General features: G+C 48.7%; 7 protein-coding genes across 10 annotated transcripts in view; 3 read left to right on the forward strand and 4 right to left on the reverse strand.

Moving 5' to 3' along the window:
- LOC117836438 (probable phosphoribosylformylglycinamidine synthase, chloroplastic/mitochondrial) overlaps nt 1-2,088 on the reverse strand; it is a 6,396-nt gene extending 4,308 nt beyond the window's left edge. Inside the window, exons 1-3 of the mRNA XM_034715862.2 lie at nt 1,865-2,088; nt 772-868; nt 1-686 (exon numbers count right to left, since the gene is read on the reverse strand). The exon at nt 1-686 is cut by the window's left edge and continues 3,509 nt beyond it. Of these exons, the coding sequence (XP_034571753.1) occupies nt 1-686; nt 772-837 (752 nt within the window). The 5' untranslated portion in view covers nt 838-868; nt 1,865-2,088. The remainder of the gene's footprint in view (nt 687-771; nt 869-1,864) is intronic.
- A 2,854-nt stretch (nt 2,089-4,942) lies between these two features.
- Nucleotides 4,943-24,405, forward strand: LOC117841047 (UDP-glucose:glycoprotein glucosyltransferase). Its single transcript, XM_034721613.2, has 37 exons — nt 4,943-5,316; nt 8,988-9,398; nt 9,476-9,629; nt 10,249-10,420; nt 10,617-10,690; nt 10,794-10,890; nt 11,054-11,166; nt 11,315-11,430; nt 12,189-12,246; nt 12,908-13,060; nt 13,840-13,938; nt 14,044-14,187; nt 14,554-14,622; nt 15,372-15,460; nt 15,555-15,717; nt 15,893-16,027; nt 16,102-16,204; nt 16,293-16,387; nt 16,469-16,581; nt 16,694-16,904; nt 17,127-17,195; nt 17,433-17,578; nt 17,955-18,056; nt 18,903-19,050; nt 19,688-19,744; nt 19,820-19,950; nt 20,038-20,126; nt 20,196-20,509; nt 20,586-20,678; nt 21,279-21,340; nt 21,670-21,772; nt 21,854-22,012; nt 22,155-22,295; nt 22,404-22,447; nt 22,531-22,645; nt 23,443-23,595; nt 23,686-24,405. Exons 1-37 carry the CDS (start codon nt 5,138-5,140, stop codon nt 23,854-23,856), a joined length of 4,845 nt encoding a protein of 1,614 aa, XP_034577504.1. The 5' UTR covers nt 4,943-5,137; the 3' UTR covers nt 23,857-24,405.
- Nucleotides 24,406-24,433: 28 nt separating this feature from the next.
- LOC117841048 (uncharacterized) lies at nt 24,434-25,784 on the reverse strand. 2 transcript variants are annotated; one of them, XM_034721614.2, is made up of 4 exons: nt 25,650-25,784; nt 25,164-25,543; nt 24,929-25,078; nt 24,434-24,835 (listed from the first exon to the last, which is right to left on the reverse strand). In XM_034721614.2, the coding sequence occupies exons 1-4, from the start codon at nt 25,739-25,741 to the stop codon at nt 24,711-24,713; spliced, it is 747 nt and encodes a 248-aa protein (XP_034577505.1). In that variant the 5' UTR covers nt 25,742-25,784; the 3' UTR covers nt 24,434-24,710. The 2 variants fall into 2 exon arrangements, with proteins under 2 accessions (XP_034577505.1, XP_072147231.1); XM_072291130.1 differs by having other exon boundaries at nt 24,434-25,078.
- Nucleotides 25,785-25,961: 177 nt separating this feature from the next.
- Nucleotides 25,962-31,337, reverse strand: LOC117835368 (uncharacterized). The gene is made up of 2 exons (XM_034714730.2): nt 30,791-31,337; nt 25,962-30,685 (listed from the first exon to the last, which is right to left on the reverse strand). Exons 1-2 carry the CDS (start codon nt 31,115-31,117, stop codon nt 26,129-26,131), a joined length of 4,884 nt encoding a protein of 1,627 aa, XP_034570621.1. The 5' UTR covers nt 31,118-31,337; the 3' UTR covers nt 25,962-26,128.
- Nucleotides 31,338-38,819: 7,482 nt separating this feature from the next.
- Nucleotides 38,820-39,266, forward strand: LOC117835369 (uncharacterized). Its single transcript, XM_034714731.1, has one exon. The coding sequence runs from the start codon at nt 38,820-38,822 to the stop codon at nt 39,264-39,266; it is 447 nt and encodes a 148-aa protein (XP_034570622.1).
- Nucleotides 39,267-50,814: 11,548 nt separating this feature from the next.
- Nucleotides 50,815-58,525, forward strand: LOC117837916 (uncharacterized). 3 transcript variants are annotated; one of them, XM_034717724.2, is made up of 18 exons: nt 50,815-51,480; nt 51,611-51,721; nt 51,831-51,887; nt 51,982-52,058; nt 52,156-52,255; nt 52,462-52,535; nt 52,899-52,999; nt 53,230-53,333; nt 53,710-53,763; nt 54,129-54,184; nt 54,268-54,306; nt 54,405-54,546; nt 54,689-54,873; nt 55,368-55,435; nt 55,722-55,794; nt 56,171-56,232; nt 56,444-57,728; nt 58,058-58,525. In XM_034717724.2, exons 1-18 carry the CDS (start codon nt 51,400-51,402, stop codon nt 58,314-58,316), a joined length of 2,928 nt encoding a protein of 975 aa, XP_034573615.1. In that variant the 5' UTR covers nt 50,815-51,399; the 3' UTR covers nt 58,317-58,525. The 3 variants fall into 3 exon arrangements, with proteins under 3 accessions (XP_034573615.1, XP_034573616.1, XP_034573617.1); XM_034717725.2 differs by lacking the exons at nt 50,815-51,480; nt 51,611-51,721 and having other exon boundaries at nt 51,848-51,887; nt 52,143-52,255; XM_034717726.2 differs by lacking the exons at nt 50,815-51,480; nt 51,611-51,721; nt 51,831-51,887; nt 51,982-52,058 and having other exon boundaries at nt 52,143-52,255; nt 52,448-52,535.
- Nucleotides 58,526-63,535: 5,010 nt separating this feature from the next.
- LOC117839137 (3-ketoacyl-CoA synthase 12) lies at nt 63,536-68,372 on the reverse strand. Its single transcript, XM_034719401.2, has 2 exons — nt 67,479-68,372; nt 63,536-64,849 (listed from the first exon to the last, which is right to left on the reverse strand). The coding sequence occupies exons 1-2, from the start codon at nt 68,048-68,050 to the stop codon at nt 64,036-64,038; spliced, it is 1,386 nt and encodes a 461-aa protein (XP_034575292.1). The 5' UTR covers nt 68,051-68,372; the 3' UTR covers nt 63,536-64,035.
- Between the last annotated feature and the right edge of the window lie 408 nt (nt 68,373-68,780).

Genomic DNA, 68,780 nt, shown 5'->3' on the forward strand with positions numbered 1-68,780 from the left:
CTAGGATAAATACACTCTGTCATTCTATCATGAATCAAGGCAGCAAAGCTGTTGAGTTGACTTTCATCAAGCGGACCACTCCCAGGCTGAAGGAACAAAAGATATCTTCTAGACCTCTCCAAGCGGGTTACTTCTGTTAGTGATAGAGCTTTGCAAATTGAGACAGCATTGGTTGAAAAAGCAGTTGAAAATGTCATCCGGGGACCAACCTCAACAATCACAGAGTAAGGGCTTCTAGAAACTTCGTCTTCCAAAAAGCTACATGTTTGTAATTTCTCAGGTTCATAGGTCTCCGATAGGAGCCACTGCAGTGTTGCAAGCTTCTCAGAAGTTAGTGCCTTCTGCAGTTCAACATTGAAGCATTGCTCAGTTTTTATGTCAATAATGTTGCAAGCAACCTTTTGCTGTACTTTCCTAAGTAGCTCTTCAGATTCGCTCTCTTGGAGAAATGGTTTGCGATAAAAGTGAAAAACATGTGGGGTCGATTCCACCTCAGTAACAGATTCCTCAACCAATGGGGTATTAATATCCCTGGATACTGCAGCACTGGGAGTAGGCAGTGGTCGGATATTTGGAACATTAACCCTTTGAGTAGGTAATCTGCAAAGGTGTCGTTGGTCTAAGCAGTGCCTGGTCATTCGTGACCTTCTATTTCTTGCAGGGATGAAACCAGATCGTTGGTTTACCTACTCAAAACACACATGTATGCACATCATAAGTATAAGTTACAGAAGAGAGAAGCATCTAAGTGAAACTTCACTGGGTGCATACCATATTGCTAGGAAAGCATTGAAGACGGATAATATTGCTTCCTGTCATTTCCCCAGGATATGACATATTACAGGTAAGCGTCAGATTATTAAAGAACCTGCAAATTGTGGAATAGTAAATCAGGTATGAGCCAAGGCTAGCCCAAGTTTATTCCAGAAGGTGCATGCATGTATATGGAGATTGCATGATACAAAAGGACAGGGGGAAACATCTAATGAAGAAATATATCTGCTTATTTTGTATCATCTGTAACTGGCAAACTCAGGAACCTATCTCAATTTCATTTTAATTGCGTAAGATCAAAGACTAACATGCACCATACAGAAGGCAAAGCCAAGATCCTTACATATGGAATATGGACAGCAACTCTTACAGGTGTTTGGCGGATTTGAATAGTACTGTGCAGCTAAATTAAAAAGATGGTACTTCATATGTGTATCTTTTCCCTGATCAAATTTTAAATCTTCTACTTCCCTGAAAATAACTTGGCAAACAGTTGCTATAGACAAGCATAATGTTTATTTTAGTTCCATTATTGGGTAAAATACGGGTATTCTTTATTTTACAATATAGAAACAATGTTATCAATAGTTCAGACTACATTTCATAGTTCATCTGCAAGATGCACAAGTTAGATTAACTAGGTGCAAGTCAGGAAGTGTAAAACATGAAAGAGATGCTAACAGGAAGTGTGAAAGGCGGTATAGCACAGGGCATAGGCCCAACATACTAAAGCTTTCTCCTGATTAGGCCTCAACCAAAATATTGTGAAAAAAAATCACAAATGACGTCCAGTATTAGCACTTCTCAGCTTAGGTGCAAGGAAGTTTTCCATTCATCTAAATTCCCGTATCAAAGTAACATTACAACAGATTGATCAGGACCAGTTTACCATAGTTACAAAAGCTAAACGGCAGTTGTTTCAGACAGAACTGAATATATGGACGACAAACAAGTGACGATGGAGTGGTACTCCACAAAGGAGAAAGGACCATACACCAAAACATCACGATGGCATCTATTACAACCTTAAAAATCCAGCTCCTCTTTCTGGCAAGGAGGGGAACATCGCTGAGACCCTCAGTAAGCTTACCAGCTGCGCAGGGGGTGGCACCCTCGCGGCGCCGCCGAGCAGTCGGCGGGGAGCGCGGACGCGCGCAGCTGCTAGACACCTTCTTAATCCCACTGATGCAACGGGGCAGCGTGGGGATCGCCGGAGCGCCACGGGTGCGCGCCCTTGTCCTGCGGCGGTGACGGCGACGGCGCGGTAACGCGGAGCCAGCACAGTATCGAGACGAGCGGCGGCGGAGTAGGGTATCTTTGCTCTCGTTTTCTTTTGCCTTTTTGTTCCCCACTCCTTGATTCTTTGGGCTTATTTTGTGGGCCGTGGACCAATATGGGCTTAGCAATCGATACTATTCGGCCCATCTTATAAATTACGTTCCGTACCGGCCCAAATGGCCGGACACCGCCGGGACCCGGGACTCCGGGAGGCCGGGCCGCCGGGAGGGAGGACGCTTGAGTGGTCCTGCAATCCTGCTCCTCGACGGGAAGCGTCACCGCGACAGGAAGCGTCGGCAACACTGCAGCAGCCAGCAGGTCTGCAGGTGGCACCTCCGGTCCTCCTTCAGACGACCAGACCTTCACCTTCTCTCTCCCACGAACACACCCGAGACCGAGACCTTAACTTCACTGCATTCCGACACACAGTAGGATTTGGCATTACAGTTTTTGAACATTACAGTCGAAGGCAGTACAGACGGTTTACCAAATGAAGAGGTGGACAAAGGTGGAGCTGCAAAGGGACAAATGGGAAGGAAAAGGCGAAAGCCAAGCGATTTTTTATTACTAGACTTGTAGGATTATATCCTCCCTCCATACCAAAAATAATGTATTTATAGCTATGTATTTGGACAATTGTCTAGATGCATATCTACAAATGCACTTTTTATAGGATCCTAACTCAATAGGTTTCTTGTCATGGAACATACTTATCCGCATCCGCATCTATGTTCTTAACTTTGCAGTGGACGATTTTTTATAAGGACAACCATCGGAGAAGCATATTGACATGAGATTAAGTAGGAGATTTTGTTTTTGATTTTGGGTGTGAGAACGGTAACTATGTAAGAGAAATAGTTGCCTTTTTGTAATTGGCGTTGGGTGTTTTTTCTATTTCCTATGCTACTATATTTTGGGTGAAGAGAAGTATATTTTCTCTCTCTCTTTTTTAACGTATACATGATAGTAATGTACCGAGGACTAAGTTCATTGCAGACATGTTGAAATACAATGAAAATGAATCTAAAGACAGCACTAGATATACAAGAATTTCTTAAACGTGACAAGATTTAGATGGTTCCTTTGTGATGTTATTTAAGCACAATTGCTACGTATCCAACAATATAATAACTCGCCATCGATCCCCTCTTTGGCGTGAATCTTAGTCTATCTCATGATGTTCTTCGTTTTTTGAAAAATATATCTTCTTTAATTATCATTGTAGTATTAGTACGGGTGTTATACTAGTTATGTATAGTTTGATTTCTTTGACTTATTTCTATATTGGCCTCTTTCAAGCATTTCTACATGACCTACTTCAAAATCTACTCACCCCGTACTAAGAATGTAACCTTAGCATTCAAAAATTGTTTATAAATTAAAAAAATGATGGTCATATTACGACATTTGCTTGACTTGTCCTGAAAATTTAGGATTCTTTGCACTCCAAGATGGACAATGATCTCGACGGTAGCAATCCAATACACATCATCGTTTCACCAACCAGATTTTACATCTCGAAATACAAATTCTAGAATTTGCTAATTTCAGGAAGTGTCAATTCAAGTAGGAAGCAATTAATTTTCTTAGGTTTGATATATTATACGACTAATGAAGTTTGGGTCCTCCCAAACCAGAAAAAGAAACCTCCCACCAAATTTCAAAAAGAAGTCTCACTCCATATTATTATATCAGTGTTGGCGCCTAGACGTCCGGACGGATGCCCACGCCTGCACTCCGTTTCACGCGCCCACACGGGGTCCACACCGCCCGACCCCACGCGGGGACCACTCGCGCCCCTTCCGCTTCCCACACGCATGCACGCCCGGACGTCGCCCGCACGCGCCCAACCCCATGCGGGGACCGCTCGCCTCCTCCCCCTATGCGCATGCACACATGACCGTCTGCACCCGCTCGACAGCACCCCAGCAGCTGTCGGTAGGTGGATCCCATTGCAACATGTGCAACATCAAATTTACTTTTACAACATCCGGATGAAACACTTGCAACATAGGTCCGAAACACCTGAAACACTTGCAACATATGTTTGAAACACTTGCAAAATGGCAGAAAACACTTGAAAAGCCATTGCAAACATATACGACATCCTGATAAAAACACTTGTAACATCCAGATAAAACACTTGCAACATACATATGAAAAAACAGATGAAACATTTGGAACAGACGCTTGCAACATACGTGTATAGCCATGGCAACATATGCAACATCTGGATCTACTTTTGCACATCCTATGAAACACTTGTACTTTCAGCAAAACCTCGTAGGCAAGCGGGCTGGCGGAGCACTACACAGCGGGATCCGACGCTCCCCTGCCACAACCGTCACTCGAAGCTCCTCCTCCGCAGCCTCCCCGGAGCTGCCCGCCATGGCCGCTGCCCGAAGCTCCTCCTTTGAGGCTGCTCGGCCCTTCCTCGCCATGGCCGCTGCCCGCGGAACTGCTCCTTCGAGGCCGCCCGACCCTTCCCTGCCACGGCCACCGCTCGGAGCTCCTCCTTCGAGGCCGCCTGGCCCTTCCCCGCCATGACCGCCACCCAACCCTTCCTGCAAGTGACGACGAGGCTCCGCGGCGCGCGAGAGGCAGCTGCGAGCGCCGCCGCGGGTGGCGACGAGGCAACACGACGTGGGGAGGGAGTGGCGAGTGCAGAGAGATTGGTGGGGGTAAAAGGAGCGGTGGGTGAAAGAATAAGGTAGGGGTAGTCGTGTGGGATCTGCGTCCGATATTTCTACCATGGGACGGTCGGGTCATAGCATTACCGTTATTAATATATTTATATATAAAGAAAAAAAAAAGGGGGAAACGGTCCGCCGTGCATAATCGATCCAACGGCCAGCACCTCCTCCTTAAAAGCCGCTCCTCCCACTTCACCATCCCCCCGCTCCCCCACCCTCAGGTCTCCGGCGAAGTCTCCCCCACACCGTGCTCCACATCTCGTCGGCGACAAACCCAAAGACCCGCGCAAAATCCTCTTGATGCGGGGTTTATCTGCCGCCGCCGCCCCCTCCGTGTAGCCAGTCGGATCGGAGCGGCGAGAGGCCTTCGTGTCGGCGCGCGTATTGCTTTCATGGCGGCGGCGCGAGGGGCCCGATCTGGGGTTTTGGCTGCCGCGGCGGTGCTGGTTTCCGTTCTGCTCGTGGGATGTCTCGCCTCGGTCGGCGCGGGGGCCGAGATCCGGCGGCAGAAGAACGTGCAGGTGGCGCTCCGGGCCAAGTGGGCCGGCACGCCGTTGCTGCTCGAAGCCAGGTGAGTTTGCTTGTGGCTGTGTTCGCTGGTAGTTTAGGTGGCTCTGTTTGATAGTGATGTCAATTCGACTTCAGTTTTTTCGGGTTTTAGTAACTTTGGTCACAGAGGTTTAGCATTCAGAACCTGAGGTACGGTAGAAGGAAGCTAAATATGTTTCAATTGTTTTTCTTTTTGATTTTTTTAACGAACCGCACAAGACAGTGCGAGTTTATATAGATATAGCAGAAAAATACAAGACTACGGCCTGGGAGGCCATAGGCAGGAAAATGAAAAAAAATGAGAAAGAAACAGCCTATATTCGCTTATACTCGCCCAGTTAGATTGGGACATCAACGATGGTAACACACGACTCAAACCGCCAAAGCCGACCGGTTGGATTGGGACCTCAACGCGGCTGCACAACTCCACTCGACAACGACAGCCGTATCGAAAGCCTTATCGCAGCGCCAACCAACAAACCCACTCTCATATAATCGCTGAGACCTCTCGGCGTGATCTCGCGTTGATAGGGATCCAAGAGAAAACAGACCGCACCGCACCAAGAAGGCTACCGCCATGCGGGATCTTTGCCGTAGTGCCGCTGCAACACCACACTCCATTTGACAGAGTGATACCACCAGATCCGGACCCCTCGCAGTCGCCACCACGATAACACAAACGCGCGGGGGCTTTGCCACGCCCGCCGTTGGACTCCACCTCGCTTTCGTCGCCTCGAACAAACACCGCGCGCGGGGGCCTCGCCACGTCCTCCACAGTATTCCATGTCACGCATCCGTTTCTATTGTTGCCGTTAGAATGGAGGACAAAGCTGCCTCGGGTTCCCAAGGTCCCCATCGAACAGCCAAACCGTTGCCGCAGGCCGACTTTGCCTCGTTGCTCCACCTGTGCACATAGCCTTAGCCACCGAGGCAGTACCTGAAGAAGTTGCTTGCGCCGTCTTCCAACGATGTACCACACCGGAGTAGCCCAGCAATGCTGAGCCACCCGCCGTAGTCCGCTGCAAGCCTAGTCATCCCACTATACTGTTGCTGCAAGCGCCGTCCTTCGACGCAGTCCCACGCCGCACTGACAGTTGCCATGCAATGCCAGCCGCCGCGGTCCGCTGCAAGCAGCCAACCTGACAACAATGCGATAACCCCTGGCCGCCACCAAAACTGCGATCGCCTCCACGTGAGCTCAACAAACCCCATCAAGCTCGTCATCCTGCACCATGCCGCCTTGTGCCGCCACTGGCTGCGGCCTCCCTTGGTCGTTGTCACCAGCAATGCCACAAGCCGAGTTGGGTCTCTAGAGACGACGCCTCCAAAGAGGGGATGACGCCGGTGGCGCCGCCGTCGCTCGTCCAGAATCTAGATAGGGTTTTCACCTAGAGAACCCCGTGCAGCAGGGATGGAGCTCCAAGATGACACCTCCAACGGGGAGAACAATGCCCTAGGACGCCGCCGCCATCGCCACCAGCAAGATCATCGGCAAAGGCTTTCGCCCGAAGCATCCCAAACCCACCATTGCACGTCCTTAGCTCGACATTCCCAGGACCACTGCCATGGAAGCCCTCCCGGGGCGGCGTTGCTGCCGTGCCTCCTCACGCCGCACGTCGACTCCCTCGGCTGCGCCACCACGACGCCTTACCACATCGTCGGCGCGCACGCGGCTGCTGCCGCGCACAGTCGTCACCGCCCGCAGCGGCCCGACCCATCTCGAGCCGGCACGTAGGCCTCCTCCTCTGCCGCTTGCACTCGCGACATTTCTCCCTGCCGATGCGGCGCGTCAGCTTGTAGCCGCCTCCCAGGCTGTAGAGCCGTCGCGTGCAGCCGCCTCCCAGCCTGCAGCCGCTGCGTACCCAGTAGTCGCACGCGGCCGCCTCCCGGTCCACGGGCGGTCATCGTCGGGGCAGCTCCTGCCGGGGTGTCGCAACCCTGGAGCCCTTGCCACAGACCCCCAGGATGACGCTCGCAGCCCCGCAGTCTGCGCTGCGGACCTCTAGGACGATGCGCCACTGCGCCCCTCACGGACGCCGCCGGCACCGTTCCCCACGGGGCCCACCACTGTAGTAGCAGATCTGGCAAAGGGGGCGGCAGATCCACCCTTGGGACGACGGATCCGACCGCCGGAGGGCCACCAGGCCACCGCCGCAAGGCCGCCGCAGCGCGTCACCTCGCGCCCAAGCTCGGGCCGTTGCTGCCCGCGCCGGCCGCCTACGCGCCTTGCGCCGGACCACCTCCGCCGCACGGCCGTGCGTGCCACGCCGGGACGCCAAGGCCACCTCACGCCGTCTCCCGCTCGGACAAACGTGAGCGCCCACCGCAGATGCCCCGCCGCCGCCGTCCTGGGGGGCCGCGCGAACTTCCGGTAGCCCCCTCCCCGGCTGCCACCCAGGTCGCCCAAGCGGGGGTGGGGGGGGGGTGTGGAGGGTGGGGGTGGGGGGCGACAAGAATATAGAAATGGAAATTAGCTGAACTGCTCTTTTTGAAATTTGAGTTGAATAGCTGATTTCTGTGGAAGTCAAACGGGCTAGGTTCCTTGTTTTCCTTTTAACTGTTAGGAACTGGTTTGTGCAGTAGTAGTGTAGTACACTAGTACTATGGTTGTGTAGAACACTGAAGTACTATGTGACGCTTGATGTGGTTGTGATAGATGGGGTGCCCAAAAAGTAAGAGACTCTTGGTTTAGTAGAAAACCATCCCTGGTATCGGTCAATCTCAGTGATCCTTTCAGTTCCAGAACTGAATGATACTAGATTGCAATATTGGTGGTTTATGTGATGTTTAAAAATGTGGTGTACAGAATACTAAATTCTACAGACCAATAGGCATAGCATGCCTGTTCTGAGAGCATTCTCGTTTTTTATTGCTGTCAAGTGTCAACGTACTATTCAATTCATGCTTTTTAAAGCTTCATCTTAGTATGGAGATTTTTTTGGCACTGTCTCAAAATGGTATTACATGTATTGCTTCATTAGTCCATACGTTTGCATCTTAAGCATAATTGTAGATTCAATATTCACTGAAATGATTTCATATACGTAACATCCATTTGTTAATGGTGTAGATGCTTTGTTTAAATCTAGAAAGATGATATATACCTGGATGAAATTAAGATGATATAATGTGGAATTTTGGTATTCCTTTGTCCTTTATCAGTACTATTTAGTCAAATTATGCTATCCAGCCTCACGGCCTATCTGAATTGAGTTGAGTCACTTGGCCAGATCCTAGGTATTGGACTAACATCAAGCTAGCCTGTTTGCACTGATGTATGCAACCAATTCTATTTTATGCTCTGGAGAAGCATCAGGGGATTGACCCAAAACTCTACAAAGTCTTCACATTTGTAATGTAGATATAACTAATGAAGACAATTTCTTCTTATTTATTTTGACAATCAAGAAGCCAAATAAGTAAGGCAGTGGGCATAATATATTAATATGGTAATAGTGTCAAAGGGCACCTACTTTTTTTACTTTGTGGGAACATGCAGTTAGACATATCTAGCATATACTCTTCTCTTGTATGCTTCTGATTTTGCATCTGTCGACCTGAGGAAACATAAAAAATAATGAATTGGTGTAGTACTTGTTAATTAACATTTGCAGCATTGGTGTTGGCCAATCAATTTCACTTGTTATGTTCCAAACAACACCTAATGAATCTTACGTTTACTATGTTTATTAGTGAATTACTTTCGAAAGAATGGAAGGATCTGTTTTGGGATTTTATCGACCACTGGAAGGAACTGGACAAAGGCTCTGAATGTTTGACGGCAAAATGTTGTGTCCAGAAGATTGTTGAAGACACCCGCACACTACTCAATGAGCCACTATCATCAGTTTTTGAGTTTTCTCTTACCCTTCGATCAGCATCGCCAAGATTAGTGCTTTACAGGCAGCTTGCAGAGGAGTCATTATCTTCGGTTTCTATTAACGATTCACAGGAGCAAATTTCTGGTCATGGTACTGGAGAAAATTTTGATAGGGCTGTAGGTCCGAGCTCTTCAGGAGGAACTTGCTGCTGGGTAGACACAGGGAATGCTCCACTGTTCACTTCAGGCGATCTACATGAATGGCTTGAGGGCTTGGGCAAGCTGTAAGTATCTTCCCTTTTCCTTAACTTTCCCCTTTGCTCAGCTAAAAGATGGGTAACACAGAATATTTGTTGAACAGAGCTATGGACTCCACCGAACAACCTGAACTCTTTGACTTTGACCATGTATATCCTCGTGCAAATGTTACCGCTCCAATTGCTATATTTTATGGGGCTGTCGGGACAAAATGCTTCAAAGAGCTGCATGTTCAACTAGCAGAAGCATCAAAGCAGGTAACATACACATACCTGTTTTAGGGTGTACTTCAGGACATATGAGGTCATGAGGAAATAATAAACCCTAGAAAATGGAACCATTAGGTGCAGTACAAGGTCATTATTTGTTTGGTGCCTATCCTTCCACATATACTGATCTAGATGTTTCTACTACATTATCAACATGTAAACTCCGATAGCCTATTGCTTCTTTCGAGTTCACCTCCCAAAGTTCCACACATGGCAAGAGAACTTAATGAATTTGTCACATTAGCAGTAATTGATGTGATGGCTTTATTGTTTATACTTCTATTAATTGTGCCATACCTCTGACAATGTGGTACCCTGTTTTGCTTAAGATACTTTCCATTTATACACGTATTGACATTTTCCTGAGCAAGAAACACACACACGCATAGTGGTTTTTGAACAATCATGATGTGATTTGCTGAGGCCCAGCACGTTGTCTTCACCTTAACATTTCTAACGGCAACACAGTTTTATCTCCAAGATTAATCATGAATCTCTCTTTTAAATTCCACGTGCAAATGATATTTGCTACCAGTATCTAGTGTATGTTTTCTTTGGCATCCTCTTCATGCTTGGGTTGTCTAATTGTTGTATCTGCTGTTCGTAGGGAAAAGTCAGGTATGCTTTGCGCCCTGTCCTACCATCTGGATGTCAGGCTACATCTAGCTTTTGTGGTTCAATTGGTGCTGTAGATGCAGTCACCTTAAGTGGTTATGGGGTGGAGCTTGCCCTCAAAAACATGGAATACAAAGCCATGGATGACACTGCTATAAAGAAGGGTAATTCTGCTAGTTGTTTTCTTTGCACCAGAAGATGCACTGGTTGCTGCTTAGTTCTTTCTGGAATTATCAAGTAAATATTTGTCATGCGGAAAAGTAGCAAAAGTAGAAAATATTATTTCTTTGGTTGATTGAGCCCTAACTTTCTTTCCTTAATTTTGTGCTGATTGATCCCTGTCATTTCTTTCCTTTCCAGGCGTTTCTCTAGAAGATCCTAAGACTGAAGACCTCAGTCAAGAAGTCAGAGGGTTTATATTTTCCAAGATTCTGGTTTGTTCTATTCAGACCGTAGCCTAACTATTGGAGCTTCAATGTGATGTGCAAATAAAGAAGTGTTGATTATTATTTCTATGTATTTTCTATTGATTTCTAGGAACGCAAGCCAGAGCTAAATGCCGAGATTATGGCCTTCAGAGATTATCTGTTGTCATCAACAGTATCTGACACACTTGAAGTCTGGGAACTCAAAGGTATTTTTGCCTTCGTGCCATAAATTGATACTTATTGATCATATTTTTCTGTGATTTTGTTTGTCCAACAGCAGCACATCATTTTTTTGTACGGAAAAACTGTGAGTGCATCATTGTATATTATAGAAGCACCTTTTCATTTCCGGTCTGCTCCACACTGCAGATCTGGGTCATCAGACAGCACAGCGTATCGTTCAAGCATCAGATCCTTTACAGTCAATGCAGGAAATAAATCAAAATTTCCCAAGTATAGTTTCTTCACTATCACGAATGAAGGTACTGTCACATCTTGCTCACTTTAAACATCGATATATGCACATAAATAATGATAACTGAAGTGTTTTGTCTCTACTTTTATCTCCAATACATGCATACAAATTATGAAATTTCTATGATTACTGACAACAATACCCTGTTTGTACAGCTTGACAATTCCATCAAAGATGAAATTATTGCAAATCAACGAATGGTTCCACCTGGCAAGTCACTGATGGCTTTGAATGGTGCTTTGATTAATATTGAGGATCTTGATCTTTACCTGTATGTTCTAACATACTTTCTGGATAATGTTGTTTCTTATTATTTTACTCTTTGTTTTACCTTGTTTAGCAACAAGCACCTTAGCTATTTGCCTCCTGCATTAGCATATCAAAATAGACTACAATCAGTGTACCCTTATACACCTGGATTGTGATTCTATACCGCTTTCCGCTAGAAACTATGCAGTGGCTAATGCACAATCACAATTCTGACGGTTCCAATCTTATAATGGAAGAAGAATGTTGGAATATTATTATATTGTCTTTTTAAAGGGAAATGCCACGTACCCAAATCTCCACCTACGAGGTCACAGCCAAACCAAAAAGGAAAGAACATACGCCCAACCAGCTGATCACTCACAATTGTTGTTGAGAAGATGATGGCACAAAAGTAGCTTATAATTTCCTTGCAAAGCCGCACTTATTCAGGAGGATTTGTTAGCTTTGTTAGTAGAGTTTGCATGGTAGTCCTTGTCAATTTGTTCGCATTTTTTCTCCACCAGATCCTGACAGTTTTCCAACTCTGTACCGGGTTTGTTATTAAGCTAATCTTCACCATCCTTGTATCTCATCTGCCCTGACACCAGGCACACAGTCTATTTTTGCTGATATGTTCTGTTTTCATCTTCTTTTGGGCCAGGCTGTGACTAATCCCCTGACTCAGTAGCCGATTCACTAAAATTATTATCAATTTTGCTGTCTTATACTCAATGTGATCATCAAGTAGACATTTATTTTTCATTATGACTTGTTCGACAGGTTAATGGATATGGTCCACGGAGAATTATCCCTGGCTGATCAGTTCGCCCGGTTAAAGGTGAAGTTTAAGAAATATGTTGGGAGTACTTTTGTTTCACTCCATCTTTTTTTCAATGCTTCAATGCTTGTTCCGGAACTTCTGTGTTCTGATACCACTGTCTAGCTTTGCTTGTTTCGAACTTTAATATGCCTTTTGTTTTCTTATAAGTTTTTGCCATATGAACTTTGCCAGTTGTGGTGCCTTTTAAATCATAAAATTGTTTTGGTCTGATGATACACCATTCGGCATAGTTATTAACTTTAATTCTGAATATTAATAGTAGTGCAGTACAATGAATTTTACAAATTCTTAATATTAATAGGAGTACAATGTAATATTATGACGATAAACAACATCTCTGTTCTCTAGTCAGGATTGTGGAACAATTTCTTTTTTCCAAATGGGCACATTGGCTATCATAGTCATCCTTAATGATAAACAACTCAAAAGCATAGTATCAAATCCTGGATAATTAACATTAAGCCCACCTAACTCAAATCTTATTGATATTCAGTATGATCATGATTTTGGCCAAAAGTTCATATTTTGTCATCTTGCATGAGATTGCATTATTCCTGATTTTTTCTGCAATTCTGTCATTCTTTCTAGTATGTAAGATGTATTTTCAGTTTCTTTTGAGTGAAGAGTTACTTTCTAATTGATGTCTAATCTTTACCAGTTGCCTCAAAGTGCTGCCCACAAGATCCTGTCAGCTCCTCCGCCAGCAGAATCTAATTCCTTCCGTGTTGACTTTCGGTCTTCTCATGTGCATTATCTTAATAACCTGGAGGAAGATACCATGTACAGAAGATGGAGAAGCAACCTCCAGGAGGTTTTGTTCACTTCTCATTTTCTTGGCACCATTGAATGGAGATTGTCATTTTGTTTGCTTTGCTTTGCCAAGAAAATAAGGAATTGCAGTATATATATCTTCCCATGCCTTTAGGCGCATAGGGAATTATAATATCCTCATGTTTTTTATGAGAAATATTAATTGATTTGTCTGTAGCGTGCCCTGTCAACTATGCTCATATTTGAGTTAAGTGCACAGGCAATACTCAAACCTATCATGGAGTGTCATACTGTCATCCAGGTCCATGAACTTGGAAATTGCAGATAAGGGTCTATAAACGTGTTAAATATGTTATATAGGTCCAAAGTGCCCAAAATACCCCTATGATTTTGCCTTGTCAATATATCTCCACATTGACATGCCACATCAGCAACCCTAGGGGTATTTTGGTTACTTTGGACTCGCATGACACGTTTAACAAGTATAAGGAGCTGAATTTGCATTTTCGAAGTTCATGGACCTGGATGACACTCCATTACAAGTTTGAGGACCGCTCGTGCATTTCACTGTATAAATTTCACTTTCATTGTTGATATTGTTTCGCTCCATATCAATTTTTTAGTTTGCATGGCCGTATACAGAAATCTTTGTTTGCTATTCCTATCAAAGTTGGCAGATTAGTCGTTTTGCATATGCTACTAATCAATTTGGCTAGGCTTTTCGTTTTCTGTATCCCTTGGCCATATTGTATCTGCAACAGCAGCCAGTATTACCTTATGCAATCTTAATGATGGTCTCTCCCCTTTTTTCCTGTGTAGCTATTGATGCCAGTCTTCCCTGGTCAGATGCGTTACATCCGTAAAAATCTCTTCCACGCTGTTTATGTGCTTGATCCTGCTTCAGCCTGTGGTGCAGAGGCTAGTTCGTTGCTTACCTCTTTTATGTTTTTATTCTTTGTTTACCTGCACTTCTACTATTCATTGACATCTAGTCTATTTCCATTTTTTCTTTAAAAAATACAGACCATTGACATGGTCCTGTCTCTCTATCAAGATAATGTCCCTATAAGATTTGGTATCATAATGTATTCTTCAAGATTCATCAATGTCATTGAAGAAAGTGATGGCACTCTTCCAATAAATGATGGAGAAGACACTTCCATTTTGGTAATCATTTATTCACTTTAAATATTTTTACTGCAATTTATTGATAATATTTTGCTTTGATAAATAAAAGTTGTCACTTGCTTTATATTATGTCATAAAACCACCTTATGTTGGGGTTAGCTATTTACCTTATTTCCTGGCCTTTATCGCTACTAGTGCTCTTTAGGTATATGGAATAATGATGAAAGTGTACAGCCACATTGTTTCCTATATTATCATCATGATGTCCATTTTTTTAGGAATCATTCCCTCCAGCGTACAAGAGTTTATTTTAAGTTATTGGGCCAACATAAAATGGATTAGATATTTTGTGTTATTAAAGATGCTTATGTGCTATCTTTGCTAACTTTCTCCTCCTATATACAGATAACAAGACTTTTCTTGTACATCAAGGAAACATACTCAACGCAGTTGGCATTTGAATTCCTCAGCAATGTGAGTGAACCAATTGAGGTCCCAGTTAATAATTGAAATAAGGAGCCAGTTCTTCAAGATAATTTCTAGCTGCTTGTTGATAATATTTTGTGTCCTTTGGTTATTTCAATGCTTGTTTCTGTGTCCAGTAGTTCTGTATTCTAGGTTAATTTGATGCCTGTAAAATTGAGCTTTACATATAAGTCAACTTGGTTTTAGCATAAGATGCTTATCTTTGCGTTGGTATTTTTCCCTTCTGGCCCTTCTCTCATTTTTTTTTATCACTGGAAATAAAAAGTTGATATGTAAATCCTGCCATGATTGTCTAGCAGTTCTGGCCCAATTTGTCTGCAAATTCTTGGCAATCCACCAATTTTTAGCTGAATTTCCCAAGCTACCCTTATTATACCTAACCAAGCCCTATTTTCTTGCCTTGATTTACGTGTTTTGAGATATTATTGATTGATAGTTTGTTGATCTGTGAATCACACAAAGAAACTGATTGCCTAGCTATGTGTGTTGGTCAAGAGTGTTAAGTCATTTCAGGAATCCTGCAAGAGTACATATTTGTTTGTTCGGCAAGTTTGACAATGGATGTCTTGTGGCCTCTTCAAATTACAGTAGTGTATTTTGTTCTAGTGGAACCATATTATTGTTCTTTTGTTAAAAGCCCCCCATAATCCAGTTCTTTGTACTACTTTGTTGATAATCATCCAAATTATACTGCCTGTAGATGTTCTGAAATTTTATATTGTTGTTACCTTCCACAGATACATAAATCAAGGAATGGTGAAGATGACTACAATGAAGATCTTATTGAAGCTCATCACGTAGAAGGGGCATTTGTTGATTCATTATTGTAAGCATGTTCACTGAGTTATATGTTTTTGGATATTATTGACCTAGCAGAATTGTTATGTTTTTTTTCATTGCTTGTTTTTGGCAATACGCAGGTCAAGTGCTAAATCTCACCCTCAGGATGTGCTGCTTAAGCTGCAAAAAGAGAACATGTACAGGGAGGAGGCTGAACAAAGTTCTCGTTTTGTTCACAAGCTTGGGTTGTATAAGCTTCAGTGTTGTCTATTGATGAATGGACTCGTCCATGAAGCAAATGAGGTAATAATTACTTATCCAGATTCAAGTTTAATAAATTAAGAAGCATCAAGCTTTTATATGTTTAAATTTAAAGCAGCAACTTGTCGTTTTTTATGGTATTAGTAAGGAAAGTACATAAGATCTTTCAAAAAAATACTAGTATGTGCCACTTTACTGCCTTTCATACTTACTGAAGGATGCGACCATGAATGCTATGAATGACGAGCTTCCTAGGATTCAAGAACAAGTTTATTATGGACATATCCAGTCCCACACAGATGTTTTAGAGAAGTTTTTGTCAGAAAGTAGCTACAAGCGGTACAACCCATCAGTAAGTACAAATATTTCTGAAAAATGCAGTACATTGATTTCCACTCCAATAATCATGCAGTCCTTTTCCTTCAGATTACTGGCAAGAGTGCAGGGAAGAAATTTGTTTCGCTATTTGCATCGTATCATCAGGAAGACTCTGTATTTAATGATATTAAGTACTTACAATCTCCTGCAAGTATGTTTCTTATTACCCTTTCTTGTAACTTGTCATCCATTATCAAAGATTATTGCTGTTCACATATAGCTGTTGAATCTGTCTGCAGCTGTAGATGATGCGAAACCTGTAACCCATCTACTTGCTATTGATCTTTCGTCAAAAGTTGGAATAAAATTGCTTCATGAGGCCATACGTTACCTGGTAGGTGCAGCAGATATCTTTCGTACCTATTTAGTGTGCTATTCATGATATTTATGTTGACATTGTCTCTTTGCCATATAGATGGACGGGACTAATAGAGGTCGTGTTGGTCTGCTACTCTATGTCCGCACTGCTAGTTCACCGCCTATTTTACTTCTGAAAGATATCTTTGATAGAACTATTTCATCTTTCAGGTTTGTTCCTCATACACTTAACCCCAGGGGAAATGCTGCATTGTAAAAACAATTGTTTCCGTTCTTAGCATTTCATTGTATAAACAACTAATCTAGTGGCTTTCTTGTGTAGCTACAAAGAAAAGGTATTGGTCTTCCTGCACGAGGTCTTGAAATTTTATGGAGCCCAACCTACACCTGTCTCTTCAGTTGCTGATGATTGGACTAGAACTATGATGGAAAAGGTCTATAGCTTAGCTGCTGAAATTGCTTTGCCCGTTGATGACTATAAAGCATGGTTTAAAAGTTTCTCTGCTGATACAGTTCTCAAAGGGATGGATAAGGTCTGTATCTGAGTTTTTCTGCTCTTTGCAATATTCTCATTTAAGTAAATCGTAACTACATGTAATTCATATAATAGATGTATTAACCAAATTAATATTGCCATTACGGAAGACCAACTTAATCTCACTAACTGCACAGGTTTCCATATGTTTCAGATTTTTTTTCTTTCAGTTTCCTATCGATTTTTTCTCAGAAGTATAACATTTGTTTCTTTATTACAGTTATCTGACTTCGTATTTGGGCAACTGGGGCTTGTGTTTGGTAGTAATGCTGTGATCACCAATGGACGGGTAAGCTTTATGGTTCATATTGACCAGCTTAATGACCCATAATTCTTGGTGACTGGCGACATGCCATTACCAATTAGTATTGCTGTAAGTCTAGGTGCGGTTTACTAATAGATACATTATTTGATTATCATGAATTTATGCTCAAGATAACAATTAGTTTTAGTCCCGAGGTTTATATTAACTGATTTTTAAAGCAGCTTATGCAGTTACGTACTTACATTATGTTGCAACTTTCAGGTCTTTATTATGAAGGAAGGAGAACCATTTTTAGCCGATGACTTAGGTCTCCTCGAGTCTATGGAGTACGATTTGAGAACAAAATACATATTTGAAATAATTGAAGAGGTTGAATTTGCTGGTGTTGACCCCGATGACCTGACAAGGTAAGTATCAGGCATGCAATAGTTCAGTAATTTTTCTATAAGGCTTTAGTTAGCTGCACATACAGAATCAATAATGTATGGACTAGTCTGATTGGTGTATTTTTAAATACTTTGTATGTACATACTTTTACTATGCTCTCTGTTCCTCTGTAGTTGACAATTTGGTCTGGAAACCTCACAAAGAGTCAGGATTTTATTCTCCACTTTTGTTTGCCTCCATTTTTATCTTTTAGGCGACAGTTAATTACGGTCACTATATTTGCTATATAAAAATTAATTCGTCCCAAAGGAACACTCATTTTGAATGAATAGAATGAAATACAATGTTACATTCTTTTGTTTTTGATAAATCCTAATCAATGTACTTTCTTTGCAGCCAATTCTACAGCGACATTGCAATGTTGATCTCGTCATCGATGTCTGTTCGTGAAAGGCCATCTGAAAGAGCACATTTTGAAATTTTGCATGCAGAGCATAGGTATTTCCTGATTTATTTTGCATGAGAAGTGTGCTATGGAACATATTTTATTATCATATATTGCTATTGTTAACATGGTATCGCCATACTACACCAGTGACACATGCTGCTCAAATGGGTAACTGGCCTATCACTGAACGAAACAACTTTAGGAGGAACCAGGAACCTATGACTTGGCTGCAAACTAGCTGGTTTCCGTTAAAACTCTACAGAATTGGACAAGTAGATAGTTCAAATACCAAATCAGTAAAAACTGAGGAACTTGGTAGAAACTGAATCATTATAATTTGGAGGAATGATCCTAATATATAGGTCCTTCAACTTGCTTGGGTTAGAAAAACTGTGGGTCACGTCCATTTCTAATTGCCTGCAGTTCATTTTAGTATTAGATGCTTCTGTATTATCCGTGAAATTATTCTGGAAAGTTGAAACACAAAATTTTATGTTTTCTGGTTCATATTGGAACATTCCTTTGATATCATGGCAACGAAAACTGTTATGCTGTCAGGTACTCAGCTGTATCACTTGATTTTGGGACTTTCTTGTTAATGAAGGCTGTTATATATTTCGAAATGCTCATAGGACTAAACTTTGTTGAACTGCACTTAGCTTGTTGGGTCTTAAGCCTCTGAGATCACTAATTACATTTATCTATACAATTAGAAGCTTTCAACATTGAAACTGCGGATAGAAGAATTAACAAAACAATCCACAAACTGGGCGCAGATGCAGGGCTTTCCTTTTTAACTAAGCTTTAAGTCCCATACACTGCGTTGCACTATAGTATGGACTACCCTTGGGTCTTAGTTGGTAACTTACAGTTACATTCATTTTTCTGTCATGCAGTGCTATCAGATTGAATAATGAGAATTCAAGTATTCACATCGATGCTGTCATTGATCCGCTAAGTCCCACTGGGCAAAAACTTGCCCCACTTCTACGCATACTCTGGAAACAGATTCAGCCGAGCATGAGGATTGTACTAAATCCTATTGTATGTAATCTTATTCTTCTTAGTCTGTCATTCTACATCAAAGTTAACTCAGATCCTTTCCCGCTGCTTTTGTGTTGTTTGAAAATCTGAATTATTAGTCGGAGAATGAACCAGGTAATCATTATATAGGGGCGTCTTGTCCTGCTAGTGGAGGCTATTGAATATTAGATCGCTTAACTGGCCCAATTGTTACTAAAGGTCGGTGATGCAACATGCAGTTCAACAGCCTGAACAATTTGTGCTTGTGCATGCTGTTCCATTCCCCGCAAGCTTTGCTTTTGACTGAATATGGATGGTGTTATCAAATATGTCGGTAATAGAGTTCAGTTACACATTGGTGTTATATTGCATGCCATGGTTTGTATGTATATTTGATATTCCTAATTCCTATAAACATCTTTTCATTCTATGTGTTTGATCTGCATCTTGAGCCAATCAATGTGCTATGCACAACTTTACCAAAATTAATATATTGTAGATTGTAGATGCGGAAGTTTATTTGTTTGAAATCCATGGTTGGAGAGTATTGTTTGTTGTTTGAAGCCATAAAGAATTACTATGTCTAAGCTTGTGCTGCCCTAGAGATGATTGTATAATCGTATCTGTATTTGACGTAAACATTTCTTGATGATTTCAGAGTTCCCTCGCAGATCTTCCTTTGAAGAACTTCTACAGATTTGTTGTTCCATCGATGGTAACTGGGCATATTTCTAATGATTAGCACATTACCACTATTACCTGCACTAATACTTGACCACTCGATATGCAGGATGATTTTAGCAGTACAGACTATTCTGTACATGGACCTAAAGCTTTCTTCGCAAATATGCCACTTTCAAAAACACTTACAATGAACATAGATGTTCCAGAACCATGGCTTGTTGAACCAGTTGTTGCCATGTAAGTTAGCCATCAAATATTAATCAATCTTCAGAAAATGATTTTATGCTGCAGTACATCACCTCATTGTATGTTCTCCACGTGCAGCCATGATTTAGACAACATTCTTTTAGAGAATCTCGGTGATGTTAGAACTTTGCAGGCAGTATTTGAACTTGAAGCTCTCCTCTTGACAGGTATGATCATTTGATGATCATTGTTTGGTTCCGGTACATTGCATAACAAACAAAAGAAATTTCTTTCAGGTCACTGCATGGAAAAAGACCGAGACCCTCCCCGTGGTCTGCAGTTTATCCTTGGTACAAAACAAAGACCACACTTGGTAGACACACTTGTCATGGCCAACTTGGGTTACTGGCAGATGAAAGTCTCCCCTGGTGTGTGGTACCTACAATTGGCTCCTGGCCGTAGTGCTGATCTATATGAGCTACCTCCAAAACTCATTGCCATTGATAGCTTGAGAGGCAAACTAATGCACATTGAAGTGCAAAAGAAGAAAGGAAAGGAGCGTGAGGAGTTACTAAATGCTGCCGATGACCACCACTTTCAGGAAAAGATGGTCTGTTTCTTATTTAGTTACTAGCATACCTTTGAAATTCTATGCATCACTTCTTTTAAAATATTTTTGAATGCAGGATAACAAAGGCTGGAATAACAACCTTCTGAAATGGGCTTCTAGTCTCATTAATGGTGATGCATCATCAAAAAATAAAGCTGATAAAATCACCGTAAGTAATTCAATTCAGCTATCTGTGTTCATCTTATTGCACATACTGCAAAGAGGGCATATAACAGCAGAATCAGATAGTGCTCTTGAAGTTTGGATCTTTCAAAAATTCATGATTTTCTTTTCAGGATACTTCCAAAACTCCAAGAATCTTATGTAGACAATTATTCAAGTAGTCTAGTGTAGTTTTACATAAGAACTCTGTAGTAGCGTATCTAGACCAGCCTACAAGTATTGGTACACAGTGAGACAGATTCAGAAAACCTATTCAGATGCTTATTTAGTGTGTTTTTAGTAAAGAAAATGCAATTGTGTCTTTCTTTTGAGAATATCGAGAAGACGAACCTTGAACATTTGGAACCTGAACTTTATCTGGAAGCTCAATTGTCTGCTTGCTTATATTAGTCAACTATAATTATATATCCTTGGCTGACTTGATCTGTAAAATACTAGTATCATAGATATTTATTTGTAGGGAAACAATCATTCCATCCGTGAAAGTTAAGAGAGTTACATGGATGCCTGTAGAATCTGTTACTGGTTATATTCAACATTTGGTGTGTCGAGGAAGATATGACAATTTTGCTGTACCTGTATTCAGGACCGTAAGGATGCAAGACAAGGGGAGACCATAAACATTTTCTCTGTTGCTTCTGGGCATCTGTAAGTCTCTGTTTCTAGGATGTTTTGTCGTTATCTTTTACCAATATGTATTATCATTTCTGTGGTCATGTCATGCTCCCAATCACTTGCTAGCACTGTTATCTTACATTGTCTAGTTGTTCTCATCATAGGGGAAGGCATGACATGACATGATTCAGGTTGTATTTCACATTGAACCGTAACAAAACCCGATCACATAAAGTTTAATGTTACTAGAAACCTAGAGCTAATTGCTAATTATATCATACAAAGTTTGCAACACACTGCCTGAAGAATATTCCGAAAAGTATTGAGCGTGTTTGATTTAGCTGCGAGTTCTTGTGTTGCAGGTATGAGCGTTTCCTCAAAATAATGATTTTGAGTGTTCTAAAGAAGACGCAGAGGCCAGTGAAGTTTTGGTTCATAAAGAATTATCTATCTCCACAGTTCAAGGTACATGAACTGCGTTTGAGTTGATTAACTAACTATAATTAACAGATATTAGACATCTATTTCTAACCTTCCTGCTGCCAGGATGTCATACCCCACATGGCTCAGGAATATGGATTCGAATATGAGCTCATCACGTATAAATGGCCAACATGGTTACACAAGCAGAAAGAGAAGCAAAGAATTATATGGGCATATAAGATATTATTTCTGGATGTCATATTTCCACTTTCACTGAGGAAGGTATGCCCATATCATGAGTTCCACGCGCATGTTCCGATCATCTTGTGATCCGTGCAATTTCATCACTCTCCTTTTTAGCACATTGAAGCAACCTGGCCATATTTAGTTCTAATAATATCTTCCCATGATACTTTCGGCATAGGTGATTTTCGTTGATGCCGATCAAATTGTGAGAGCAGACATGGGAGAACTATATGATATGAACCTGAAGGGTCGCCCGCTTGCATATACTCCATTCTGCGATAACAACAAGGATATGGATGGCTATCGATTTTGGAAGCAAGTTAGTCACTGATTTATGATAAATCCATGTTACTACCACAGATGATTGTTCGTATTAATTTAAAAATGGACTTGTTTTTCGCTGAGACTTTTTTTATCCTTTGTGAAGGGTTTTTGGAAAGATCATCTGCGAGGTAGACCATACCATATCAGGTAGGTGACCTTTCCCATCAATTATGCTGTAATTAAATTATTGTTAATGTTGTTTAAAACAATGCGACTTGGTGGTATTCCAGTGCGCTTTATGTTGTCGATTTGGCCAAATTTCGACAAACTGCTGCTGGGGATACTCTACGTGTCATCTATGAACAACTCAGCAAGGACCCCAACAGTCTCTCCAATCTTGATCAGGTAAATGATTTGCTACTGCATCCATTTGATTTACCTTGCACACAATAGATAGATGGATCGATAACTGGTTGTTGTTGTAGTATTGTACAGTTAGTGGCTGCAAATTGGGTTTTATTGTTGATGAGAACTGGTTCTGTCTGGAGAACCAAGATATCCCCAAAAAAGGGTGAATCCATTTAATTCAAATCTGAAACTTTGAAATCATCATTTTAATAGAGAGGATGTAAGGATCAACTCTATGTTGCCTGGGCATGAGTGTACAATTTAGATGGAATTCATGTCAAATTTAGAAGCAAGCTTGCAACTGCTGCAAACTCCAAAGTTATGAGAGTGCAGCATGTTAGACATTGCTAAACTAAAAAACTACAAAGCAAATAGACTTTGGCAAATGTAGAAAGTTCACAAAGTTGAATGCGGAAGTGGGAATCTTCTTTCTTTTTAGAATGAAGCTATATAAGTGATCAGAGCATCCTGCTGTTCAGAAAAGTCCTACTGGTGATGGGAGTAATAGGCACCAATATCGTTCACCTCCAACCCACACCTCATCGCATACAAACTGCATGATCTAATGCCAGTTCCACTGGCACCAGCTAATTTCTATTTCTGGTGTGTGTCGGAATATTTGCAAAATCCAATTTTTAGATCCCTGCCAGGAAAGCAAGTACATAAGTGGGATTTGTTGATTTGAATGTGTCCGGCAGAATAAGATTTCTGTATTTGAAACTATTTCATGTCATTTAATTGCATCTGTATACATGCAATGTTGCAATGCTTACTTGGAACACATTAACATTCAGGATCTCCCAAATTATGCTCAACATACCGTGCCTATATTCTCTCTTCCTCAAGAATGGCTTTGGTGTGAATCTTGGTGTGGAAACGCCACAAAGGCAAGAGCAAAGACCATTGATCTGTGCAACAATCCAATGACAAAGGAGCCAAAGCTTCAGGTAATGTTATGTTCCAGTGGAAGTTTCTAACTGTTTATTCTTTTGTCAAGCATTCCTGATTTGCTAAACTTTTATACCCTCTCTTTCTAGGGTGCTAGAAGAATAGTTCCAGAGTGGGTTGGTCTTGACAGTGAAGCACGGCACTTTACTGCACGAATCTTGGGGGATAATCTCGAGTCTCCGGAAGCCACTTCCCCACCATCTGAGACACCAAAACCCGATGATAAAGACACTGATCAGAATGTGAAAGACGAGCTATGATTGCCAGCTGTTTCCCGGGCTTGATCGTACTGACTGAAGGTCTGATGCCTCGGCAGTTCAGGATATAGCCGCGGAAGGGCTAATTAAACGCAGGTACCATATCATACAAATTCGTCAACACACTAGACCTGGAATCCCTGACGCCCGAAGTTTGTCACCATCAGACATGCACCTCAATTCAGGTATTTGGTTTCACTAATTGTTTCCGCACCTTCAACCCAATCAAATGGTGGGGATGTTGTGTCCGGTACGGCTATCCTGTCAGCATAGGTTAACATGGAAGTCAGCTGGGGTGAAGAACTGGTCTGCTGCATACACTGTAATAGTCAACAATTCACATATTTGAGATGTTCATGTGATGTAAAATTTATTGGCAGCTGCCAGTCTAAAGCCAACAGCAACCTGGCAGAGAAAACGCCTGAGAATTTTGTAGTAGTCATCAGTGGAAGCACTTAGTAAGACGATGCCTGTCGAATGTACTTTGTACATCAAGTTTTCTACCATGATAATTGGCCATTCTGGGCAGCTATTCATACCAAATTCCTGCAATTATCGATTATATCCATCACACCCCGAATTCGCTTAGTCCATGTCCAGTGAACTTGGAATTTCACAATTACTGTAGTTATACAAAGCTTAGACACTTATCATTCTCATGAAACATGTTGAGGTCGATCATTTTGGTCCAGTTTGGTACACTAGAATTCTCCTGATTCCACGCGGAATCAAACTTTTCTCCGCGAAATTCCTACTTTCAAACAGGGTCTTGCGTTTTGCTCACTGGCCGTCAGCCTGCCGCGGACGCGGCAACGGCCGGTTCTGCTGCTGCTCCGGGCGGCGGCGGCGGCTAGTGCCTAGTGCCACTCCAAGCCGCCGAGCGTGACGGAGCCCATACCCTCCCACATGTCGTCGGTCCAGCCGACCTCCTCGCCGTCCACGCCCTCCATGTCGCCGTGCCACCAGCCACCGCCGCTAGCATCTGCAACCAAATAAAACCACCACATCAGTTGTTCACCGGCGCCTTGCCGGAACCGAACGGTTCGAGTTCGGGAGGTGGGGGGATCGATCTTACAGTGGTTGTACAGGGGGCGGCCGCCGTCGCCGCCGCCACGGGTGGGCCTCGCGCGCCCCCATCTCCACGCCGGCCTCGGCCGCGGCCTCGGATCGTCGCCGAGAACCACCACGCGCCTGGCCTTTGCGTCGCCTCCGTCCTCGTTGCCGCCTGGACAGACTGACATTGTCAACACTGCGTGATAGGAGGGGAAGGATTCGAGAGGAATGCCAGGCGAGCTTGGTTGGGCGCGCACCGAGGGGGTTCTTCCGCTTATTCCTGGGCTCGGGGCGGCTCGCTGCCCCGATCTCCTCGACGTCCAGCCGGACACCGCCGAAGCCGAGGTCGTCGCCGTCTTCCCCTGCCTCCGCGCAGCCGCCTTCCGCTCTCGCCACAGGGGCTGAACTGTGAAACCGCTTGAACACTGCGGCGCTCAGAGCGCCGCCCGCGCCGCCGGCCTCGCCGCCCTCGTCCTTCGCCGCGGAACCCACCGACGAGAACGCTCTCGCCTTCTCCTTGATGGTCGTCCTGGTGACTCTGACGATCTCCCGCTTCGGCAGCTCTGGCGGGCAGATCTGCGCCTCCTCCTCCCGCACCTCCGGCGGCGGCGAGGGTTTCATTTCCCCATCAACAACCCTGAAGCACGGAAAACGGAGGAACACGGATTGGACCCCGAGGGGGAAAACAAATCTCCTGGGAAGAATGCGAATCAGAAAATCTCCGGGTGAATTTTCTCCTCAACCTGGGTTTGACGAGGAAGGATTGGAGCGTGGTCTGCCCGCCGGCGGACCGGATCCCGCTCGGGTAATTCTTCCGGTGCTGCTGCCGCTTCATCCCTACCTGGCTACCTCCTCGCTTCGTTTCCGTTCCCCACACGCGCTTTTGGCTCGTCTTTTTCTCTCGACGATTGCGTAAGCTAGAGGACTAGAGGAACAGCGGCGCGCTAGTGAAATATTTTGCCGCCAAGACTGTTTAAATTTCAGGCCTCTCCCGCCACAATATTTCGGGAGAAGTTGCTAGTCTTGGCCTCTTGGGACTTGGGAGCCGGTCAGCATCCAGCCGAATCACTGCCTTCACATTGTAAATTACATCTGGAAGGTCCGAATCCGCAAACAAAGGTATGTACTATAGTACTAACTACTGAGTCACATATCTAAAATCATCGATAATCGTTTGTAAATCTAATGCACAAGTACGACAAGTGTAATTACATTTTTTTTTCTACTTTTGATTCAGGAGCCTCCGGCACAACCAGAGGATGAAGAACAGCTGCACCACGGAGACTAGCAGGAGGACGGCCACCAGTTCGGGTCCGATGTTCCACTTGTTCTTGGAGCCGTGCTTCCTCCGCCGGTGGCGCCGCCGGGAAGCCATCCTGCGCAGGTGCCGCATCGAGTCGAGGAACCGGGCGCGGAGGGTATCCGTGTCGGTGTCGGCCCAGATGGCCGTGTACACCTTCGGCGCCTGGTGAGAGTCGTCGTCTTCCTTGGCGTCGATGGAGCACGGCACGTCGTCTTGGGTACCACCGTGGCTCACCACCGCGTTGGTTGGGAATCTGCTTGCCGTGTAGGCTTGTGGCTTCATGGGTGCTTCGATGACATCAATGGCATGAGATATGGTGCGCATTGGCCTGGACACACAAGGAGTGATTCTCTTGGCTATTTCAACAGATGAATCTTTTACTGCACCAACAGCACATTTACTGCTAGGTTTCTCCAAGATTCCACTCCCCATGCTGAGAAGTTTCATCGTACACGCGGTGAGGTCATCACCTGGATCTGCAGAAACAGTCTGTTGCTTTCTGAATGCCAAACTGGTGGGCAGTTTGCAAGACCCTAAATCACAATTAGTTTCAGTGTCACTGATTGCTTTGTATTCTTCATCATTTAGCTTGACTGGTGAATTTATGTTACTGTCTTCCTTCTGATCAACAGCGCTAGCAGCACAAGGAGCAACAAAAACGTCTTCCCCTTTGTTGGGTGACTGTTGTTTGCCGCAGAGTGAAGTGGCGTCCAAACTTTGAGTAGTTACAGTAATAGAGGCTTTATGTGATGCTTCATGGATTAAACTCCTACTGATTACGTCTTCCCCTTTCTTGGGTGCTTCTTCGCGCGATGGATTTTCTGGCATTGGAGTTGCATCTGTGCTTCCATTTGCAAAATTTGGATCCTGATTCTTAACATGTTTCTGGATGTTGACCATACTGGATGAACAGATAGTAGCTGTAGTGGTGTCAGCAAAATCTTTTCCTTTTTTGGATGTCACTTGCTTGGAATGAGCTAGACTAATATCTTCAGCAATGTTCACATCAGCTGCGACGTTTTCTCCTTTCTTGGATGTATGTTTCTTACTTCGAGCTGTACTGAAGTTCAAAGCTTGATCAATTTCAGTAATGTTGATTGCTCGAGACCCTTCTCGGACCAAGTTGCGACCAATTGAAGCAGTAGATTTGGTAACATAAGGATCTGCATTAGTGCCAGCACCAAAAGGAACATCATTTAGTGTTTTCGACCCTCTTCGCCTTGTGAAAACTGACCTATCAATGGTGTCATTATGCGTTCCATCATTGGTGATTGCTCGAGACTCCTGAGTTGTCTCTTTTGACAATGAACCAAGATCATCATTGTTAGTATGAACATCACTGACAGCAGGGTGACCTCTCTCCACAACTGCTGCACCTCTGGTTTGATCAGTAGAAAACAGCACAACTGAATCTGCTCCATCCTCGTCCTCGTCATCTTCAGGAACAACTTCTGCTAGCTTATGCAAGCGACGGCGAGTGAACCTCGGCATGGACCTCTCCATGTTCGTACGGAAGACATTGTCTTCTGTCCTGGTAGCTCCTGTCTTCACTGCTTTTGAGTCAAAGAAGCCTCTGATTTCTAGGTAACCAGTACCTGAAGATGAAACTGAAACATCATCAACAATATCAGGATCTGCTGAATTCTCGTTGATGTCGAGGTTATCTTCAGCACTCACATTGTTCTCAAAGATATAAGGGTTCCTGGTATAGTACATGTAACTGGAACCAGTAGAGTACCCATGAACTTCCTTGATGTCCTTAATCACAGGCCAGTCCGGACCATCAACCAAGCACCTTTTCAGTAGCCCAACTGTGCTTGTGAAATTCAATGATCGAAGCTTGGAAGCATGTGCCTCAATCCATCTGGGCATTTCCTGCAAATCATGATCGAAGATGTGCACTGTTTGTAGCCTGTCGACGTTCTCCACAATCTCCAGGACAGGGCAGTGGCACATGTTAATGTCTTCAAGGGAAGGCAGGTTTGATATACTCTTCAAACTGGGAGTGTTCCAAACGCTCAATTCCCTCAGTGTAGCTATGTCATCCACAGCCGCAAGGCTCACCATATCTGCTATGCGCAACTCAGTCAGGGATGTCACATGTATGAGGCCAGCAGGAAGATGCTGCAGCTTGGGGCAGCTCTCAAGCTGAAGTACCTGCAGAGATGGCAATGCCCCTGGCTCGATGTCTCTCCATATCTTGAGCTGCTGCAGACCTTGCAAGTGCAGGTTTTCTAGCTTCGGAAACGGCACCTGGTGGGGTTGGTTGGTACCCATGAACTCTGCACCTATGTCCTTCAGAGCTGAAGAGTCTGCTATGTACAAGGATCTCAGTTCTGGTAGACGGCCTAATGGAGGAAAAGACTGGCAGAAGTTGCACCCGACGATGTCGAGATCGCGGAGATTAGGCAGGAAGGTCACTGACAGCCACCTTGGGAACCTTGTCCCAAAGTAGTTTACAAGCTTCAGTGACTCCAGACATAATGGTGGATTCATCTCTTCGAAGATATCCTCAATCTTTCTGACCAACTCCGGTGTCTGAAGCGGCCTGACAGTGCCGCTGCACGACAGCTCGAGCTCCTGGAGGCCTTTCTTGGCTACAAGTGACATCTCAGTTGCCTCTGATCGACCAGCAGTCTTCTCAAGCTTCTGTATGTGCAGTGTTCTCAGCTGAGACAAGTTCTTGAGCTCATCCAGAGGCCACCCGCTCCTATCCTGCGCAGCTCGCGCCTCCTTGCTCGTCACAGCGAACCACCGGAGTGATGTGAGGCTTCTGAGATGGCCCACCCTGAATGCCGCGTCATCGATCACTGTGTCGGCCAGGTCAAGGTCTCTGAGCCCTCTCAGATGCTCTATCCCTTTTGGCAGGGCGTGCAGTGACTTGCACCCTCTTAGCAGAAGGAATTTCAGGCTCCACAGATTGCCAATGGATTCTGGGATTGCTTGAATCCTTGTGTGAGACAGGTTCAGGAACCTCAGGTAGACAAGGTTCCCCAAGTTATCCGGAATGAGCTCAACTGCTGTCTCACTGAGGTCCAAGACTTTCAGATGCTCCAATCTTGTGAAGATGCTTCCTTCAATTGTCAGTGGGTTCTTCTTAAGAAGCAGCGTTCTTAGCCCCTCTAACTTCAGAATCTTCTCCAGTACCACAGCCAGGTTTCTTCCCGGTAACGAGACACGGCGTGGCGCGAACGTGACATCGCTGTCGACCAGCAGCCGGTACGAGTCTCCGGTCAAGTCCTCGCCCTGTGAAAGCAGCTGCGCCAGAGCTCGCAGCATGTCGTGCATGGTGCACCGCGCGGCGCCACCATGTTCAACTCCCTCTGCCGGCTGGAGAAGGTGCCTTCCGATGAGCTCATCAAAGTACTCCTCGGCCACCTCCTCGACGCCGGCATCCGCTCTGATCTGCACGAAGCCTTCGGCTACCCACTGCTGCACGAGCACGCGCCTGTCCATGGTGAGGTCGGACGGAAACAACGAGCAGTAGAGGAAGCACTGCTTGAGGTGGCACGGCAGGTCGTCGTAGCACAGGTAGAGTGGCTTCATGGCGTCTTCAGGGAGCCCCTTCACCAACCACGCCGGGCTCGCGAGCACCTCCGCCCACTCCTTGGCGCTCGCCTCCCGTGTCCTCAGGACGCCGGCGACGGCCTTTATCGCCAGCGGCACACCGCCGCATTTCTCGGCGATCCTCTCGCCGACGTCCTTCAGCTCCTCGGCCGCGTCCCCGTCGACCACGCGGGCCGCCGCGCGGAGCAGCAGCCAGCCATCGTCGGCGGCCAGCTTCTTCACGCGGTGGACGTGGCCGGCGCCCATCTCCCGAGCAATGCTGCCGCGCCGCGCCGTGACGAGCACCCTGCTGCCGCGCCCGGCGCCCTCGAGCGGCCTCCTCAGCACGTCCTCCCACACCCCGCCGTACCGCACGTCGTCGAGCACGAGCAGGAACCTCCTCTTCCCCACCAGCCTCGCCAGCGTCTTCTCGAGGTCGGCGAAGCTCTCGCCGCCCGTCGTGTCGCCGCCGAACGAGTCGATGACCTGCGAAAGCAGGCCGGCCTCGGTGTACTCCCTGGGAACGCGGACCCATGACCTCGCCCCGAAGCCGCGCCGGATCCTCTCGCTGCCGTAGACTTTGGTGGCGAGCGCGGTCTTGCCAATGCCGTCGGGGCCGATGATGGCGACGACGGCGCGGTCGGCTTCCCCGTCCGCCTCCGTCAGCTGTCGGACGAGCCCGGCCGCGTCATCCTCGATCCTCGAGCCGATGATGTCGGTGTCAGGAGCCCCGGTCCCCTGAGATTTCCGGTGCCTCAGTGCCGTCCGCACGGGCGTGGCGTGATGGTCGCCGAGGAATGAGCGGAGCTGCAGCCGGTTCTTCTCCTTGAGGATCACCTGCAGCTTCCGGTTCAGGCTCTTGATGTCAGCGGCGATGTCGGCGCCGGGCACGTCCGCGTCGCAGCAGGAGGAGAGCAGCCGAGGAAGAGCCTGCCGCCGAACGGGAAATGGCAAAAGAGCCGAGTCAATCGACAGACCTGCACCGGGCACTGATCATAGTTCATGGAAAATTAATTGGAGCGGTGGTGATCTTGCCTGGTGGTGATGGGGCGGCTGGTGCTTCTGCTGCTGGCTCTGCTGCTCCCGGACCCTGCGCCGGCGCACCGCGATCCTGCACCGGTCGGCGGCCGCGTCCGCCTCGTACGCCGCAGCGCGCGCATTGGCGAGCCACCGCGCGGCTCCCTCGTCCCCGCGCGCGGCGCGCGCCTCGGCGTCCCGCACCGCGGCGCCCACCCGCTCCAGCCTCCCCGCCAGCGCCCGCGCCTCCGCCGCGACGCCCATCCGCCTCGCCACGTCCCCCGTCACCACCCCGCGCCACCGCACCGCGGTGTCCGGCACGAACGCGCCGAGCACCGCGGCCATGGCTGCCTCCTCCCGTGCCGCTTCCCCTCCCTCCCCTGTCCCCTCCACGCGGAACGGAACGCGCGCCTCCGGTTACGGCCTCGCTTTCTCGCCGAGAAGACTAACACGTCGTTGCAAATAGAAAAAAGGGGGGAAAAAATCGGGTACTCGCAGAGAATCCAAGACGCGACGCCCGCCGTCTGTCCACGAACCCTAACCCGCACACGCTTTGTCAGAATGTGATCACGTCCCGGCCATCGCGTCATGACGACGAGGTAAGGTAATGCTGCGGCATCAATCAGTTGCGATCTAGGATAAGGCAAAGCTGTACATGTACATATATTAGGAAAAAAATGATCTCGTCATGTTGACAATAACAAGTATGTTTTCTTTCTTCGAGATTGAACTTTCCAATTGGATTTGTTTGGAGCGCTGTCCCTTGTTGCAATTGCAACCTGTATCGTGTTCAGTAGGGGAGCACGCACATTCTCGATGCAACGGTGCACGTGCGGGATAGCTACACGTACGAAGCATGTACGCGGACGTAGCATGTCTGTCCTGTCCATGGCGGCCAATAGGGCTATAGGTACACTTTGTTAACGTTCCGATGGAGCAGTTCTTGTCAACCACCGATGCGCTGTCCGGCGAGAAGGGGTATAGAAAATGCTGCAGCTTGGACAGCAAGTGAGATTCCCCGGCCGAGCAGAGACCCAACCAACTGGGCGTCGGCGGCTAATGCGCCGTGACCACGACACGATCTGACCGGCTGGTTAGTCGCTGCTGTTGATTGGGTTTAAAAAAGGAGATTGGACGAAAGAACTGGTGGCTGTCGTGGACCCGTGAAGGGAGGAATTGAGGCGGAGGTGGTGGCGCGGACGATGTAGCTAGCCTTTTGGGGTAAGCAAGGGTCGGCGTCGCGGGGATCGGGATCGGAGGATGGGACGGGCACCTTTCCGGGGTGAAGGAGGTGGCGACGGCCCGGCCGTACCGGAGGGTACAGCGTGGACTTCGGTGCGACGGGAAAGGGAGGGGAGGAGGAAGAAGAACCAAGCGCGGGGGAAGGGTGGTGTCGTGGAAGGATTACGAGCGAGAGCACATGGTGGTAGCCTGGTAGGACGTGTCTGGACTCTGCTGGAGCCTGGAGCCTGGAGCCTGGACGACGACGACGCGCACAAGCCTACGCGTTGGGCCGGCCGGCCGTGGTCGTGCGCGGCGGCCCGACGACGAGGGGGGCCGACACGCTTTGGTAGCTTGGGCCGAGAAAAGACGCGCGCGGGCGGGTGGGCGAGCGCGGCCCAGCGCGCGCATGTGGTGGCCTTGGGTCGAAGACAGTTCTGGAGCGGCCCATGGGACGAGTAGCAGCGACTCGACATGGGGGGCAGCAGCTCAAGTGCATGCGGATTTCTTACTACTATGTGCCATGCCGTTGTTGTCTGCGTACACAATTACAAATCCAACCACGCAATCACATTCCGATGAAATCACGATAAGTAGCATTGAACGCAAGAGAAACGGACGATCCAATCCAAACCCGGTGGACGGGGCAGCGAAGCGTGCGCGCGCGCGCTATTAGCTCCAGTGCTCCACCGACCGGTTGCGTGCCGGCGACCTTGCAAGCCCTACATGACTACATCCTGTAGCTAGCTGCCAGCACCCAACATAAGCGAAGTTTTTTTTTAGTTTTGTTTGGTTTCTTTCAGGGGATTTTGAGTTGGTGATGAGGGGGTGTTTGGTTCCTTTGCTTAGTTTTAGTCCCGGTCACATCGAATGTTTAGATACTAATTAGGAATATTAAACATAAACTAATTACAAAACACATTGCACAGATGAAGGTTAATTCGCGAAACGAATCTATTAAGTCTAATTAGTCCATGATTTGACAATGTGCTGCTACAGTAACCATTTGCTAATGATGGATTAATTAGGCTTAATAGATTCATCTCGCAAATTAACCTCCATCTGTGTAATTAGTTTTATAATTAACTCATGTTTAGTCTTCCTAATTAGCCTCCGAAGATTTGATGTGACATAAACTAAACTTAGCTCAAAGATCCAAACACCTCGTCAATTGCAACCGGGCCGTTTCTTCTTCGAGCAGTCTTCAATGTCCGTGGGCCTGCAATACGCTACTAGTAGTAGTAGTAAATAGTATATAGTAGGGACATTTGCAGATTTCAGGCTTGATTTTTTAGGACTGGGACGGGGAAAACGACGATACGGCACCAACCTGTAGCGAACAAGTTCAAGCAATCTATAGTGCAACCTTGAGTATATGAATCGAGCTATGAAATTGGAGGCGCCGCAGCCATCAGAAGTCGAGAAGGAAGCGGTATGCTCACGGGATGCTCGTCCTTGTATGGCGCAATGATATGGTATTCCTTTCTTGGCTGCCAGTCTGCCACGGGAAAGGCCATCGATCGAGTCACCTTCCTTGGCTGCCTATTTCTCCCGTGTGTGTGTGTTTCTGCATTTCTACACCTACAGATAAACGAAAAATATAGCTGGGCACTCGTGGCTAAGGAATTTTAATCCCCTCCTCGTAAAAAAAAGAAAAGAAAAGAGGAATTTTATCCTCCGAAGGTCCGAATCGATGCGTGGATTCTGAAAACGAAAGGAAAAAAATTAACGAACATGGAACCGCCGCTTCTTTCCGGAACTCGTCAGCGTCAGGTAAACAAAAGCGAGCATGCACTAGCAATTTACCATCACTGTCTCCACATCATCAACGTCCGCCCCTGCGGCCGTGTGCTGTCACTCTACCGGCCACTACCCCGTGCCATTTCCGAAGGCGGAGAGAGGGCGGAATTCAAGCAAGTCCGAGGCGACGCGGACGTGCTTTACCCCAGGCCGTGACGGGAGTCGCTGTCGTCGTCCCGGCATTAGAAAAAGCACCGACCTCGCTCGGAGCTCAGATAATGGCCTAAAAAGAAATTCTAGTGGCCCGTGGCGCTTGGGCATGCAGAAGACAGAAGCAAACCGAAACGGGAGCACCAGCACGAGCACGAGCGCCAGCAGCCAGAGGCGGGGAGAAAAGAAAAAGGGTGGAAAAAGAGGCGGCGCACCGGCGCCCATCGGTCGCGCCGTGTGCCGTCCCTGTCTTGACGGAGCCGCGAGGCCGCGACGATGTGAGAAGCGACAGCACGAGGGCTGTGCGCTCCGCGCTGTGCCGCTGTGCCTCGCTCGAAAGGAAAGGAGAAAGCCTGCCGCCGTGCCGCGGCGTGGACGCAATCGCATAGGCCGCTAGCAAAAGTTGGCCGGGATGGGGGATCCGAGTGGATTTCCTTGGTGGGAAGTGGGAGCGGAGATTATCATGGGGCTTCCCTGCGCCCGCGGCCCTCCGCCGCACGTGAACCGTCGTCGTGGCCCGTGGGACGGTGCGGCAGGTTCCGACTTCCGAGCAGGGAAGAGGGGCCCGAGGCGCGCGTGGGGCGGCGCCGACGGCACGCCGCGACAAACGTCCGCGCGTGCGTCCAAGGAGCTCGAAACGGAAGGGTCGGGTCTGCGCTGCGCTAGGGTCGCACGGGTCTGCTTTGCCTTTTCTCCTCTCGAGAGGTTGCGCGCCCGTCCTCTCTTCTAGAGAAGAGGCGTGGTATAGGACTTCTTCGCCACCGGGAGCAGCACTGCAGCAGCACCCAAAAGTAGTGGCGCATGCGTAAGGAGTAGCGAAAAGCCCAAAACGTACAAGATGATTTTCTTTGTTAACATTTCTAGAACGATAGATATATTGATTGGAGGGATCGGAGTATTTTGCTGACATGGCATTTTTGAAAAATATCAAAATAAAATTTACCATTAGAATTGACCTAACCAACATTTGCTCGGAAAAAGGAGATCAAGAACAAATACAATTGTCCCTTTTGTATGTTATTAGTTATGGCACCATAATTGTGTAATATTTTATTTCTTCTAAAAGGTATTGTGGTCTAAAAATATAACATATCTAATCGTTAATACCGTCTATAACGAAACTAAAGCTACCGAATTGGATTGTTGTTTCTAATTTTAAGATTTTTTATAATTTATTATCTCTTTTCTAGCACGTGAATCACATGAGAAATGTAACATGGAGCAAAAAAATCTCCAATTAGTAATATTATTAAGGTTGTTGTAGTACGCCACCTACAGACCAATTTTCATCCTTTCCACCAATGGACCAGGGGGCGTAATCACGTAGATGCTCCTATGTGGAAATATACAATTTAGATGTTCAATGGCAAAGACTATACTCCCTCTGATGGGTCCATAGACCCGGGGTTCCCAATAGGACCGCATTCCCGCAACGTTGGCCCAACAAGAGGCGTGGCCCAGCAAAGCAGCGCCAGGCTGAGACCAAGATCCAGCCACCGACCGAAGCCTCCAACCGGGAGGCCTGGTCAGGGCCTCGACAAAGCGGGCTCGGTCGGGGTCGGGACTACAGTCCGACTCCGACTGAGGTTCCCCAACCGGGATGCGTCGTACCACGCACACTACTCCCCCTAACCAACACGGTCGGGACCAACTAGGACAACCGACCGCAACGCCCGCTCGGTGTAGGCCCAGGGAGTAGGAGGAACGGATAAGAGAAAGCGCCCAAGTTAACCACTGTACAAAGAACCGTACCGCACCACGCCCTGCGCACACCCCGCACAGTGCCGCCGCAACCTACCTACCACAACGGAGTGGCCTGACGGGATGAACAAGGACCGAGGACGGCGGCCATACCATACTCGATGATGTGGGCCTCGACAAAACTAGATGACGCCCGCACTCTCTCTCTGACTTGTAAGACCGTCCCCTTGTACTGTAAAAGGGGATGGACCCTCTACATGTTGCAGGCAGACACTTCCACTCATTCCATACGTGTACACACTCTCGAACACATAGCGCACGTCTGAGTCCTCAGTCACTCTCTCCCACTCGGACCAGAGCACGACCCGGTCTCGGACACCCCCTCTCATCCCTCTCTCGTTTGTACCCCCACTGCAAACTTTGAGCACCTGGGCTCAAGAATATAGTCGACCGATTGCCCCCGATTGGACGTAGGGCCCGTTGCCCAAACCAGTATACATCCTATGTCATTGTGTGCTAGGCCATATCCGATCTAACGCATGGCAAAACTACAATATTTACTAGTCGGCCAGATTTCGCACCGGCAGTTGGCACCGTCCGTGGGGAGCACGCCGTGCGTTTGCGTATTTGGTCATCGGATGGCCCACCTTCCTGCCACTTTCAGCATGGCGAGCTCGAGCGATGCAATTAGCTTCGGCTTGCTGGAGTTTCCCGCGCCCCCGCTCGGGGGGATGTGGGTTCCTCTCGTCTTTGCGCCGCTCCAGACTTTCCGCTTCAGGAGCCTAAACTTCGTCACCGACCAGCTCGGTGTACTTTGCCTCCGCGAGGAGGCACCCGCCCCGGCGTCCTCAGGAGGAGGAGCGCCCTCCACGGACCCCTGTCCGCTAGACGACCTCAACGTCGAGGCGCTCGCGCTCCACCTCGAGTCCGCGTTGGGCTCGAACCCCATGGTGAGTGACGTAAACATCGTATTGTACTCACTATTCAACACTTTCCACCAGCTCTACGGAGGGACCCCGCTGTCTCCGCTACGCTCGCCACGCGGCCGGTTCCCCTACGGCCTCGCGTCCCCCGCAGACGCGTACGCGCGGGGGCTTCGGAGGGCCATAACGCCGCCCCCTCTCACGTCCGAGTTCATGGGGATGGCGGGCTACGCCCCCACCTCCTTCCACGACCTCTACGACGAAGAGGTCGAGAGCGACGGCTCCAACATCGGTGACTTTATGGCACCTAGCCATCCCCTGTCCCAGAAGTGCGCCATGGCGGATGCCCCGGGACAGCCACCGGAGGTAGTGGGGGCATAGCAAACTCTCACCCCCCTCGGACCATCACGTGGAGGCCCGGGCACGCGCACAGGAGCACGGCGACGAGCGTAGGCGGAGCCAGCAGCCATTTGCACCACCGCGCCCAGCGCAACGCTTTGAGCCGCATGCACGCAACCTGGCAAGTGGCGCTCGAGGCCGCGCCCACCAGGTCCAGTGCAACATCCTGGACGGGGGAGATGATCTCCCTCAGTTCGCTCGGGCCGGCCATAACATCGCTGCCACAGCGATGCTACTGCGCAGCCTCCCCGAGCCCGCCGACCCCTAGGAGTAGGCGATCCACCGGAACCTCTGGGCACTGGTGGAGATCGCCGCCGTCCAACAGGCGGAGAGCTCCGCATCGCAGCAGCGGTACGCTGCCTCTTGCCCGACTAGGGTGTTGGGGCCGCACCAGTCGAATCACTCCATCCGTCCACCACGGCAACCGCCTCGAGCGGGGCAGGGCGCCGCGGTCGCACCGCAACCCGACTCGGCACCTGCTCCACGACAACCGCATGTCCGCGAGTGGCTCGGGCCGAACCATGATGCTCGCAGCATCATCAACACCCGATGCCTGGCTTGGCATGACGCCGACATCCACCGGGTGGTGGCGAGCGCGGGCCGTGTAGGCCCCAGCTGGCTCGCCGAGGAGTACGAGGAGACGCACCCTAGGTGTGGCGGTGGATTGAGCGACCGGTACGGTGACCAGAGTCCTAGCCCGGATGGACCGGGACCACGGGCTTTTGGTCGCCGCATCCAGAAAGCACCATTTCCACAATGCTTCTGACCACCCACCAACATCGCCAAGTACACTTGGGAGATGAACCCCGGTGTATGGCACAAAGACTTCTGGCTCACCTATCGAGCCGACAGAGTGGATGATGATTACTTCATCAACCAGTACCTCCCCATCTGCGTAGGGGAGTTTGTTCGGGCATGGCTCGAATTCCTTCCACCCAACATCATCCATGACTGGGCGGACCTTAAGAAGGTCTTCGTTGGGAACTTCCAAGGGACGTACGTCCGTCCCGGGAACTCCTGGGACCTCAAGAGTTGCAAGCAGGAGCCTAATGAGTCCTTGTGGGATTACATCCGCAGGTTCTCGAGGCAGTGCAACTCCCTTCCTAATGTCATCGACGCGGACGTCGTTAGTGCATTTCTCTCCGGGATGACTTGCAAGTCCCTGGTGCACAAGCTTAGCTGCGTGATGCCCTGGACCACCCGCGACCTGCTTGACGTCACCACGAACCATGCCTCCGGCGAGGAGGCGGTCGGGGCGGTCTTCAGCGGCGGTCAAGACAAGGGCAAGGCCAAGCACGAAGTCCAGGATGAGGCCCCCTCCACCCAGAGGGGCAAGAAGAACAAGAAGGACCGGCGTCGACCGACCAACCCGACCTTGGTCGCCGTGACCGAGCGCCCGGGCAAGCAGCCCCAATAAGGCCAGCCCGATCACTTTGACAAGCTCATGGAGAGCCCGTGCACCGACCCCACCTACCCCGTCAAGCACCTCTACAAGGACTGCGAGCTCCTCAAGCGCTTCCTGCGGCAAGCCGCCAAGCCAAAGGAGGGCAAAGGCAAATAGGACGCAGCTAGGAGGGGAGGTGAGGGGGGGCAAGGATGGAGATGGTTTCCCCAACCCCGAGGGATGCCTCATGATCTTCGAAGGGCTTGACGCCGACCACAGCAAGCACCAGCACAAAGTGCGCTATCGAGAGGTATGTACCGCTGAGTCGGCCATCCCCTCTTTCCTTCACTGGTTGGACTCCCTAATCACATTTGACCAGAGGGACCATCCTCCCAACATCCCCTGATCGGGTCGCTACCTGCTCGTCGTCATCCCCATCGTCGGCAAGAAGCGCCTCAACAGGGTGCTGATGGACGGGGGCAGTGGCCTCAACATCTTGTACGCCGAGACCCTCGACGCCATGGACGTTTTCTGGTCGAAGCTTTATCCCATGAGCTCACCCTTCCACGGCGTGATCCCGGGGGCGCAGGCGTACCCGCTCGGGCAGATCGACTTGTCCGTCACGTTTGGTGACCGCGCCAACTTCCACATGGAGGTCTTGACCTTCGAGGTGGTGGACTTTCTGGGGTCCTACCATGCCATCCTGGGGCAGCCATGCTACACCAAGTTCATGGCAGACCCCAACTACACATACCTCCAGCTGAAGATGTTGGGATCGAACGGCGTCATCACCGTGGGTAGCACCTTCTCGCACGCCTACACGTGCGACCGCGAGCACTATGAGCTCGCCACTGGAATCATCAACTCCGTCGAGCTCCCTAAGCTCGGGAATGCAGCCGCGCTGGCGGTCCTGTAACAACCGACCCAAAAATCTCTCGAGTTAATCTTAATCTGAGTCCCTAATTCCCTGTCTCAACTTACCAAGCCTAAGTGCTCAACCTCCAGTCCGGTCCCGACCCTGAGACCCGACCCCTCTCCGCTGGTTCCCCAGTCCCAACCCCGCCGACCCCAACTCACCCGCCGAATCCTTCTAAGTCTTCCCAGCAGTCTATCTCTCTATCTGAGCAGTGGACCAACCGAGACTGATCGGTGGACCCACAAAGGTCTTTCCCCCAGATCTCCCGCGACAGAAGCACTCGAGTTGCATGCCCGTTTCAGAGTTTCTCCACCGCGTGGCTCGTTTCCTCCGACACCCGCCGCTCCGCCCCGTCGCCGGTCGCGACCGGATGGATTCTCGTGCCCCCTTCCCCAATCGCAGCGGAAGCCCTCTGCAACCCTTTCTGCAGCGCCTCGCCGCCCGCGCCCATCATCACCTCGCCAGACCCTCGGTTGCAGAGCCCGATGCCGCCCGTCTTTTCCGTCACCCCTCCACAGTCGCGCCACCCCGGTCCGCGCTACGTGATGATTCCTCCTCCGCCAACCTAGACCCCGGCCGCGACAGTCCCTTTCCCGCCTTGTCAGAACAGTGCCCCGACAATCTGTTGCTTCGCGCTCGCCCGCGCAGCCGCAGCCCGCCTGTCTTTTCACCTGAGCAACCTCGCTTCTAGCGCCGTTCCCCCGGTCACCTCCATCAAATCCACCGCACGACGACGCCCACCTCCACCAAATCTCAACCACCGGCAAAACCGCGCCTGCGCCACCCCGTCTCTGGTGCCCAATGACCGCCGGTGTCATCCCCGAAGTCCTGCTCCACCGCCCTCGTTGCTCAATCGCCGCCCCGGCAGCACACTCCATCGTTTCTTCCCCGGTCTTTGCGCCGCTCTCACCTTCACTCTTCCGCGCAGCTATAAAAGGGAATACCAGAGCTCCGCCGGAGTTCCCCTCGCCATCGCTGCCCTCCCACCTTGCTCTCTGTTCGTGCTCAAGCGCTACAGCCTAAGTCCCTGAGGAACTCTCCTCTCCGCTCCACACCGTTTTCCTCAATCCACCCAATCGCTTGCTCCTCCGCGCTGCGCAAGAGCTTGCTTGTGATTCACAAGAAGCACCGCCGCCGTCGGAGCACCGCCGGACCTCGCCGCTGTTCAAAGCCTTAGTCCCTCCACCCAAGTCTACTTCTTCCTGACCCCAAGCTTCACCTGTAAGACGAAGGTAAGCTATCGACCCTTTGTCCGTCTCGTCCGACCCCTTCTGGTCGTCCGACCCTTTTCCGTCTCGTCCGACCCCTTTTGTCCGCCCGACCCCTGTTCCGTCTCGCCCGACCCTGTCTATTTCGCCGACCCTTTCTCCGCCTCGCCCGAGGGCTCGGCTGTATCTTTTTCCTTGGACCGAGGGTATATGTGTAAAACTCGGGGACTCTCTGCGTTAAGTCTGAGGACCCCTAGCACATCTATTCCTCTAGTCCAAGGGTCAGATCATAAGCTCCTTTCCATCCGACCCTTTTACCTTGTTCTTCTCCAACTCAAGTGAACTTCCTCACCTTATCCGTAGCCTTGCTACAACCTTCTAGGCTAAAAACTTGCAAGTGTTGCTGTTGAAATAACCGTCTAAAGTACTAACCCTTGCATTGCATTTCGTGTAGAGTTGCATCTCGCCGACGGTATCTACGAGTTGTACCCGGCGCCTGAAGACGAAGCTGCAGTAGAGCTCCCGCTTCCAGAAGCCGCAGCCGCCCCCGCAGAAGATCCCTTTCCTTCCTCCTCGTTCGAAGGCAAGCCCCGGATGCATGAAACCCCCTGTTTTCCCCAAACTTGCGCATGCCTTCGTCATCTTGTCTGTGCATTTACGTATAGGAGTTGTTTGAAACCGTAGATGCATGACTTAGATCCCTTGATCTGGACACTAGCTGTTGGACCGAGTAGATGCTTTGCTTAAATAGGAAACGGTAAAAGCCGAGTGATTTCCTGTCACTCGCAAGTTGTAGGAGTTGGTTGTTCCTCTTCTATTACAACTATAAGGACGATGGACGGGGCAAGGTTTTGGGTAACTCTTTGGTGGTCGGCTGATCGCCCCGTCTGTCTATGAAAACTTGCTAAGACCCGACAGTGGTGGTGTTCGTGATCACGTGTTTGAAAGTACTAACCTCATACTTATTATGGGATGAGGAAGCCGAGTACCGGATCGAATCTAGATGTGAGCGGTCGCCCCATTGTCCTTAGAACGGAGTTTCTCCTGCTAACTGCCGCACGTGGTGGCAAGCGTGGTCACAGAATGGCAGAGGCCGGGTCTGTGGAACCTTGCACCAAAGGAAATGGGCCCGACACGGGTTAGGGGACTAATGGGGAAGGCCGACACAGGAAGCGACCCTTGGTGGTGCGCGGATGTCGTGAGGTTAGGTTCACCATGCATGGTTAAGAAACTCGAATCGATTTGTCTGCCTCTCACAGTTTGAGACTGCTCGATCGCTATGCTACCCTGAGTAATAAAGGAATCTGATGATGACATGGTTTTGCTGATGATATATACCTTTGGTTGGTTCTATGTTTGCTTAGAGTAAGTTGCTAATTTAGACCGGATAATGAACTTAGAACCTGAGCTAAAACTTGAAAGTAGGGATACACATAGTGCTTTTGGCAAACAAACCCCTCAGCCAAAGAGCCTTGCATGTCTAGAAGTGGTGGAGTAGCGTACTCCCTATCGGTTAAGTCTTGTTGAGCTTAGTAGCTCAGCCTTGTTGTGGCTCTTCTTTTTCAAGTGAAGTTGCTGCTCCCGAGCCCTCTTCTGTTGGCACTTGGCCGCCCCAACTCCCTCCGGGTTGGAAGGTTGAGTGGGATCCCTCCTCGGACGGCGAGGAGAGGGATCACTGACGTCCTGGCTGGCCTCACCAGGGATGTCCGACCCCGACGAAGTAGCTTCCGCTTGTTGTTTTACCTTCTGTTGTTTCCTTTGAACCTTGTAAAACTCTGATGTTTGTTTTAAATGTTGATCTAAAATGGCCAATTTTGTTTAACTCAGTGGACTTGTTGTATTCTGTGGAACCGCTCACCTTCGTGTGAGTTTGCTAATTCGGTCCTGTTCAAGTGGTTAAATCGGATGAAATCCGACGACACTTCGTGTTAACTTGGCTAAGGCATGAGTTTCGCATATTAGGCGACTTAATCATGTTTAATCAAGCTAATCCGAAGTGGATCCGCCACAGGTCCCTGACTACAACGAGCCGACCTCCACGAGCACCTTCCGTCCGACTGAGGAGACCAAGGCGGTGGAGGTCGCGACCCGACCAAGATGGTGTGGATCGGGACCAAGCTCCCGACCAAATATGAAGGCGAGCTCATCGACTTCTTGCACGCAAATCGGGATGTCTTCGCATAGAAGCCTTCTAACATGCTAGGCATACCGAGGGAGGTCACCAAGCATGCACTACACATCGCCCCGGGCTCAAAGCCCATCAAGAAACGCCTGCGCCATTTTGACGACGAAACGCGGAGGGCTATAGGCGAGGAGATTGCTAAACTCCTGGCGACTGGTTTCATCAAGGAAGTGTACCACTCCGACTGGCTTGCTAATCCTGGTCTTATAAAAAAGAACAATGGGAAGTGGAGAATCTGTGTTGACTATACTAGCCTTAAAAAGGCGTGTCACATGGATCATTTTCATTTACCACGCATAGATCAAATAGTCGACTCCAGCTCATGATGCAAAATCCTCTCCTTTCTGGATGCCTACTCGGGCTATCACCAGATCGCGATGAAAGAGTCTGACCAGGTCGCGACCTCCTTCATCACCCCGTATGGTTCGTACTACTACGTGACCATGCTGTTCGGTCTAAAAAACACCAGCGCCACCTATCAGCGGTACATGCAGCGGTGCTTCGCCAACCAAATCGATCCGCCCGACCAGCTCGACCAAGTCGAGCGGCCAAAGGCCACTATTTCTGTGTACGTGGATGACATAGTGGTAAAGACGGCTCAAGCAAGCGACATGATCGCAAACGTAGCCGCAACATTTGCGAACCTCCGAAGGTTCAGTGTCAAATTGAATCCCGAAAAATACGTTTTCGAGGTTCCAAAGGGGTAGCTGCTCGGATACATCATCTTCGAGCGCAGCATCAAAGCCAACCTCGAAAAAATCACGACCATCACTAACATGGGCCCCGTACGCAACGTCAAGGGTGTACAGAGGCTCACTGGTTGCTTGGCCGCCCTAAGCCGGTTCATCTCCCGACTAGGCGAACGGGGGATGCCTCTTTACAAGCTCCTCAAGAAGACAGACGCATTTGTCTGGACGGAGGAGGCACAACGGGTTTTGGATAGCCTCAAAGCATCGCTGACTTTAGCCCCAATCCTTGTCACTCCCGAGTGGGAAGAACCTCTCCTCCTCTACATCGCGGCAAGCAACCACGTGGTCAGTGCCGCCCTCGTAGTTGAGAGGGAGGAGCAGGGTCACGTGCTGAAGGTCCAGTGACCAGTGTACTTCGTTAGTGAGGTACTCACCGACGCCAAGGTCCGTTATCCCCAGGTCCAGCAGCTTCTGTACGCCGTACTAATGGCGACCTGGAAGCTCCTGCACTACTTCACAAACCATGAGGTCACGGTCGTCACCTCGTACCCACTGGGGGAGATCGTCCGCAACCGCGACGCCACGGGCCGGATCTCCAAGTGGGCGCTCAAGCTCATGGGCCACGACATCAAGTATGCCCCCTGCACCGCGATCAAGTCACAGGCCCTGGCCGACTTCATCGCCGAATGGACGGAGGTCCAGATCCCGACCTCGGATATCACCCACGAGTACTGGATGAGGTACTTCGATGGGTCGGTCATGGCACCGGGCTTGGGGGCTGGAGTGGTCCTGATCTCCCTAGACAGGAATAGGCTCCGCTACACAATCCATCTCCATTTTTTAGCTTCAAACAACATCGCGGAGTATGAGGCCCTCATCAATGGGCTGCGTATCACCATCAAGCTCGGCGCGACGCGACTTTATGTCCGCGGCGACTCGGAGCTGGTAGTCGACCAAGTTATGAAGGATTCCTCCTACAAGAGCCCTCTCATGGCGACGTACTGCCAAGAGGTGTGCAAGCTAGAGGACAAGTTCCGAGGGATCGAGCTGCATCACATCCCGCGAAAGGACAACGATGCCACAAACTTCCTTGCGAAATTGGCGGTCAGACGGGGTCCCCCTCCTGACGGAGTCTTCGTAAATGACCTGTACGAGCCATGTGCCCGGGTCCGAGAAGATCCGACCCGGACGCACCTTGACCCCGATCGAGCGCTCGGGGGCTCCGACGCTCTGGCGCGATCCGACCCTAACCAAGCGCTCGGGGGCTCCAACCCTGACGCCTCCATATTGACCACACTCGGCGGCACCGACATAATGGCACTCGACCCAGCCGACTGGAGAGCACCGCTGCTCGCCTACATCCTTGAGGAGGTCCTCCTACCGGAAAGGACTAAAACACAACGAATCGCTTGACGCGCCAAGACGTTCGTCGGCATCGGTGATGAACTTTACAAACGGAGCCCGTCGGGAATACTCATGAAGTGCATACCGACCGACCAGGGGAAACAACTTCTCCTCGATGTCCACACCGGAATCTGCGGACACCATGCGGCCCTAAGGTCGCTGATCAGAAAAGCCTTTTGCCAAGGTTTCTACTGGTCCACCGTGCTGCGAGACGCAGAGGAGGTTGTCCATAGGTGTGAAGGGTGCCAGTTCTACGCTCGGCAAACCCACCTGCCAGCACATGAACTCCAAAGCATCCCCATCACCTGGCCATTCGCGGTTTGGGGCCTCGACATGGTCGGGCCCCTCAAAAAGGCCACAGGTGGCTTCACTCACCTACTCGTAGCGGTGGATAAGTTCACCAAATGGATCGAGGCGAAGCCCATCACAAACATCCTCTCGCAAGAGGCGGTTGAGTTCTTCCTCGACATTATTTATTGGTTCGGTGTCCCTAACTGCATCATCACCGACAACCGAACAAACTTCACCGGAAAGAAGTTCTTGAACTTCTATGATGTACATGGCATTAGGATCGACTAGGCCTTGGCCGGGCACCCGTGGACCAACGGTCAGGTCGAGCGGGCCAATGGCATGGTCCTCCAAGGACTCAAGCCTCGCATTTTCGACTGGCTCAAAAAACACGCCGGGCAATGGGTCACAAAGCTCCCAGCGGTCCTTTGGAGCCTCAGAATGACCCCAAACCGGTCCATAGGGTTCACCCCCTTCTTCTTTGTGTACAGCGCCGAAGCCGTGTTGCCGTCCGACCTTGATTACAGTGCTCCAAGGGTAAAGGCCTTCGACCAAGGCCGAGCCGCGGAGGCTCAGCAGGACACGGTCGACCTACTTGAGGAAGCGCAAGAGACGGCCATCATCACTCCACTCGTTACCAGCAAACCCTCCTCAGGTACCATGAGAGGAAAATTCGAGAGAGGACCCTCAAGGTCAGCGACCTCGTATTCCGAAGGACCCAGTCGACCATGGAAAAACACAAGCTCTCTCCACCATGGGAAGGATCGTACATGGTAGATGAGGTGATCCGACCAGGCGCCTACTGATTGAAGGACGACGACGGCAACATTCTCACCAACACTGGGGCAATTGGAGCTTGTGCATCAATTTGGAGTTGTGGGCTGCATGTTCGGTATGTACTATGAATCTGCTTTCATGAACAAAAGTAAGAAGGTGAAAACTAGTCTTTCTGGATATGAGGGAGTCATGACAACACTTAGCAATCCAACAGCCTGCTACGACATGTTTTGAATGATGTTGGGGGGAAATATTAACGACCTCCTAATGACCCTCAAAACAACAATCATGAAGTCCCAGGCCCACCTGCGGTGAAGACGATTGCCGCTGGCCCAGCATGAGCAGAGAGCATCACGCTCCATCTCGCCCGACCCAGGGCCCAGGGGTCGGACACGCCCGACCCCTCGATGACAAAACTCCGCCTCGCCCGACCCACGGTCCTGGGGTCGGGAGCACCCTACCCTTCGCCGCAAGACTCCGCCTCACCCGACCCACGGCGTAAGGGGTCGGACTCATCCGGGTCCACAAGACAAGTACCCGCCTCGGGCGCAGACTGGAAGATAAGGTTGCGGATCTCGTGGGCCCCCCGTCGATCTCGCCATAAATGCGCCGTGGCTCTGGCGCGCAGAAAGGCGCCCGCGCCCCTCGACGTGACCTGCCACAAGTACCCAAGCATGACCACACAGCACAGGCTACAGTGGCCGCGGCTCTCCCTGATTCGCTACATGGCACTCATGGCCTGCACCGCCCAGCACTGGAGGGAGCTCCGCCCATTTTCGCGCCCCACGTATCTGACGACAGGGATGCGACGTCCGTGTTCCACGTGCTGCAAGCAGGACAATAGGGGTCAGCCGTCTTCCCCAACGTGCACAGTAGCCACGACCGGACATCATCATCACGCTGGGCGGCAGCAGATCGTCGACAGGATCCGAAGATAGCCGCCCTCCTCCGATGGCCGCGCTGACATGAGCCGGAGGCCGGAGCAGGAGGCGGCGACCCAGGGACTTGGTCCTTCTCCTTCTCTTTGTACTTTACTTTACTTAGCTTATCTCTTTACTTCTCCTCACACCTGGCTCATCTGTAACCCTGAGCTCTCCTTGCGCTATAAAAGGAGAACCGGGGACCCTGAGACGGGAGGACTCTGAAGCCAACAGAATACACACACTCTCCTCTAGAGCATCAGTGCACACCCAAGAGACTTGGGACCGCTCCCTCTCTCGCCTGCCTGTAACCCCTACTACAGACCCCGCGTGGGCAACGCGAGCAGCTCCCGATACTGGACGTAGGACTTTCCTTGCCCGAACCAATCCAATCCCGTGTCTTCCCACGCCACCATCCGAAGCCTTACGCGCATAAAAGAAATTTACTAGCCGTAGTCTTGATCCGCTAATCTTGACAACGACAAATGAGTAGGGAACTTTTTCATAGGCTGCATGATGTGTTGGGTCATCATATGGATTGAAGTCATCAACTAGGATGAGCTCCATTGAGTCATTGGCCTTGTTTCTATGGATCATTGGAGCACCACAATCATTGAAACAAGTTGAAAATCATTTTGAGAGGTCGATTGAGACAGTTAGTAGGAAATTTGAACAAGTCTTAGATAGTGTATTTAAGCTCTCAGCTGATGTTATAAAATCTAGAGATCCTCATTTCAGAACAGTGCATTCTAATTGCAGAGTCCTTGTTTCTTACCTCACTTTGATAATTGCATTGGTGCAATAGACGGAACACACATCTCAGATGTTGTTCCATCGTCAAAGGTGCTTCAACATGTTGGTTGACATGGTTACTCGAGTCAGAACGTATTGGCTATTTGTGACTTCGACATGAGATTCACGTTCGCGGTTGTGGGATGGCCGGGGTCTGTACATGACATGAGGATTTTTAGTGACGCACAAACAAATATGGTGATAAGTTCCCTCATCCGCCACAAGGTAAATAAGCATGTTATTTAAATGTGGCAAAAAAATATTGGTTATGTGTTATAATTATGCAATTTTATGTATTAGGAAAATTTTATCTAGTGGATTCGGGGTACCCTAATCGATCGGGTTATCTTGCACCTTACAAGGGAATGAAGTATTATTTGCCGTAACTTCAACAAGGTCCAAGACCAAGAGGTAAATAAGAGGTATTCAATTACTTGCACTCATCCCTGTGCAATATCATTTAGCGGTCATTTGGAGTATTGAAGATGAAATGGCGGATTTTGTTAGACTTGCCGAGTTATCCAATGAATAAGCAAAGCAAAATAATCCTTGCTTCCATGGCTCTACATAATTTCATTCGAGAAAGTAACATGAGGATCAAGACTTCGATATGTGTGACCAAGATGAGGAGTACATGCCAATGCCGGCGGCCTCTTCTCCTCAATGAAGCAGTGCTAACAATCATTTAGGCGATAAGGATGTCGACATGAATGCGTTTCGAGATTCTATAGCAAATGCTTTGTTTGCTAATGAAGAATGGAGTCATTGTGAGAGGGTGTTTGTAATGAGAAATAGTAAGCATGCGTGAATTTGTACGCAGTTGTGTGAATATGTATGCTGTTGTATTCATGGACTTTCGGATCTCTGTGTGACTCATTCAGTGCATTGATGGGAAGCAATATTGTAGCTAGTGGTAATAAAAAATACTAGCATGGCCATAAATGGGAAGTAGGCATCAAATATATGTAAAATCAGCCACTAGAATTCAGAACCCAAACAGCAATCCAGATTTTATCAATCCATTCAAAATTCAGATTCTTAGAATTTGATTTTGTATGCAAACGGGCCTAAGTTCCGAAACTTGAAGTCCTTCGCTCTTCCCCTTTCAAAAAAAAAAGGCTATTTGCTTTTGAGATACCAAGGCTCCATTTGATGAAATGAAACACTGAAATTTTAAGCGTACCTGTAAGGAGCCGCTTTTCGATGGTGACGGCCGGTTTGAACTTGCCGACTCTGCCTAGCAACACGCAGGTCAAAAACGGTCACCGTACCCGGCTACCCGCCCCGCGCACGTCGGCAGGCGGCAGCACCCGGGCCTGGCAGGCAGCCGCAGGCGCGCGGCCCCGCGCGCCGCGCGTCGGCGCCGGGGTCGCCCCCGCGTCCTCCTCTCTCGCAGGCCCCAGCTCATGGCCGCGTCACCGGCGCTGGATCCCAGAGCCGGGGTCTCCAGGCTCCACACGTCGCGCTGCCGGCAAAGCCCGGACCCCCGAGACGGGACGTGGCGCGCCGACGCGCCGCAACGTGGACGTACGGGCGTGGTGCGGATCGATGCACGGCCCGACTTGCCGCCTGCCGGCCCCACGACACCGCCGCCTTTCCCAATTTTATTTGCAGCTTCCGTCAGGAGATGCCGTGGTCTTTTTGCAGCGGAACCCAGTGGCGTGGCTGGAATTCCAGTACGAGCCGTCGAGCCCCACCCCCCGACAAGACAACGTGGCCGGTGCACGGCGAACATGCGATCCACCGCGACGCGATCAAGGCCCCCCGCACCAGAAGAAAGAACTGGGAAGCGATTAGGCAGTCGGAGATTTTTTTTTTGCCTGTCTGAACGGGTTTTAATGATTGGAATTGATTGGAGAAGATTACTTTTCCCCGTCCTTTGATAACGATTGGGAGGCCCGTTGGGTTCCACGGACTAAAGTTTAGTCACTGTCACATATTTAGATACTAATTATGAGTATTAAATATAGACTAATTACAAAATCAATTGCACAAGATGAATCTATTAAATTTAATTAGTTCATGATTTGACAATGTGATGCTACGGTAAATATGTACTAATCATGAATTAATTAGGCTTAATAGATTCGTCTTGCGAATTAGCTTCCGTCTGTATAATTAGTTATATAATTACCGTCTGTATAATTAGTTATATAATTAGATCATATTTAATCCTTCTAATTAGCATCTGAAGATTCGATGTGACAAGAATTAAACTTTAAGTCAAGAATCCAAACAACCCCTTACCAAATCGATCGGTGCTGTCGTCCAGTCGTCATCATGAACCGTACCCGACGCTGTTACTGTAAGCAAAGATTATTTCGGACATGTTGAACATCACTTTAGTTGACTTTGCTTTATGCGCTTTTTTATTTTTTAAAAAGACAGGGCTGATAACGAGATGCTGGAATAAATAATCCGAAGCAGCAGCACCGTCAACTTTCAAAGTTCAAACCAAGCATAATCATGACGATGACCGTGCGAACGCTGTACTCCCTGCTCCAGTTTCAGAATTACGAGCATGCTCGTTCAGCTGATCGGTACCGTCCGTTGGAGCTTGCCTCTTGACGCTCTTTGCTTTGGCAGCAGCTTCTACTTTTCGTACGTGTTCGATCCTTTGTTCCCTTCGCTAAGTTTAGTGAAGAGTGAAAACATGTACTAGGATTCGTCTTTGTTTTAGGTCCACTTAATTAATCTAACGCTTGCCTTTACACGAATGGCCAAGATTAAACCCGTAAGTTGCAGTCTGGTTGCGTCAATCTGGCTTAAAGGAACAGAATAAAAAACCCCGCAATTTGTCTGAATAATCAACGAAACCTCTCTTTTCCCGGAGAGATATTTGCCACCAGATCTCGGGCATCTCCATTCTCCACACCAGTTGGTTAAACATGCCCGATCAAGGCGACTCCGCACCACAAAATCGATCCAAAGCGACCACGATTCGCACGCCGCACCACACCGATTGTTCCATTTGTCCTCCCAAACAAAAGGCGAATCGATTCCGATCCGTCGCCCCGTACGCGTAGCATTCAGCACCGATTCCAGCATAGTACTATCTCCGCGACTCAAACATTGCGGGTCGCTGCCCCCACCCAAAATCATCGGCAGGTCTGGTCATGGGTGCGGTACGATTCGGTTTCTGGATAACTTTCGACGGACCCATCCCTCCATCCCGTCCATCCATCCATCCATCCATCCGCTCCCAATCAAACTCCACCTGGGCTCAACGGATTCCGACGCCGAAACCACACAAACAACCGTCAAAAACGAAGAAAAAGCAGTAAACCCGCCCGCCTCAAGCCCCGAATCGGCAGGCACCGCCACCCAACGGCCCCGAGGGTACTACTACTACTACTAGTACGCACGCGCGGGCCCGTAGGCGGTAGCCACTTTCTTCTACTCCTCTTCCAGAAGCGCAGGGCTGCGCAGTGCTCCGTCGTCTTCCTTCCTCGCACCTTCTCCGCTCGCCGAGAACGACTCCACACCGCACCGCACCAGCGCGGGCGCGCCAGCGAGCACGCACGCGCCCGCGGAGTAAAGGAGACGACGGGGAGGGGGAGAGGAGGGCGGTTGGATTCGGTCGTCCAATCCGGCCGGCGCGAGCCTACCGTCGCTCCCGCGGCCGCACGCAGCGCCGGCCAGTCGATCCCCGAGGGGGGCCCGACGAGTCGATCCGCGGAGGCGCGGGGCGATGAGGAGCAGCGCTGCCGGGTGAGCGGCGCGTGAGGGCGTGTCCCGCCCGCGGATCTTCTGGATTGGTTGGAGCGCGGGGGGCGCGCGCCTCCGATCGGCGGCGGCTGGCGTGGGCAGGATCGCGTGGGGGAGGGCGGAGGTGAGGATCGGTAGGTGGCATTTGGAGGAGCAGCGGGCGAGATGGTGAGCGGCCACATCTTCCACTGCCGGAAGAACTCGTGGCCGGCGGAGGAGTACGTCGGCCGGACCGCGCTGCAGCTGGTGAGCCCGGGTTCTCGCTCCCGCGCGCGCGCCTCGATCGCGGCGGGCTGTTTTGTTTGTTTCCCGTTTCGTGTTGTTTCTGCGGGTGGTCTGATGTGACGCCTGGGGTCCGTTGGATTCCTGGTTGCAGTTGGATTTCGATGGCGGGGCGCCGCCGGAGCAGGCGTGGCGGCGGAAGCTCAACAGCCACGCTAACCTGCTCAAGGAGTTCAGCGTCACCTTCATGGAGGCAATGAGGATGGTACGGATGCCACATGGATTTGTTTCCCTGCGTTCTGTGTTTCACGAGTTTCCAAGTTGTAGATTGTTGCTAGCTGCTAAGTTTGGCTCCTGCGATGTGAAAATTTCAGATGAGCCTTGGCCTGAGACTCTGGTCCTATGTACGGGAGGAGGCATCGCATGGAAGGGTAACATCAGCCAGTCCTGAGCATGATTTCGTCAAACATGAATGGATCGAAAGGTTGTGTGCTGACAGGATGGATTCTGTTTGTATGCTTGCAGAAAGCTCCGATCGATCCATTCACAAAAGAGCGCTGTAGGCCGTCAGCTTCACAGGGTTTGCCACTTGGTGGGATGGGGTGTGTACCACTGTGCTTATGCCTCTGCTTCGCTGAACTTCATATGTTAATGCATTATGGAGGAATTTGCCTTGATATCAGTAGATTGTTGTTGCAGGAGTGGTAGCATTTCGAGAGGTTTCAGGGGAGAGTTCAAGAATTGGCACATCATACCTGGTCTGTGCGAGAGTTCGCCGGTCATGGAGAACCAGTTCTCGGTAATGCTTCAATCTTATCTTGCTGTTACTTGGTGACTTCAGATTGATGTATGAGACATATGTGCAATGCTTGCTGGAGTCTTATTATGTATGAAGACATGTTCATTTTTGAGTGCCATAAATGCTCAAGTATCACATAAACAAACATCTTTTTGACTCTGGCAATTATTATTCCCTTTTGTTCACAACAAGGCATGCTCTTCCAGATATTCGTATCTCGAGATGGAGGGAATAAGAAATACTCATCAGTGTTGGCCCCTGGACATCATGAAGGTTTAAAGTAAGTCATAAATCTGTTTTATGTGCTCTTCGCTATCCTATGCACAGAGTATCATGTTAAAATCTACGCCTTACACAAACATCTGCTCAAGCAAGCGTATTTGTAAGTTACCTTCGTTTTGGGGGGTTTAAACAGCCAGAAGTCTATTAATGATGATACAATTGCATCCACAAACAACTTTCCAGCTAATCTACTGTGTACCTTCTGTCCTGCGTCTATTCTTTCCAATTTGGCCTGTTTCTCTTTTCCCATATTTTCCTTTTTGAATCTGGCTAGACAGAACAACTTCATCCTATATCAGATATTGTATCCTTTATGTTGTTTCTTCTGCAGAAGGACCTTTATCTGATGTTTTATGTTCAGGAAAAACAGCGACTCCGGAATTTCTTCATGGGACTGGAACTTGAGTGGTCAACACTCGACCTATCATGCATTGTTCCCTCGGGCATGGACCGTTTATGATGGTATGCCATTGCAGATCTGTTTGGTACATCACTTAAATTTTCAGGTCTACACAAGGAATTCTATGTATTATTTTTGAAATTCTATCTACCATGTGACCTTTGATTCTTTATGAGGGAATTGTAGTTCTATAAGCTAGCTATGTGTTAATAGCACAGTGACTTTGACCCCTTTTTGCCTCAATTAGGACATTATTTGAACTGGAGAATCATTAAGTTCTTTATTGATGCAGGTGAACCAGATCCAGACCTTAAAATCTCATGTCGCCAAATATCACCATTCATTCCTCATGATTATAAGGATAGCAGCCTTCCAGCAGCTGTGTTTGTGTACACGGTAAGTGCCTAACAAAGTTCTTTTAACACTAAGCTGGAAATTGTTGTAGGTTTTAGTTTTGTACCTTCCTGTTTCCTAGCAAGGACATCAGAAAAGCCTACTCTGGCATCTTCATGCGAGATGTTTCCATTGTCCACATATGGCCAGTCTGTAAACCACTGAAGTATCATTTTTAGTATAAAATGTGTTTAAATATTTCAGAAGTACTCATATAAGAAAGAATAGTTGCTTTGAAGATGCTAATTGTTCATGAAGAAATGAATGGTTCAATGATAGTATATATGCCAATTGGTTCCGCTATCTGTTTTTCATATGAAATTGTCTTTTTGATCCAACAAGTTAACTGACAACCTTTCTACTTGGTTGATCATTATAGCTAGTGAACACTGGGAAAGACCGTGCAAAAGTAAGCCTGTTAATGACATGGGCGGTAAGTACACATCCAAAAGTTATTTAGTTTTTGTACTATATTTGCATTTTTTTGGTTTGCATCATCTGCTGTACTGCCATGAATTTCAACCTTTTACCCAGTACTGAAATCTCAGTTCACATTAGGGATTGTCACCCTTACGATCTATTCTTGAGGTTGACGTTCATGATTGCCATTACTTTATTCACGTAGTTATTTTTCTAAGTTTGATATCGATTTTTGCTAGATAGTTTATTATTATAACTTCCATTACAAAAAGATATTAGAAACTATCTAGGTCTAAAGTATTGCATAAGTCAAATTTTGCTGTACATAAAATTATTATTGATTCAGAGTTTACTTGAGTGATATTTTCTTAATTACAGAACTCTATTGGAGGTTTTTCACATAATTCTGGAGGTCACTACAATGAACCCTTCATGTAAGTAGATCTGTATGTATAACTTATATCTGTTCAGTTTTTGGACTGCTCATACTCATAGTTTGGTCTTGTGATATGGGCAGTGCGGAAGATGGAGTATCAGGAGTGCTTCTGCATCACAAGCAAGTTTCAACTGTGTCTTCTTTGAATTGATGATATCTAACTAGTGGATCTTTTAAATTATATGTTATACAGGCTGACAAGCTGGTATATATTGCAGAACAGCTAAGGATAATCCACCAGTCACTTTTGCTGTTGCTGCCTGCGAAACTCAGAATGTAAACGTGACAGTCTTGCCAGTGTTTGGCCTTTCTGGAGAAAACCATGTTTCAGCAAAGGAAATGTGGAATACCATGGTACAGGTAACTACTTCTACCTCCTCCTTTAAACATTTTTTTTGGATGATTTTTCATATCAGTTGTTTATGACTTATTCATTTAATTATGGCAGTTCTTTCTCATCATGCTCTCATATCGATTTTTTTTTATCCACGCTATCCTTTAGGATGGCCACTTCAATCGGGAAAATTTTAGTGCCGGTTCCAGTATGCCTTCTTCTCCAGGACAGAAACTCTGTGCAGCTGTCTCAGCCTCAACTTGGGTAGAGCCACATGGTAGATGTACAGTTGTGTTTGCTCTGGCTTGGTCCTCACCTAAAGTAAAGTTCCAGAAGGGATGCACTTATAACAGGTTAGTGCCCCCTTGTCTTTGTCAAAATAGACTACACCTTTTGGTTGTGTATACATATTTACCCAGCTACTCTACTAGACTTGTACCAATGCAAATCCAACACATATAACATCTCATTGGAGCAATATTGCGGCTCTTTATTCTTAGTTATTTATCATATTAAACACATGACATGAAATGAAGCTCAAGTACTTAGCATATTGGAATAGGCCTCTCCAGTACAGTAATTTCTTTGTCTCAGCCTTCTGTGGGCTTTGCACAAATAGAATATTTTGAGTTCAGTATGCTTGGCAAGTGAAGTCATTAGTTAGGTATTTTGAATCAATAGGGCTTGACATGTGAAGTAATTAAGTAGGAATTATTTGAGATCAGCAGTGCTTGATAAGTGAAATAATTAATTAATCTGAACAAGGAGTATGAACAAGGAGTTAATGTGCCTTGCAGTGCATTCTAGCTGTGACGGTATAATTCATAAATGTGATCTCATTTTGCAGGAGGTACACCCAATTTTATGGAACTTCTGAGAGATCAGCTGTTAATTTGGCACATGATGCCTTAACAAGTATGTTTTTCTTTTGTTAGTTTCTAGCCCTCTCGATATTTTACCTATTGAAGCCCTCAAAATCTTTTACCTATGTAACTGTAAGATGCAGAAACTGATTTCATGTGCTATAATGTTTGCTGTTACAAAAAACACTTCCACATGTTGTGATAAACACCAGGTTTTTGATATTGGATGTAGAATTTGCCCTCCAAATACAGTGATACATCAACAATAAGATTGTAATGATGTTAACGTGAAATGTGCACCATTGGTCCATACTGATTTATTTTCCTTGTTTTTGCAGAATATAAACTTTGGGAAGAAAAAATTGAGAAGTGGCAAAATCCTATACTCAAGGATGAAAGACTTCCAGAATGGTATATACTCTTATCTCTCTCTCGTTCCTATACGGTTATTGTTGCTGCTCTCAAATTTAGTAATGGTTGCTGACATGGTCCAGATATGGAAAGTTGACAGATGACTAGGAATAGTTATCCACATGTGGCCTTGAGTAAAAGTCAGAAATGATCATAAATAAACTCTTAAGGATTTCAGCATATGCACATGTCCACCTTAACCCCAGTTTATAACTAAAGGAAACAATTCAATTCATTCAGGATAGTTTCCATGAATTTTGCAAAATTTTAACTTTTCTGGTTTCACCATTCAAGGAATATGCTTGTCAACATATCATCTTCCTCTCGAGAAAATAAAATCTGACTTTAGAATGTCTGGTTGTCAAAATGCTTGCAGGTATAAGTTCACTCTTTTTAATGAGCTGTACTTTCTGGTAGCTGGGGGGACAGTTTGGACAGGTATGATGTATCCAACTTTCTTATGGTTTTCTTTCTCAGATCAATCTGATTACCTGAATGTCTTGGGGATTGTTTCTCTTACTTTTGCTACAATTAGTTTTGTTCTGCCAGCTGAAGTTGCCATCACCAGAGTTTCTGTTAGCTTAGAACATGTACTTCCCTTTTCCTTTTGCATGGGAGGAACCTTATGCTTTTCCTACTGGTCATGTAGATGGTCAACCCCCAGCAATCGATGATAAAGCAAACCCTGGTTCGAATCAACAGAAGTCCTCAAAAAGGGGTAGTAAAGACACCAAGACAGAGTCTGTTAAAGATAGCCATGTCAACCTGACAGCGGAGCAAGTCCCTGATAGTGGTCACATGACTAATGATGACGAGCGTAGTGTATCGAAATTCGCAGCAATTCATGGGTCACAAATGCAAGAACAAACCAATGGAGGACTCAAGTCGGAAGAGCCAATTCCTTACTTGATTTCCAAGGATGGCCCTGAAAATGTTGGCAAGTTCTTGTATTTAGAAGGAGTGGAGTACATCATGTGGAATACATATGATGTGCATTTCTATGCATCTTTTGCTCTCCTTGATTTATTCCCAAAAATTGAGCTGAGTATCCAACGTGATTTTGCCAATGCTGTTTTATATGAAGATCGGCGTAAAGTCAAATTTTTGGCTGATGGTACATCAGGAATCCGGAAAGCTAAAGGTGCTGTTCCTCATGACCTTGGAACACATGATCCGTGGCATGAAATGAATGCATATAACATACATGATACAAGCAAATGGAAAGATCTGAACCCCAAATTTGTGCTCCAGATATACAGAGACTTTGCTGCCACAGGTGATATGCAATTTGGCAGAGATGTCTGGCCTGCAGTCTGTGCTGCTATGGACTATATGGATCAATTCGATCGTGATGGCGATGGCCTCATTGAGAATGATGGATTTCCCGATCAAACCTATGATGCGTGGACTGTTCATGGAATCAGTGCTTACTGTGGTGGTCTCTGGCTTGCTGCACTGCAAGCTGCTGCTACAATGGCACATCGTCTTGGGGATCGGCACTATGCTGAAAAGTACAAGCTCAAGTTCATAAAAGCCAAAGCAGTATATGAGGCAAAGTTATGGAATGGATCATATTTCAATTATGACAGCGGCACAAGTAGCAACAGCAAATCCATCCAGGCTGATCAGCTGGCAGGCCAGTGGTACACTGCCTCATCAGGCTTGCCCCCGCTTTTTGATGAGCACAAGATAAGAACTGCTCTGCAGAAAATATTTGAATTCAATGTAATGAAGGTTAAAGGAGGACGGATGGGAGCTGTTAATGGTATGACTCCAAAGGGAAAGGTGGATGAGACGTGCATGCAATCTCGTGAAATCTGGACTGGTGTTACATATGCTGTTGCTGCAAATATGCTGCTCCATGGAATGGAGCATCAAGGTTTTACCACTGCTGAAGGAATTTTTACTGCTGGATGGTCTGAAGAAGGATATGGGTATGCACTGTCTCGCACTTTACTGAGTAATTTCAGATTTTGCAGTGATGCAGTTTTTCACATTAACTTAGCAATGCAATTCCTATCTTCTCTTTTTCGTAGCTTCCTGTTATATTCCATGAAAAAAATGGAATAAGATGTTTCTAGTGTTGATTATTTAATGTCATTATTCCTGAATCTGTCTAGGCCAGTTTAACTGTTATTTTCTACAAGCAATGCATGCTGAATAGTTGCTATCCAAATGGAATTGTGGTAGTGTTTGTTCATTTCTTGAGTCCTGTTCATCAACGTGACAATTATATATGACATGTTTCTCTACGGTGCTGCAGGTATTGGTTCCAGACACCAGAAGGATGGACCACAGATGGGCATTATCGGTCGCTCGTATACATGCGGCCTCTTGCCATTTGGGCAATCCAATATGCATTATCTCCTCCAAAGGCAATCCTTGAGGCCCCAAAAGTTAATCTAATGGACCGGATACATATATCCCCTCACATGGTTCGAGCAATTAGCGAGATAAGCATTAGAAAAATAGCACCTGACAATAGATGTTTCCCTAGCTCTGCCTTTCACTGTGAATGCTGATACAAAGGTAACATGCAACTGCTGAGCAACTTACAATCTTTTCAGCTTTTTGGTTTCTCCTTGCCCCCCTTCCAAGGTCCAGTGGGGTTCAGGAGTTCTTTTCTCGAATCTGAGGGCATATTCAAACCACCACAAAACTCAGCAGCTCGAATGAGTTTTGTTGTATAATTGTACAGCAAAGTGTTAATCATATAATCTTTGTTTTTTCACTTCGAAAATTTCGCGGTGCCGATGTAACCAATATCTGAGCTGCCCGGTGTAGTGTAGCTGTTGTAGGGAAACACTGTGCATATAGAGAAGTATGGCTCTGTTAACTAATGGAGCACGAAGCAGTTCACATGAAGAAAAGTAAAGAACATGGCGATTCTTTGTATTGTAATCATGTGGTGCTACGAACTCAACACTGCAAATGTGTCCTGGCTGATGTGATCGATATGTGTACTAGAAGAATTGATGCCTGTTGTATTTATCAGGCATCAATCAGTAAAGAAAATGAGAGTTGTCTATCGCTGCGCCTGCGTGCACAACGGGGGTTTGATTTGAATTTGTGAAGAGTTACATTTGGACATTGCACATTTCTGGGTTTCAGTTGGCTGCTGAGACATTACATTCTTTTGTGTATACGTTCTTGACGTCGATGCGTGTCATTGTTCTCGATAGGATCATAGATTGTTGTTGTTTTCGTTTTTCTCTGGAAGGGATTGTTGCTATTTCCGGTGCAGTCTAGCTATTGAACTGAACATATGGTTGGTTTCTGAAAGTCGTTTCTTACTGCTTCATTTCAAGGCAAAGTCAGTACATGGCGGATATCACATCTGTTTAAAGAAGCAAATATGATACTCCTCCGTTGGATAAGCTAATTAGTAGTTAATTTTTTTTTGAACCGAAGCCGGCAGGTTAACTGCTCTATCAGTAGTTACTTTTTCATATTTTTACCTTCTCTATCAGTAGTTAAAAAAATAAACTAATTAGCTTCTCATAAACTAACAATAGGAAGGTAGTAATTAAGTTTCACATTTTTTCTGTCTGGGTTTACTTCTCCAAAAGATTTGATCCTATTTTTCATGAAATGCCTGACATCTTTAAGTGGATGGAGCCATGGAAGTAATTATCCTCTTTTTACAATGTCCCACCTTGGGTGAGGTCCTGCAAGGCGATTATATAGATCGGAAAGAAACGCACGCAGTGTCCTCCATGCGACGTTTGTATCTTTTAGGCTGAATGGCTGATACACCCGTACGATTTTGTGGTTGCATTTCAGCAAGCAGGGACAGCTGCACGGACAGCACGGTCCTACCTCAACCCGCGTCGACGCAACGTTCCCGTCGTTTCGGGATCCCAAGCCATGGCGCTAGTCGAGCCCAGGAACCTTTGGGTGTTCGGGAATTTCAGCGGCACGTCGTAGCCATCGATTCATCGGCGGCGCCCACACTGGCAGGTGCTCTCGAGCATTGCACACACACACATCATGTGGCATGTGCAGTGGCAGCAGTGCTGCTAAAGCATCGATCGGTTGGTTCAGTCCATCTCGGCCGTGGTTCTTGTCTCGCAGCCAGTGGGGAGCCAAGCCATCATCGCCTCGCACTTGGACCAGTGCCCAGGGCACTCGATGGCTTTGCTGCGCCTGCGCGCCTGCCCCCGGCACCGGCACCCTTCACCGCGCGCTGTTCCGGCACGCCCGTCGCTTGCAAGCTACAGCGCACAGGCGCTGGCCGGTGGCCACAGCTCACAGGGCGGCGAGACATCCGTACCGAGCCCCTTTACGAGCTTAATGGGTGGATGGAGCATGGTATCTATATCTAGATTCGGGGCCATGCGCGCGTCCTGTCCGGTTGAACCGTGTCTCTTTCATTTGCTGTGAAGGCCTGGCTGCGCGATCATTGCCTGATGAAAGAAGCAGGGCAATTCAATCCCCTGGAGCACTTTTTTTCTGAATCAGAGTGACTGTTGCTGAAGCAACGGTCGCGAGCTTCTGATTAGGTGAGGAGAAGGGCATCTTTCACGGCCAGCCCCAAATGATGGCTGCCGTCGCCGTTCACGTTTCCGTCCCGACGCCAGCTGACCAATCCTATGGGAACTGACTGCTGCCGGAGTATCTTCAACGCGTTCTCTACCGGTTACCTCTCTTCTTCCTTGTGTGCATTGACCCCCTCAACAGTGGCCCATTTAAAGGCGCCGACCGATGCCGCGATGCGTTTCGTGCACGGAGAGTTTTTTTGGGTGGGTTGGCACGCCCGCCGCCGTTCGACTTGCAGGGAGGCCACAGCCCACATGGCCCATGCGTCTGATACGATCCGATGGGGGCGGGGGCGGGGGCGGGTCCGGAATTTCCCCCGCGGATCTCGGTTCGGGAACCCGACACATGGCACCATGGTGGGTGCGGGACGGGTTTATAATTCCCCCCGCGAGTGACCCATGGGATCCCGAAGTGTACATTTCAACCCAACTATTTGGTTCCAGGGACGAAGTGGGACAGGACAGGACGATCCCACTTCGTCCCACTGTTTGGTTCGGAGACACTAGGGATGAGTCCATCCCCACAAGGGGATATTCCCTCCAGATGTGGGACACCTCCGTCCCTCCAAAACGAGCGGATGGGGGCATCCCACTTTTCTCCCGTCAGCCCTGTTTTTTCCCATTAGGTGGAGCCATCCCCAGCGCGGGCGGAGCCATCCCGGCGGGCAGAGGTGGCCGCGGGTGGAGCCATCCCGGCGGGCTGAGACAGCGCGGCCGGGACCCCAGGTCGACGGGCGCGAGAGCTGCGGTGGCCGGCTCTGGTGAGGCAGCGGGCCAGCATGGATGGGGAGGAGAAAAGGGGCGGTGTGGATGAGGAGGAGAAAAGGGGGCGGCGCAGTGGCCGGCTCTGGTGAGGCGGCGGACCGGCCTGGTGGGGAGAGAAGGCGGCCCTCCATGGTGGGGGCGAGGCGAGCTCCACAGCCAGGGCCGGCGGGGTGGAGGGGGGGCGCGTGGAGAAGATAAGGGGAAAAAGAAAAAGAAAAAAAAATAGAATGGGTATAGGATGACATGTGGGACCCACATATTACTGTAGCTAACAGTATCAAAAATATCATTCATATCACCCACCTCAACCTCTCCAACCAAACATAAGACGGGACCATCCCATCCTATTTCAACCAAACACTAGATGGGACCGTCCCATCCCACAAAACTGAGATGGGACCATCCCGTCCTACATTGTCTCCCATCCAAACACATACTAAGGTATAGCCTAGCCCAATAAAATCCCTAAGTATATAACTCTTCACTCCACCCAGACCCAGTCCGTCTCTCGGGTTCCTGCGCCGGCTGCCCGCGCTCCCCCTCTTGGCCGCCCGAGCCCCTCGCCGCGAGCACCGCTCGTGCCCCCCCCCCACCCGAGCCCCTCGCCCGAGAGCGCCCTGCCGCCCACGTCCCGAGCACCACCGCCCCACCTCGTGGTGGTTCACTGTTGCTTGGGTTTCGGGCACCCGCGGATTTCGAGGGTGGGTGCACATTGTTACCCGAAATGAGATTCGGGTTCCGGACGGATTTTATTCTCAGGTTTCAGGGGCGGGTCCGTGAAGGCTCCACCCGACCCCGCCCCGCCCCGTTGCCATCCCTGGTGCCGGCCGGTGCGGTGCTCGCTGCTGGAAACGAATTCCGGTTCGTGCAGGTACCCATTCCGCCGCCATGCGTGGCGTACCGCGTACGTGGTGGTGGCGACGGGTTACCACTGTTGCTCACCATGCATGTTCGCATCTCATATCAATCATCGACGCAGAGACCCCCATCATGCGCTACCCGGTTGGTGACGGGACTCCATCGGTCAGGCTGCCCGTGACAACCCGAGTCGACCGAACACCCGTACCCCCTGCTGGCGACGCGCGCGCTGGCTCGAGCTCGTCTCGTCTTCACCCGAATGCGGCGATCCCAGGAAAACAACGACCCGCGCCCACACGGCCGCGCACCACTACAGGGCGCAGTACAGTAGTGACAGGCACGCAGCCGGGGCGGCCGGGTCTGGCGCGCCCATCAACCGAGCACGCGCGCGCGCTAGTCCGATCCGGCAGAGGCACGTACTTGTAGAGCAGATTCAGTTTTACCACGAGAGGTGCATGGCCGGCCGGCCGGACACACGAGGACGCGGGGCCTGCCTCGCCTCTCCGTCTCCGGCCTGCCCCCGTGCGTGCACGGCAGGCAACCTGGCTCAGTGGCTCGTATGGCCCCCGGGCGGCCGGGCCTGCCCACAGCTTCAGCCGCCGCCGCGGTTTGGCCCGCGGCCGGCCGTGCACGTACGCGCGCGCTTTACCCCTCTGCCACTGCCAGAGCGCGCGGCGAGGGCCGGACGCGCCGCGCCGAGGCCGGCACACACGTGCGTACGGGGCGAATCGAATCGATCGATCACGACATTACGACGCCCATGTGCCATTTATGGGCGGAGGCCGCAGCCGGGCGGCACCAGCTCTCGCCGCACAGTCGCAGCAGCGAGCGCGTGGAGTGAGTCGCCGCGCAGCCCCCCCCCCCCCCCCCCCCCCCCCCCCCCCCCCCCCCCCCGCGTCCGGGCCGTCACGTAGCGTTCTCGAAATGAATTTCGGACAACGAGGAGTGACGCCGCCGTGCCCCCCATCCGGGGCGGTTGCTGTTCCCCCGTGGCCACGCCGTCCCCATAAAGCCCCGCGTTCGGCGGCGATCAAGGCCCCGGACCCTACATGTGCTTTCCAACGTAGATTCACCTACCAATATATGATTTCCGTAGGAATATCAGGGGATGCTCCTGCTAAACTTTAGCACATTTTACATCGGATGTTTAGATACTAATTAGAAGTATTAAACAGATGGAGTCTAATTCGCGAGACGAATCTATTAAGTCTAATTAGTCCATGATTTGACAATGTGGTGCTACAGTAACCATTTGCTAATGATGGATTAATTACTCCTAATAGATTCATCTCACGAATTAGACTCCATCTGTGCAATTAGTTTTGTAATTAGTTGATATTTAGTCCTCCTAATTAGCATCCGAACATCCGATGTGACCCTTGCACCTCGTATCCAAACATCCCTTAGGCCCTGCTCTTTGTTCTTTGGACTTTGCCACTTTGGTGAGATGATTATATATTTGTGTCTCTTGGCCGGGCCATGTTACCTCGTTGAAGAACACCAAATGTCCAAATGCACTCTCAAAGTCAAATGCCAACCCCAAACGGCCAGAAAATGCCAGGGGGAGACATTGCAAAATGTTTACAGTACTATGCGTATGACCTTTTATTATCAACCTTACATAAGAACTCCATTAAAGAATAATTCCACTTTAATCCATCACCATTCGTAGTAAATAATAAAGAACAACACGGCACCGACTGACGACCAAGCAGAAACTGGTAGAAGAAGAGAGAAGAAAGAAGAAAAAGAAACCATATCCCCTGCTACGTAAAGTCTTCCCACCACCACCACCACCACCCCCCACAAAAGAATCATAAGCTACTTATACCTATGAATCCTCTTCAGCTTAATCTTCGTTCCCCTTCTTGTGTTCAAGTAATTAACACGGTAGTAACACTGAATTGAATATAATGGTGATCCATCCATCCATCGACCCTCTCTGCTTCTGAAGCAAGTTTGCTCCATCCTTGCCTGAACCTGTCGAAGAATTACTCGGATGTATCCTATATACGCATGTGAATTAAGTGGAGCAGTGCGTGGTCGATCGTGTCGACATCACTGACTCCTGGCCGGCCGATCACAAGTTCATCATGTCCTTGACGAACCCGTACTTCTCCATGAAGGGGTTGGAGACGTCCTTGAGCGGGTACTGGTCGATGCGGTCCTTCCAGACGCCGGCGTCGGTTGCCGGCTTCTCCACTGTCCACACGCAGCTGTTGCACTTGAACCCGGCGCCGAAGGTGAGCATGAGCACCCGGTCGCCCTTCCGGAGCCTGCCCTTGGCCTCCATGTAGCCCAGCACGTACCAGACGCTGCTGGCGGAGGTGTTGCCGAAGCGGTGCAGCGTCATCCGGGACGGCTCCAGGTCGTGCTCCGTCAGGGTGAGCCCCTTGCCGACGCCGTCGATCACGGCGGCGCCGCCGGTGTGGACGCAGAAGTGGTCGACGCCGGCCTTCATGCGGATGGTGAGGTGGTTGGACCCGCGCTGCTTCTTGCGGGCGAGGCGGGCCGAGAGGGTGGCGCAGGCGAGGCGGAGGAGCTCCGGCAGGGGGAGCACCCGGGGCGCCAGGACGCGGAGGTTGTGGACGAAGGCGTGCACGGCGGCGCGGGGGAGCTCCTTGCCGAGGTGGAAGCCGGGGCGGCCGGAGTCGTCCTCCATCTGGAGCGCGCAGTTGTAGGCCTCCTCGGAGGAGCCCGTGTGGGTGCGCACGACGTGGCGGAGGCGGAGCTTGGCGTGCGGGCGGAGGCGGGGGTCGTTGGTGAGGAAGTAGGCGCACCCGCCGGAGCGGAAGAGGCAGTTGCCCAGCATGAAGGAGCGCTTGTTGCCGGCGTACCAGTTGGGCGCGATCGATTCCGACGTCATCACCAGCGCCACCTGCCCCGCGTGCGTCCTGCAAACAAAACGGCGCGCCACCGTGCATCATTTTTCTTTTCATCATTAAGGAAAACCAACATGCACGTGTACGTACTCCAGTGGTTGTTAGTGCTATTGCAAAGTTTTTTGAGAACATCGCACGAGAGCTGCGCATCGAAGAAAAGAGTTGATGAATTACAACGCGGGCCCCGTGAGTTTCCGCACACAAACTATTTTTACAGACGAAAATGACTATACGGCTAACTAAGGAGGTGTTTAATTTCACGGACTAAAATTTAGTCCTGTCACATCGAATGTTTAGATACTAATTAGGAGAACTAAACATGAATTAATTATAAAATCAATTGCACAGATGGAGGCTAATTCGCAAGACGAATCTATTAAGTCTAATTAGTCCATAATTTGACAAGGTAATGCTACGGTAAATATGTGCTAATCATGAATTAATTAGGCTTAATAATAGCCTCCATCTATGCAATTGGTTTTATAATTAGTCTATATTTAATACTCCTAATTAGTATCTAAATATTCGATACAACAGGAATTAAATTTTAGTCTGTGGAAATAAACACCCCTACTGGGTATACAGATGGTGGCTAAGGAGGATTTCCTCTCACCGCTCCAACCGTTGCCGCCATAAAAAGTGCTATTGCAAAGCTACGATCACTACTAAAACAGACTGTATAAAAAGGTAATACTGGGGTAATTGCAATTTTGCTACTGAACCAGTGGTTTGCACCCTACCCCTTTCTTTCATGCTTTCCTGAGACTTGAGAGGACCACGGGCCACGGCCACCCCCTACCCCTTTCAGAGAACACCCCGGAGCCTTGAAACGGCAGGAGCCAACCTAGCAGGAACTGCACATCCTGCAGGCCCCCATTACTCCATTCAGCCCACCATAGAACTATAGGAGCACAAACCGCACACAAGCCTCCACTCGCGCAGGCAGTCGCAGCAGCAGCCGCAGGCAGAGCCGGTCAGGTCCAGGTCCAGCCCTCCAGCCAAAGCCAAGCCATGTCCGAGCCTGAGCCATTCATGCCCATCTAAAAGCAAACCAAACTTGGTGCGCAGGCATTAAAAGCCAAGCCCGGGGGCAGACGCGTGTAGTGTAGCGTCGCAGCAGCGGTAGACCTGGCCGTAGCTGGCTCACATGCGCTAGCGCGGCTGTCGGTAGGCTCGGCAGCAGTCGGCAGCGCGGCGCAGCGCATTCATGCGGCTGCTGCCCTCCCCCACATTTACTCCCGTGTCCGCCGTCCATGGTGGCCATCCCCGGCGGCACCTCTAGATGGATCCTTGCCCAGGGCGAGCCGAGGAAGAAGAGGGTTACAGCTAGTAGAAACGCAGAGGAGCAGCAGCCCATGCTTTGCTCCTTTGGGATCGGAGCGTGCCGACTGTCGAATGCCTGTGGGCTGTGGCAAATGAAGTGCTAATGTGCCCTCTGTTTTACTAATTTTTTCAAACCTGTTTGGAACACATGCGCATCTTTTTTTAAGCTAGAAATTTCTCGGATCCATTCCTGCGGGACATCAAGTGTTGTTCATCGTAGCGGGATTTCCGAGAGACTCGTTAATCTCAGGAACATTTATTTGTTTTTCTAGTACTGACAATTTTCTCTGACAAAAAAAAAAGATTAGTGTTGTCTGGCAAAACGGATTCTGGCCAAGGTAAGTAGGCCCATGCTAAAATAAGCATTCATTTGCGAAGATTAAATGCATTAACTCTTCTGGTCTGATCTGAATCACAGAAGTATAGCTTGAACTTGAATGGCATCGAACCAAACTACCCCTAGATGCCCTATTTCCGTGTCCACCATCCGTGCCTATCGGATGTAGGCCGTGGTACTCCCTCCCTTCGTCCCTCTCCATTCGTCCCTCAATGTCCTTTTAATTATATCGTAGTCAAATCATCTTATAAATTTATATAAAAATATATCAATATTTTAATGTCTAAGTAAGTTTCATGAAATTCGTTATGAAATATATTTTCATAACATACCTATTTAGTATTATAAATATTGATATTTTTTTTGTAAATTTGATCAAATTTAAATCAGTTTGATTTATGATAAACCTAAAGGGACACTCTTTGCGCGATCGCGGGAGGGAGGGAGTAATTAGCAGCTGCAAGGGCCCACTGGCATAAGTTTTTTCCCAGCTTTGTTTGGGCATAATTTTTTTTTTCTCACAGCAAGAAGGAGAGTAACACCAAACACGTAGTCGTGTCTTCGGCGGGTGTACGTAGTACTGTGTGCCAAAGTTTTTACTATTTTGTTCCAAAAAATTGAATTACTGTTTTGATTTTGGCCAACCGTTACATCCTTGATATTACGGCACTTGGGCTTGGGATAAAAATTTTATATAGTTGTTGGGTTTTTTTTTGAAAAATATGTTTGTAACATTTAAATAGACAAATAGTAGACGTACGTGGCCGGTCAATCTATTGCCAGTTCTAGTAATAACTGCATCTGATCCTGGTGCAGAAGTACTGTAGATATCACAGTTTGCACGAGGACTTGAATAAGGTCTTATCTTCGCCGCTTAATAACTTGGAAACAGGTCGAGAAAAATAATGTGGGAGTGGGAAAGAAAACATATTAAGTATTAATAATATAGACCAGTAAAAGTAAAGTGAAATGAGAACGCACCTGAAGAAGTTGTTGACGAGGTCGAGGGCGATGAGCGTGGCGCTGCATCCCATGCCGGTGAGGTTGTACACCTTGACGTCCTCGCGGAGGCCGTAGCGGCGCACCACGCGCGCCGCCAGAGACGGCGCCGGCGAGAACATGGACACGTTCACGACGAGGATGTCGACGTCGGCGGGGCGGATGCCGACTCCCCCCGGCGCGGCGGACCGGGCGAAGAGCTCGTCGAGGACGGCGTGGAAGGTCTCGTCCATCTCCTCCATCCCCTCCTTCAGGCGGTCCGGTCGGGCCTCGCCGCCCTCGATGATGTTGCGCGGGCCGTACGTCTCCTCGCCGATGCCGGAGTTGACGATGACCTTGAGCAGGAACTTGTACTCCTCCAGCCCCAGCAGCTTGTTCCGCTGGATGATCTCGCCGCACAGGTCCGTCGGCAGCTTCCGGTCGTCCGTCGCCTTGTAGCACACGTAGTCCAGCAGGTAGCAGCGCCGCCGCCGCGCCCGTGCCACCAGCAGCCGCGCCAGCATCGCCGCCGAGCACGCCAGAAGCGTCAGCGTCAGCATCGCCACCAGCTCCATCGCCGGCAAGCTATCCACTAGGCACGCCCTCCTCCGGCTCTTGTTCTTGTCAGGAGTCAGGAGATGGAGATCTGGCGGGCTGGCTGGCTAGACGTGCAGCAACGAGGAAGAAGGTGCTGGCAATGCGGGACGCGTGTGGCTGCTGCTCATGGAGATGGTGGTGATGGAGAGAGGAACCGGAGGAGATGTGTGTGAGTTCTTGGTCGGCTAAACAGCTCAAGCCGCCAGCTCTAGTGACTAGTAGTAACGAGCTTGGTGAGTGTGGGGGTGGGTTTGGTGGGAGGGAAGAGGGGGAGATTTATTAGAGGGGTTTAGAGGTTGGGGATGGGGAGGGTGGTTTTATAGCACGGAGAAGGGGCTAGCTCATGCTCATCACTCATGAGAACCTTCGTCTCATCTGCTTTGTTTTGTTTTTTTTGCTTTTTCTATTTTCTACCGACTACTTGCATTTACTCTGTTTCCTTTTTGTAAAGAGTTTCAAGGCCATGCGGCCGGCCCACTGGGCTAATTATTGGTTTTGTTAAATTTATCGAGCAAATGTTTTCCCTATCGCTTTCTAACAGGATAAAAAGCGGCCATCCAAGGTTGGCATATCATTTCTTCTACTCTCCATGGCATAACGGAGTAAATAATGCATAACCTTTACAAACGATTCTTAAACTTATTCAAAGAGTATCAACTAAGACTCTGAACTATTGACTTATAGTTTAACTTGATTGTGCTTAGATGA

This window comes from Setaria viridis, chromosome 9 (assembly GCF_005286985.2).
Source record: "Setaria viridis chromosome 9, Setaria_viridis_v4.0, whole genome shotgun sequence".
Taxonomy (NCBI): domain Eukaryota; kingdom Viridiplantae; phylum Streptophyta; class Magnoliopsida; order Poales; family Poaceae; genus Setaria; species Setaria viridis.

Coding starts and splice junctions, on each gene's coding strand:
- LOC117837916 (XM_034717724.2), top strand. CDS start 51,400: ATGGTGAGCGGCCACATCTTCCACTGCCGGAAGAACTCGTGGCCGGCG. Junction 54,307..54,404: donor GGAGTGCTTCTGCATCACAA/GCAAGTTTCAAC, acceptor TATATATTGCAG/AACAGCTAAGGATAATCCAC. Junction 57,729..58,057: donor TGGTCTGAAGAAGGATATGG/GTATGCACTGTC, acceptor ACGGTGCTGCAG/GTATTGGTTCCAGACACCAG.
- LOC117835369 (XM_034714731.1), top strand. CDS start 38,820: ATGGACGGGGGCAGTGGCCTCAACATCTTGTACGCCGAGACCCTCGAC.
- LOC117835368 (XM_034714730.2), bottom strand. CDS start 31,117: ATGGCCGCGGTGCTCGGCGCGTTCGTGCCGGACACCGCGGTGCGGTGG. Junction 30,686..30,790: donor AGCCGCCCCATCACCACCAG/GCAAGATCACCA, acceptor GTTCGGCGGCAG/GCTCTTCCTCGGCTGCTCTC.
- LOC117841047 (XM_034721613.2), top strand. CDS start 5,138: ATGGCGGCGGCGCGAGGGGCCCGATCTGGGGTTTTGGCTGCCGCGGCG. Junction 16,905..17,126: donor TTCTCAAAGGGATGGATAAG/GTCTGTATCTGA, acceptor TCTTTATTACAG/TTATCTGACTTCGTATTTGG. Junction 21,773..21,853: donor ATCTATCTCCACAGTTCAAG/GTACATGAACTG, acceptor TCCTGCTGCCAG/GATGTCATACCCCACATGGC.
- LOC117841048 (XM_072291130.1), bottom strand. CDS start 25,741: ATGAAGCGGCAGCAGCACCGGAAGAATTACCCGAGCGGGATCCGGTCC. Junction 25,544..25,649: donor TCCTTCCTCGTCAAACCCAG/GTTGAGGAGAAA, acceptor TCCGTGCTTCAG/GGTTGTTGATGGGGAAATGA. Junction 25,079..25,163: donor TAAGCGGAAGAACCCCCTCG/GTGCGCGCCCAA, acceptor CAGTCTGTCCAG/GCGGCAACGAGGACGGAGGC.
- LOC117839137 (XM_034719401.2), bottom strand. CDS start 68,050: ATGGAGCTGGTGGCGATGCTGACGCTGACGCTTCTGGCGTGCTCGGCG. Junction 64,850..67,478: donor CTCGTCAACAACTTCTTCAG/GTGCGTTCTCAT, acceptor TTTTGTTTGCAG/GACGCACGCGGGGCAGGTGG.